General features: G+C 34.0%; 1 protein-coding gene across 2 annotated transcripts; it reads left to right on the top strand.

Moving 5' to 3' along the window:
- The first annotated feature begins 4,539 nt into the window (after positions 1–4,539).
- LOC139894337 (uncharacterized) lies at positions 4,540–21,221 on the top strand. 2 transcript variants are annotated; one of them, XM_071877571.1, is made up of 17 exons: positions 4,540–4,838; positions 5,812–10,570; positions 10,645–10,833; positions 11,242–11,356; positions 11,917–12,952; positions 13,610–14,057; positions 14,522–14,575; positions 14,661–17,373; positions 17,470–17,583; positions 17,957–18,087; positions 18,244–18,336; positions 18,421–18,690; positions 19,400–19,925; positions 20,013–20,088; positions 20,175–20,403; positions 20,499–20,537; positions 20,710–21,221. In XM_071877571.1, the coding sequence occupies exons 1-15, from the start codon at positions 4,573–4,575 to the stop codon at positions 20,272–20,274; spliced, it is 10,890 nt and encodes a 3,629-aa protein (XP_071733672.1). In that variant the 5' UTR covers positions 4,540–4,572; the 3' UTR covers positions 20,275–20,403; positions 20,499–20,537; positions 20,710–21,221. The 2 variants fall into 2 exon arrangements, with proteins under 2 accessions (XP_071733672.1, XP_071733671.1); XM_071877570.1 differs by having other exon boundaries at positions 20,175–20,537.
- The last annotated feature ends 50,868 nt before the right edge of the window (positions 21,222–72,089 follow it).

Below are 72,089 nucleotides of genomic sequence, written 5' to 3' on the forward strand. Positions count from 1 at the left end.
CTCAAGTTAGAAGGATTAACTTTTGTTTGCGAACAAGTTTAGAATTAACTAAACTATGTTCTAGTGATTTCAAGTTTAAACCTTCGAATAAGGTAGTTTTATATATATGAATCAAATGATGTTATGAACATCATTACTACCTCAGGTTTTGTCCTACTGAAAATGAAAAAAATAGATCTAGCTTCAAAGGATCCTTGGATGGCTTGAAAGTTCTTGAAGCAGAATCATGACACGAAAACAAGTTCAAGTAAGATTTCCACTCGAAATAAGATTGTTATAGTTATAGAAATTGAATCAAAGTTTGAATATGAGTATTACCTTGTATTAGAAAGATATCTTACTGTAAATAAGAAAGATTTCTTGAGGTTGGATGATCACTTTACAAGATTGGAAGTAAGCTAGCAAACTTGGAAGTATTCTTGATTTTATGAAACTAGAACTTATAGAATTTATGAAGAACACTTAGAACTTGAAGATAGAACTTGAGAGAAATCAATTAGATGAAGAAAATTGAAGAATGAAAGTGTTTGTAGGTGTTTTTGGTCGTTGGTATATGGATTAGATATAAAGGATGTGTAATTTTGTTTACATGTAAATAAGTCATGAATGATTACTAATATTTTTGTAATTTTATGAGATATTTCATGCTAGTTGCCAAATAATGGTTCCCACATGTGTTAGGTGACTCATATAGGCTGCTAAGAGCTGATCATTGGAGTGTATATACCAATAGTACATACATCTAAAAGCTGTGTATTGTACGAGTACGAATACGGGTGCATACGAGTAGAATTGTTGATGAAACTGAACGAGGATGTAATTGTAAGCATTTTTGTTAAGTAGAAGTATTTTGATAAGTGTCTTGAAATCTTTCAAAAGTGTATGAATACATATTAAAACACTACATGTATATACATTTTAACTGAGTCGTTAAGTCATCGTTAGTCGTTAAATGTAAATGTTGTTTTGAAACCTTTAGGTTAACGATCTTGTTAAATGTTGTTAACCCATTGTTTATTATATCTAAAGAGATGTTAAATTATTACATTATCATGATATTATGATATATTAATATATCTTAGTATGATATATATACAGGTAAATGTTGTTACAACGATAATCGTTACATATATGTCTCGTTTAGAAATCATTAAGTTAGTAGTCTTGTTTTTACATATGTAGTGCATTGTTAATACACTTAATGACATGTTTACTTATCATTTATCATGATTAAACATAGTGTATCAATATCTTAATATGATTCATATGTATTTAGTAAGACGTTGTTATAACGATAATCGTTATATATATCGTTTCGAGTTTCTTAATTCAATAAACTCAATTTTATGTATATAACTCATTGTTAAAATACCTAATGAGATACTTACTTATCATAATATCATGTTAACTATATATATAATCATATATATGTAATCATATAGTTTTTACAAGTTTTAACGTTCGTGAATCACCTGTCAACTTGGGTGGTCAATTGTCTATATGAAACCTATTTCAATTAATCAAGTCTTAACAAGTTTGATTGCTTAACATGCTGGAAACACTTAATCATGTAAATAACAATTTCATTTAATATATATATAAACATGAACAAGTTCGGGTCATTACATATATTGCCTTTGATGTTTTTACATCTTGAATTCTCGAGAGGAATAAGTTGTTTGTAGACGTTCGATGGGTTAAGGTTTCTTATGAGTATTAGATAGTCTTCGTATGCATCATATTGTCACAAGTTCACGTCATGAAGCTAGTCGGTGAGTTACTTTATAATAAATTTCTCGGTTTGTGCTACATGAAGATGAGAGTTTTGTTTGTGTAAATAAAAGTTACTTAAGTGTTTATTATTAATGATAACTAGAAAAAATCCGACCGCGCGTTGCTGCGGTTGTATTCGACGCGCGGTCCAATTTGGATATACGATGTCCGTTTCGCGTATAGTTAGTCGTGTTGTATATGTATATATATGTATGTAATATAGCCCGAAATATTTATTTTTTTTAACGATGTCCGTTTCGCGTATAGTTAGTCGCGTTGTGTTCGTAAAATTATTTCGAGTTGAACGGTGGTCTCGGAAAAATTTAACTCGCACCGAGCGTGAATATAGGGCCCGTTATTTAGTGTTTTTTTAACGATGTCTGTTTTGCATATAGTTAGTCCCGTTGGGTTCGTGAGATTTTTTCGAGTTGAACGGTGGCCTCGGAAAAATTTAACTCGCACCGAGCGAGAAGATAGGGCCCGTTATAAATTCGGGTGGAGTAAGGTTTTTTTATTTTAATTAAATTATAAATTTACGTTTTTTACCTCTGAAAAAGTGTAAAGTTGAGGGGTTGTTGTGTAATTTGTGCGAAAGTTGAAGGACCATTTGTAGTGTGAACGCAAACTCAAAACGACAACTTGTTAAAACTGAAACGACCAAAAATGGGAGGAGGTTTAGTATATAAGTATAAAAATGGGAGGAGGTTTAGTATATAAGTATAATATAATGAAAGTTTAGAGTTACTTCTTAAAAATTAAAAAGTTTGTGATCTTTTTAGAAAACATAAGAAGTTAACTATTTATAATCCATTTCTCTTTTAGAGGAAGGGTTAATTGTCCACCATGTTTGTAGGTGTTTGGTTGAAAATATGTTCAATTTATTCATGACTTAGTTAAACTCATAGTTTTAAAATAGATAGTTTCGAATAACATTAATTAGACGTGATGAATCGGTGTGTATATATATATATGTTATTATGGTTGAATCTATTTTAATTTAATTCAGTTTTCTTGAAAATTTTATTAAAAACTTTAGGAAATTAGTGAAATTGTGGAAAATGTAGTTTAGTTGGATGTCACATAAGCCAGTATGTACAACTAAACAATTTTTTACCGGTAACTGGTGTACAATTTAACAACGATCATATTTGTGTCACGTATCGAGAGAAAACTATGGAACCAGTACTCAAAAAGTAACGTAACCAATTGAAACAACCCCTCGTGAGGTTTGAATGCAAGAATTTACACAACCTCAATATACCAGTACAAGTAGCATATGAGAGTTCGAGTCTGGTCATGGTTACGAGTTAGAGGGCCGTAGCGTTAATTGGTGTATTATGTTAAGTAAAAGACTTAATTACATAAATGGTCACTGTGGTTTGTCAAATCTTGCAATTTTAGTCACTATGGTTATTTTTTTGCAAGTTTAGTCACCGGGGTTTCAAAATCTTGCAAAATTGGTCACTCCGTGTAACAGACGTAAATTTCATCAGTTGAACGTCAGTCATGTGCAAAGCATGTGAGGGTAATTTAGGTATTTTACCACTTCCTTTGTCACTTTCCGTTTCCATTTTATCAAACACAATCAAACAAAGAACTGCACATAGGAACTTGTATTTCTCTTGGATTTTTTCTTCCACTATTTCAGTTTATGCAACAAAACTATCCTGACAAAATGGGTCCACTCTATAATGATAATACCAACAAATCCATTTTATCACCAAGATAAATCAAATGCACCATATAAATAGTTATCTGTAAAAAAGAATTCAGAACCAAAAAAGAAATCAACAATCAACGTAGCAAAAATCAATTTTAGAACCAAATAAACAAACACACAAATCGGGCAAACCAACCCACTTTGATAGTTTCTTCTGTAACACTACTGGATGAAGAAACACACAAAACCTTGAATAAAAAATCACATGTTCATCTTTTGAACCCAAGATTAATTATTTTCTTTCTTTCTTTCTTCTTTATTAGTTTGTACTAAATTAAATCGAAGACGGTTTGATCGATGTGTTTCCGGTGGTAGATTATATTTCTGTCGAAGATGACGGAGAGGACGACGGAGACGGTGGTGCTGGTGGTGGTGACTGGTCAACGACTGGTGCATCTAATTTTGTTGTGTTGCTATTCTTCTATTCAGTGTCGATCGAGGTTCTTAGGTCAACTCCAAACCTTACCCATCTTGTTCTTGGTTGGATATATAAAGACTTGTATAATGATGTGTAATGAAATTGGCTTTGGGTATATAAAGATTTGTGATGAAGTTGTCTAATAATACTTAGATTTGTGATTCTAATTTAGTTTTAGTTTTAGGGTTTGTAGTGGGTATTGATTTGAGCAGAAGGTAGAAGGTAGCAAGATAAGAAGATAAAAAAGAGAGAAAAGTAGAAGGACTAAAGTACCCTCACATGCATGTCACGTGACTAACAACTAACGGAGAAAATTAACGTTTGTCAAACGGAGTGACTAAACTTGTAATATTTTGAAACCACAGTGACTAAAATTGTAAAAAAAAACTATAGTGACTAAAGTTGCAATATTTAACAAACCACAGTGACTATCCGTGTAATTAAGTCTAAGTAAAAAGGTAACATTCGCCCATGATTAAAAGTAGGTAACTTTTATTTACTCCGTATAAAGCTATTCACCCTACTCTCTTTTATTTACTCCGTATAAAACTTATTCACCATACTCTTCATCTTCTTCTTCAGCTACGAGTTCATAGTTCTCATAAGCCATCATATTCAACATAAAAAAGTTCAATAGTGGAGATGCAAATTGGATGCAAACATGAATATGCAAGGTCTTCATCATCAACAACAACAATTAGCTGCCCTAATTTCCGTCGCTCTTCCCAAAGACAAGGATTCTTCTTCTTCATCATCATCATCATCAAAACCTAACAACACTTCGTATCAAAATGGCGAAGAAGATGCTTCTCGATTAGCAGCTATTAATTCACTTCATCGCGCCATTGTTTATCCTCATAACTCGCTTCTCGTTACTCATTCCGCCTCTTTTATCGCCCAAGGGTTTTCACAACTCATTGCAGACAAGTAATTATTCATCTACTATCTTTACTGTTTCTCTATTGTGTGATTTACTATTAAACATGTTCATTATTGCTACTGGAGTTAGGTTTTTTAGTTTATTAATATGTGGATAATATTAGTTTATTACTGGAGCTTATATGCTAAACCTAACTGCTTTTGTTGCACTTTTGTAGGAGTGTAGAGAATGTATGTGTATGGATATTTATATGTATGATTTTTGATAAACTCAGTATGATGCATGTGAACACTAGGTAATTAGGTATGTAGTGTATTAGGAAGTTGGTGCATTTAGAGATCACTTGAGCTAATGCGCAGCATGAAACTGCTTATATGTGGAGTGATTTTACTTCTCTGTGCGGAGTTCATGCTATCAAACTCCAAAATATTTAATACATAGGGTTCATAGGTTGAATAGCAGGCTGGCATAGTAGTTTTCACTTATCCCTTTACTGGAGCTTATATGCTAAACCTAACTGCTTGTGTTAGAGTGGAAAGTAAGAGCTAGAAGTGTGTCACTGCACTTTTGTAAGAGTGTTGAGAATGTATGTGTTTGTATATGTATATGTACATGTATATGTATGATATTTGATAAACACAATATGATGCATGCGAACACTAGGTATGTAGTGTATTAGAACGTTGGTGCATTTTAAAGATCACTTGAGCTAAGGTGCAGCATGAAGCTGCATATATGCGGATGATTTTACTTTTCTATGCAGAGTTCATAAATTCGAACTACAGAATACTTAAATCACAGGGTTCATAGCTTGATAGAAGGCTGGCATAGTAGATTTCACTTATCCCTTTAATGTCTCCAAAATTGTGGGGATCCTTGATTTTTAGACCAATAATGCATACTGATTAGTTGTTCAAGTTAAAACTATTAACTTTCTTTCTGTGTGGGAACTTTATGTACAAGATTCACAAATTTGTTTTCTTATTATGCTGATTATTTTTAATGTGTACACTTTATTAGATCATATTCAGTACGTCACGCTGCAGCCGCAGCTTATGGTGCCTTATGTGCCGTCTTATGTTCACTCCCTAATGGAAGGCAGAACCAAGTTATTCTTGGAAATTTGGTTGATAGATTTATTGGGTGGGCATTACCACTATTTAGTAGCGTCAATGCTGGTGATGGGTCAGTTGAAATTGCAGCAGAAGCTCTTCATGAGTTCCTCAGTGTTGGCGATATTGGAGCTACTGAGAGATATGCACTGCCTATTCTTAAAGCTTCTCAAGAGCTTCTCGAGGATGAAAGAACCTCTTTAAGCTTACTGCACAGGCTTTTGACTATTTTGACTTTAATTTCTTTGAAGTTTTTCGTCTGCTTCCAGGCCCATTTTGTTGACATAGTTGACTTGCTTCTTGGGTGGGCGATGATACCCGATCTTGCTGAAGCGGATAGGAGTGTCATTATGAATAGCTTTTTGCAATTTCAGAAACACTGGGTTAATAATTTGCAGTTCTCATTGGGATTGCTTTCAAAGTTTTTGGGTGATATGGATGTACTGCTTCAAGATGGAAGCCCGGGGACCCCACAACAACGTCAAAGATTGCTTGTGTTATTGGCTTGCTTTTCTACAGTTTTGCAGTCTACAGCTTCTGGTTTACTAGAGTTATCATTACTTGAAGAAATCAAAGACCCACTCAGCAATATGCTTCCTCGATTGTTGGGATGTTTGTCAATGGTTGGAAAGAAATATGGCTGGTCAAAATGGATTGTTGACTCCTGGAAGTGTTTGACTCTTTTAGCTGAAATTTTGAGTGAGAGGTTTTCATCTTTCTACAGTATTGCAGTGGATATCCTCTTTCAAAGTTTGAACATAAAGAAAGATGCTAGAAACTTGAATGCTGAAAAGCTTACTTCTTTTCAGGTTCATGGGGTACTCAAGACGAATCTACAGTTATTATCACTACAAATGCTTGGTCTTTTATCTTCATCGGTACATAAAATATTACAATTCGATTCACCTGTATCTCAGCTTCGCCTTCACCCAAATCATCTTGTGACCTCGAGTTCTGCTGCTACATATGTCTTCTTACTTCAGCATGGAAACAATGAAGTTGTTGAATGTGCAATTTCTTCATTACTCGAAGAGCTAAACATGTTAAAGAGCATGCTTGTGGACTCTAAAGTATACTCTAAAACTGAGGTGTTTGCCCTTTTTAAGTTTGATATGAAAGTTCTCCTCAGCTGTATTTCTTTAGGAGGTGGTAGTTCTTTGATAGGAAAAGCCGAGATTGATACCTTATATGTTAATAGATCAAAGAAAATGATAAATCATATCATTGCAAATTTGAATCCTTTTGAAGCACCTCTTCAGGGATATGTAGAGTTGCAAGTATGTATTTTTAAGATGTTAAATAGGTTAAGTACAGTCAAATTTCTTAGCAGTTTTTCATTAAGGAAAAACAACACTGGTAACACCCTTGACAAACAGAATGAAAAAGTTTCGGTTGAAGATCTCAGGAAGTACAGTATGCTCCTCACGAAAGCTCTTCATTTTTCATCTCCTTTGGCTGTTAAGTTAGAAGCGTTACATTGGATTCATACATACTGTGAGACTGTTAAGCAAATGTATGACTGTTCAGAGTATACAGGTTGTGGCCATCTTGAATTTTTTAGTGAGATAGTCTTCTCGGTTCTTGATGCTGCATCAGATAGGGAACCAAAGGTGAGGTTTCAGGCTGCATCTGTATTAGAAATGTTTCTGTACTCAAAAGTTATACCCCGGTCACAAATGCATACTTTAACTGAAGTTATTCTTGAGAGGCTTGGTGACCCAGATGATGATATCAAAGAATTATATTTAAAGTTGCTTTCTCATGCATTACCTGTCACGTTACTTATGTGTGGCATGCATAATAAAGGAGCAGTTACAAAATACAGGCCAAATATGCAGTGGAAGCAAATATTTGCCCTTAAGCAACTGCCACAACAGCTTCATTCAAAACAGCTTGTCTCTGTTTTAAGTTACATTTCACAAAGATGGAAGGTGCCACTTTCTTCTTGGATTCAACGGCTTGTTCTTACCTGTCGAAATTCGAAGGATTTAGCTTCGACCCAACAAGAAGACATGGCAAACTTGAATGCAACTAACTTATGGTTGGACATCAATGTGGAGGAAGATCTTCTTGAAAGAATATGTTCAGTAAATCTTCTTTCTGGAGCATGGTGGGCCATACATGAAGCAGCGAGATACTGTATTACTACTCGCCTTCGGACTAATCTAGGTGGGCCCTCACAAACTTTTGCTGCATTGGAGAGAATGCTTTTGGATGTCGCACATTTGTTACAAGTGAATAGTGAACAAAGTGATGTAAACTTGAATATATCATGTTCTTCGTATACTCATTTGTTACCATTGCGATTATTACTTGATTTTGTTGAGTCGTTAAAGAAATATGTGTACAATGCGTATGATGGGTCAACCGTTTTACCACCTCCATCTCGTCAGAGTTTAATTTTCTTCAGAGCAAATAAAAAAGTCTGTGAGGAGTGGTTTTCTCGAATATGTGAACCAATGATGAATGCAGGTCTTGCCCTGCAATGTCATGATGCTACAATTCATTACTGTAGTTTACGTCTGCAAGAGCTTAAAAGCTTAGTGGCTGTATCTATTAAGGACAGGTCAAGGACCCAAGTCATAGAAAACCTTCATAACTTGAAGTCTAGGTTTTCTGGAGATATCTTGAGGGTCTTAAGGCACATGACCTTGTCTCTATGTAAAAATCATGAGCCAGAGGCTTTAATAGGGCTGCAAAAATGGGCATCTGCTGCGTTTTTCCCTTTGTTTATGGAAGAAAACCAGGGTATGAGTGACGATGGAGGGTTTGGACCTTTGTCATGGATCAAAGGGCTTGTCTATCAAGCGCATGGTCAATACGAAAAGGCTGCTGCTCACTTTACACATTTATTACAAATGGAAGAGTCACTTGGTTCTATGGGCTCTGAAGGTGTACAATTTGCTATAGCTCGTATTATTGAAAGTTATAGCGCAGTTTCTGATTGGAAATCCCTTGAATCTTGGCTATCTGAGTTGCAACTGCTTCGAGCTAAACATGCTGGTAAAAGTTACTCTGGTGCGTTAACAATGGCTGGAAATGAATTAAATGTGATTCATGCTTTAGCTCATTTTGATGACGGTGATTACAACTCAGCATGGGCCTGCCTTGACTTGACTCCTAAAAGTAGCAATGAACTTGCCTTAGATCCAAAAATAGCTTTGCAAAGGAGTGAGCAAATGCTTTTACAGGCGATGCTTTTTAATGTCGAGGGGAAAATGGAAAAGGTGCACCATGAACTGCAAATGTCAAAGTTAATGCTGAATGAAACATTCTCTATTTTGCCTCTTGATGGGTTGACAGAAGCAGCAGAACATGTTAACCAGCTGCATTGTATATCTGCGTTTGGTGAGAGTTGCAGTATTTCAGGCACACAAGACACTCAACAACTTCCATTGTTACTAAGCTCGTATTGTAGGGAAATGCAGTTTTCAAGTAATCATATCCATCAAGATTGTAAACCATGGATGAAAGTACTTCGCACTTATCGAACCATTCATTCTACCTCTCCATTGACTCTAAATCTTAGCTTGAATTTACTGACTTCAGCTCGAAAACAAAAAAACCTAATGTTGGCAAATCGTCTCAATGGCTATTTGAGCAAGTCTGATTTAGGTTCTTCTGAAGAAAGTTTGCATAAATACATCTCATCAAGTGTGAAATATGAAAGCATTCTCTTGATGCGCGCTGAAAAAAGGATTGAAGAGGCTTATGCAGGTCTATGGTCGTTTATTAGTCCTTCAATCGTTCCATCCTCAACTTTAGTTTCTGCTGCTGATGATGATGCTTTAAAGGCAAAGGCCTGCTTAAAACTTTCAAGTTGGTTAAGAAAAGACAATTTTAATGTCAGTTTGGAGAACATTATTCTAAGCATACGATCAGAACTCGGTGTAGAACAACTCATGTCCAGTGAAGATGATACAAACTCTCGATTGAAGATGGATCTCCTTGTTGAAGAACTTGTAGGTACAGTAACTAAACTCTCTACACGCCTTTGCCCTACTATGGGGAAATCATGGATCTCTTATGCAACATGGTGCTATGCTCAAGCTATGGCAAGTTTTGGGAGCCGAAGTGATACTGTTCTCCAATCATGCTCCTTTTCCCCGATTCTTGATTCAGAGATTATAACACACAGATACCAATTAACTGAAGAAGAGCTTTCAACAGTCAAATCTATTGTTGCAGAGCTTTATCAGAAAGCAAGAGATGCTAAAGATGGAAACTTTATGAATGAATCTTCTGAAGATGGGGTGGTGCAGCAAGTAGTGAAAATAATAGAATCTGAAGATGAAAACTTCAGTTGTGAATGCCTTTCTTCTGTTGTTACAGCTCAGTTGCAAAAGCTATTCCTTTTTGTGAATATTGGTGAAGGAACCACACAATTATTGATTAACAAACTGGTTGATGTTTGGTGGTCTTTAAGAAAGAGAAGGGTGTCCCTATTTGGGCATGCAGCTCAAGGTTTTATAAACTATCTGTCACATTCATCTTCCAAATGCTGGGGTGGTCAGTTAACTGTTGCTGCTAGTGAAGATGGTCAAAAAAATGCTAGTTATACCTTAAAAGCTACACTCTATGTCTTGCATATTCTTCTTAACTATGGGGTGGAGCTAAAAGCTATATTAGAACCTGCACTTTCAGTAGTTCCTTTGTTGCCGTGGCAGGTGAGAACCCTTGATTTTTGGTATTTAATATTGCAAGTTACTATTTCTGTTCTGACTTTTATATCTGTTTGAAGGAAGTGACACCACAACTATTTGCTCGGTTAAGTTCTCATCCTGAAGACGATGTTCGGAAACAACTTGAGAGTATTCTGGTAATGCTGGCAAAGCAATCCCCATGGTCGATTATATATCCAACCCTTGTTGATATCAACACAAGTGAAGAGGATCCTTCTGATGAACTTCAACGTATATTGGCTTGTTTGGTAAGTGATGGAGCTATTTTTGTGGAAACCCTAATTGACTTGTGCATGCCAATATGGCTTCATCATTGTGGGACTCCACAAATGCTACTTTTTTCGTATGTGTGTATTTGAGGTGTCAAAAGGAGGGGGGTTGGGTTATGCGTAAAGTAATTATTTATTTTTAGGGGATATAATATTTACCACACGAGATGCGTATTGTTACTCACTAAACCACACACTGTTTTTGATCCTATGTTTATAGTTCTAAAACCACACACAATCTAATGTATGACAGAACGTGAACATCTTGCGCACAACTAGCAGCACAAATCATTTTCCTTCATGTCATCAGTTTTAGTATTAGCGTGTTATGGAATCACTGTTCATGTAGAGGATTACTGAGACTAGGTATTTATACTGTATATGCAGAACAAGCAGTATCCAAGATTGGTTCAGGACGTCCAGCTCATGATCAAGGAGCTAGAAAATGTAACCATTCTTTGGGAAGAATTGTGGCTCAGCACATTGCAAGATCTTCACTCAGGTAGGTTGTCTTAACTAAACTGATTAAAAATAATAGGTTCTGAGGTAGCAATTGAATTTGCAATGAATTTGAAACCAGAAAGCACATGGTGTAGTGTTTTGATGTCACGTAAAGTGACACATGCTTGCAACATGTCACCGTTCTTCCAAATTCTTTATTTTACAACGTGTGATGTTTATTATTTCTAACAATTAGTTTGTAGTGACATTTGACATTTTTGATTTGGATGTGACATCTCAGTAGGTCACATTTTTTATTACTACACATAATTGCATTTGCTGTGTGTTAGCTTACGACCTTACATATTTTGATTATATTATCCTTTTTAAGTTATCTTGATTGGAGACATCTCGCAACCCTTGCTTTTAGTTCTGTACTATTTTGGCACTTATTATGCTAAACTGCAGGCCACAAGTTCAGTCATAAGTGCTAATCGTACCATATCTCTCTACTTCTTGTATAATTACTCAGCAATTTGAACCTTTTGTTACTTACTGTACCAATACTCTCACATTATGATGTGTCTACTCGTACCTAATATCTTTTGTATATCTTGTTAGATGTAAATGGACGGATAAATCTTTTAAAGGAGGAGGCGTCACGAATTGCAGAGAACGCAACTCTTAGTCACACTGAGAAGAACAAGATAAACGCAGCAAAATACTCTGCTATGATGGCGCCCATTGTGGTAACTCTGGAGCGTCGTTTAGCTTCCACCTCTCGTAAACCTGAAACACCTCATGAGATATGGTTCCACAATGAGTATATGGGACCCATCAAATCAGCCATTTCAAACTTTAAAACTCCACCATCCGCTTCCGCACTATCGGACATCTGGCGACCATTTGATAGCATTGTTGCATCTTTATCATCTTATCAAAGAAAATCATCAATTTCTTTATCAGAAGTCGCACCTCAACTGGCTTTACTATCATCATCTGATGTTCCAATGCCTGGTCTCGAGAAGCAAATTGCTGTTTCTGAATCTGAACGTGATATGAAAAGTGCTCTTCAGGGTATTGTCACAATTGCATCTTTCTGTGAACAAATAGTTATCTTGCCAACAAAAACAAAGCCTAAAAAGCTTGTTATAGTCGGGTCAGATGGTCAAACATACCCGTATCTCTTAAAAGGCCGTGAAGACCTACGTCTTGATGCTAGAATCATGCAACTGTTGCAAGCTATAAATTGTTTTCTACACTCCTCTTCTATTCGTATCCGACATTATTCAGTGACACCTATTAGTGGTAGAGCCGGTTTAATTCAGTGGGTAGAAAATGTTACAAGTATTTATAGTGTTTACAAGTCTTGGCAGAATCGGGTCCAGGCTGCACAACTTTCAGGGGCTGCTTCTGGCAATACAAAGAATTCGATGCCGTCGCATGTACCTCGGCCTACTGACATGTTTTATGGTAAAATTATACCAGCACTTAAGGAAAAAGGCATACGGAGAGTGATCTCTAGAAAAGACTGGCCTCATGAAGTCAAGCGTAAAGTTCTTTTGGACCTTATGCAGGAGACTCCTAAACAGCTTCTTCACCAAGAAATGTGGTGTGCAAGTGAAGGATTCAAAGGCTTCCGCATGAAATTAAACAGGTTCTGTTCATAACTAAAATTACCCTTTTTTTTTTTTTTTTTTTTTTTTTTTTTTTTTTTTTTTTTTTTTTTTTTCTGTTGAGGTTTGCAAAAGATCACTCTGGATCAGTGGAAGTCAAGAACTGAAAGCTGGACTGGTTCCCCTAGTATTCATTCAGCTTCTCAGTTCTTGGTTTATTAAAAACCAGTAGCTATTGAAATTACCGGGTTTTGGTTCAATTTGGGGATTGGCTTGATTCTATAAGTTAGTATTTTTAGTGTTTTTATTTACTTTAGAACAACTCTTATATATTTATATTTCTCAAAAAAAATAAAGCTATACAGCTCAAAGTACTCCATCCCATTTCTTATATGATTTTCTCTACTTGAATTGCTTATAACTAAGTGCGGAGAACGGAGTACACCTATTCTAAACTGAAACCATACATGTTTGATTGATCCTGTTTTCAGTTGCCTTATTCTTACTTTTGTCGTTCGGTTCACTTTGAGCCTGATGAGTACCCACTATTTCTCTGCTACTACCAGCATTCTTCCGTTGTGTTAATTCATATTTTCATGTTACATCTATATGCATAGCAATCAACTGGCATAAATGCATAATAAGTACCTAGATTTGGATTATTATGCTGTTTATCATCTGATTTTATTTGTTTTCAGGTATTCTGGAAGCTTAGCAACCATGAGTATGGTAGGCCACATATTAGGTCTTGGGGATAGGCATTTGGATAATATTCTTTTGGACTTCCATAGTGGAGATATTGTCCACATTGATTATAATGTGTGTTTTGACAAAGGACAAAGGTTAAAGGTCCCAGAAATTGTGCCCTTTCGTCTGACACAAACACTCGAGGCTGCATTAGGTTTAATGGGCACAGAAGGCTCCTTTAGAAAACACTCTGAATCAGTTCTTGGTACCTTGAAGAAGAACAAAGATGTACTGTTAATGCTATTAGAGGTCTTTGTCTGGGATCCTCTTGTGGAATGGACACGTGGAGATTTTCATGATGACGCTGCAATTGTTGGTGAAGAAAGAAAAGGCATGGAGCTTGCTGTTAGTTTAAGTCTATTTGCATCTCGCGTGCAAGAAATTCGTGTGCCCTTGCAGGTATTATCACATTTTTATTGCTTATTAATTGATCAAGCCAGTGCCATGCTCGTCTTTAAGTTAGAGATGTTAACTGAGATTAAGATGTAGTCTTCTTAATCGTTTGTGGAAGCTGAGATAGAAAAGTCATATTTGAGTTATTTGTGAGTACTAAAACCTTTTTATTACTTAGTAATCTAATTTGTATCAAACGATTTAGGATGTCATATTTGCCCCATATGAGAGAAAACACTAACCATATAGACCCATTTGTTATTAATGTAAAATGGGCCGAAGTTGCCACCTTTATGCAGAAGTAATCAGATCTTCTTGTTTCCTAAGAGTGATTACGGGGAGTATAATAAATAATAGATGTACTGTATAGATAAAGAGTAACCTTCCCAATATTCACAAAATTGGTGAGCGTTTGCTCACCATAGCCACCCATCTGGATTATTCTTACTTATTGTTTCATAATTGTCCAGGAACATCATGATCTGTTACTGACTACCTTACCAGCTGTTGAATCTGCTCTTCAGGTAGGTTTCGATTAGTACAACCTGTTTTGTATTTTATGATTATTCCTGTCCAGAATCTTGACTGATTAAAGGAATGTTACAACAGAGGTTTGCAGATATTCTAAGTCAATACGAGATTGTATACGCTGTCTATAATCGTACAAATCAGGAGATATCCAACCTCATTCTTCACGAGACATCAGCTAAAGTGATTGTTACCGAAGCAACTAACGACTCAGAGAAATTCCGTACTTCATTCGAGTTACAAGCTCGGGAATTTGCTCAAACAAAAGCTTCTGTAGCCGAGAAAGCCTTAGAAGCAACAACATGGATTGAACAACACGGAATTATTATCGATGCGTTAAGAAGCAATTCAGTCCCTGAGATAATGTCCCACATACAGTTAGCTGATAAAGAAAAAGCTCTGTCTCTTATATCTGCTGTTCTGGTTGCAGGGGTTCCATTTACTGTTGTACCCGAACCTACACAAGTTCAATGTCACGATATAGATCGAGAAGTTTCAAATTTAATTACTGACCTGGATCATGGGCTCAATGCTGCTGTTACGGGTCTCCAAACGTATTCATTGGCTTTACAAAGGATCTTGCCGCTCAATTACCTAACAACCAGCCCAGTGCATAGATGGGCTCAAATTCTGAAATTATCAGTTACAACGGTCTCCTCTGATATTCTGTCACTTACAAGAAGAGAAGGTGCTGAACTTGTTTCAAACATGCGCGAAGATGGTTTTGAAACGGTGAAGAACATTCATAATGATCTGTGTCTACAAGTAGAGAAGTATGCAGATGAGATTGAAAGAGTTGAAAAAGAGTACCAAGAATTGGTGACATCGGTTGGTGCACAGACCGAGTCCCGAGCCAAGGATCGTCTCATATCTGCTTTCACAAAGTTCTTGCAGTCAACTGGTCAACAAGACAGGTCCAGAGATAGTAAATTACAGAGTGTAGTTGGCTTAGCGGTAAGTTCTATTTATAGTGAGGTTAAACATAGACTGGTTGAGGTACTGAATCATTCAGGTGGGTCAAGAACTATGAACATCACTCTTATGTCTGAGTTTGAAGAGAAAATAGAGAAATGTGTTCTTGTAGCTGATTGGGTAAATGAGGTTAATCGATATCTAATGTCTCATGCTGAAGGTATAATAGATAAACCAGATGGTTATTCTGAGACAAACTGGGCTTCCATCTTTAAAACAAGTTTACTCTCATGTAAGAGCTTGGTTACACAAGTGGTTGAAAGTGTTCTTCCAAAAGTAGTAAGATCAGTAATTTCATATGATTCAGAAATCATGGATGCATTTGGATCTATTTCTGAAATTAGAGGTTCAATCGATACACAACTGGAACAGCTGGTTGAGGTTCAGATAGAGAGGGCGTCTCTTGCTGAGCTGGAACAGAGCTATTTTGTGAAAGTAGGGGTTATTACTGAGCAACAGTTGGCTCTTGAAGAGGCTGCTGTTAAGGGCCGGGATCATCTCTCATGGGAGGAAGCTGATGAGCTGGCATCTCAAGAAGAAGCTTGTAGAGCCCAACTGGATGAGCTTCATCAAACATGGAATCAGAAGGACATTCGAATTTCAAATTTAGTAAAAAGGGAATCAAGCATAAAAAATGCTTTAATCGCTGCTGAAAATCATTTTCAGTCTTTGATTGGTCAGGAACAAGATAATGAATCACAATATCCAAGAAGCAAAGCGATACTCTTGGCATTAGTTGAACCCTTCTTTGAATTGGAATCGGTTGATAAGATATTGTCATCATCAGATTCTTCAACCGGAGTTTCTCAAGTTACTGATATGATTAATTATGGTGATTCAGTACCAACAAATATTTGGAAATTTTCTGGTATATTGGAAACCCATTTATTTTTTATGTGGAAGGTGGCTGTTATGGACTCTTTTCTTGATTCTTGTATACGTGTAGCAGCTTCATCACGAGATCAAAACTTGGGATTTGAGCAGGTTGTTAATGCTGTCCAGAAAAATTTAAGTATCCAACTCCATGAACACATCGGTCAATATCTAAGGGACAAAGTTGCGCCATTATTGCTGACTAATTTGGATACAAAAATCGAACTGTTGAAACAAAATAACCAGGATTTTGAACATATGACTAGAGATTTAGGGGCTGTTGAACGAATTAAGCTAATGCTTGAAGAATACTGTAATGCACACGAAACAGTAAGAGCTGGGATGTCGGCTGCATCGCTCATGAACCGACAAGTGAAAGAACTTAAAGAGGGTCTGCATAAAACCTGCCTGGACATTTTACAGTTGGAGTGGATGCATGGTGTCACATTAAGCCCGTTACACAATTGCAGGCTGATATGTCACAAGTTTCTTTCAAGTGATGACAACACATTTTCAGTCATTCTAAACCTTAACAGACCTAGATTATTAGAAGCTATACAGTCTTCCGTAGCAAAAATAGTTCGGTCGTTAGAGGGTTTGCAAGCTTGTGAACAAACTTCTATTACAGCTGAAGGGCAACTTGAGAGAGCCATGGGGTGGGCATGTGCTGGTCCAAATTCGGGTTTGACCGGGTCAAACTCAGGAATTCCGCCTGAATTTCACGATCATTTAACAGAACGTCGCAAACTGTTATGGGGTGCTCGAGAAAAGGCAACTGATATTCTTAAAGTATGTATGTCAATATTGGATTTTGAAACATCGAGAGATGGTGTACTTGGGATTTCGGGTGAACTTCATTCTACTAGAACAGGAGCAGATGGTAGGGCGTGGCAGCAGGCTTACTTCAATGCATTAACAAATTTGGATGCCACTTATCATTCTTTTACACGTGAGCATATTAACTTCTTGTGTAAATCAATTTGCTGTAGTCTTATGCTAATAGTTCTTATGTTTGACAAAGTTTAGTTTTTTATGGGTTGATTAGGCACTGAGCATGAGTGGGAGTTAGCACAGAGTAACATGGAAGCTGCTTCAAATGGTTTACTTGCAGCAAGCAATGAACTGCGTGTTGCTTCTGCTAAATCAAAGTCCGCATCTGGTATGTACTTCCCTTGAAACGATCTCATTTGTAGAGGTAGCTAGATGAACGTGCGGCCTGGTAATGATGGGTCATAACATATTAGACTAGATAACAGGTGTGTGTCACTTGTAATATACGGTACTACACATAAAGCACAGTATACGACACTTGTAATATCTATACATATCCATGTAATCTTCACAATGTCATACAGAACAAACAGTCAATACAACTACTCACACAATTACAACACAATGTGATCCTTTAAGTTTTATATAACAGGTGTGGGTTGAGACATTAGGGTCAATACTGTCACATTTGAAAGACCAGTAGTACTCAGATTTCTTTTATACCCCAATATGACATAATGTAACAAGTATTGTTTCTTCAGATGATTTACAGGACACTTTCGTTGCTATGAGAGACTGTGCTTATGAAGCCAGCATGGCATTGTCTGCATTTGGATCCATTACAAGGGGTCACACTGCTCTGACATCCGAGTGTGGTTCCATGCTTGAAGAGGTATAAATATATGATACTTAAAAAAGACGACAAATATATTTTCTTATTTTGGAGCTTTATGAGTTTCTGATATGAAAACCTTTATCATTTCACGTAGTATATTAGAACATATCATCTTCCATATACGATCATAATAATGGGCGATTTACTTGGCAGGTTTTGGCAATAACAAAAGGTCTACATGATGTTTACACTCTGGGAAAAGAGGCTTCTGCATTACACTCTTCTCTAATGGGAGATCTCTCAAAGGTTTTAACTTCTCTCTGAACATATGTAAACAAAAATCACCTTTGCTTTTATATTAGATTTGTGAGTATACTGTGTTTGTAACAGGCAAACAGCGTTGTACTTCCACTTGAATCGGTGTTGTCTATGGACGTTGAGGCAATGACCGAGGCCATGACTAAAGAAAGAGAGACAAAAATGGAAATTTCTCCTGTTCATGGGCAAGCTATATACCATTCTTATCATGCGAAAATTAAGGAGGCTTGTAATGTGATCAAATCGTTGGTTCCGTCACTTACATTTTCTGTGAAAGGACTCCATTCCATCCTTACACGGTTGGCACGAACCGCAAATATCCATGCAGGAAATCTTCACAAGGTATATTTGGATTTGGATTTTGATATCTTACTGCACTTCTGGTGCTTTTGCATTATATTCTATATAATCTTATTATGAGAGGTGGCAATTTTGACCCATCTATCTGCAAATGGATCAATATGAGCTATAGTTTTATCTGTAAGCGGTAAAATAGGTTGAACTAAAGTTGTAAACTATAAAAGCAGCTCAAATGGGTTTGAGCAGTCAAACGAGTTTAAGTCATTATAGTAAATCTATTTTGCTTTATTTAATGCACTGATTATATCATTCTCGTAATCGTGTATCATTTTGAAAATTGGCAAAGAAATACATAACATAATATGTATTATGTATTAATGATCGGAATTTGTAATTATATAGACATAGAAAGTAATTTTGAGAAAATATTCATGAAACTACAGTTTTTGTACACAGATGATGATTATAAGAAACTGTCTGATATTTAATCTGTCATTTAGAATAATAGTTTAATCACTACTGCTTAACTGCACCTAACTACAAAAGAAATACCTGACCAGTAATTATCTAGAATTTGGAATTAATTATGAAACTTTTAATATATGGAAGTTTAGCTCCCAACAGTTTAACCAGATTTAGCACTGTACTTTTTTTAGATATAAAAAGGTGTCTTGGTCTGTCCAACCCTACTCAATCCACATCAAAATTTGCCCATTTAGACCCACTACTAAACCTGACAATTTTCTCTTAGGCTCTTGAAGGATTGGGAGAAAGCCAAGAAATAAGGTCTCAGGAAGATCTTGCTGTAGACGATACTCGATACGATAACAAAGATAACGAAATTTTCTTGAAATCTGACGGCGAATGTGATGAAGAGTTGCCTCAGATGACAGGATTCAGTATGCAAGATAAAGGATGGATATCGCCTCCAGATAGTATTTATGATGCCAGCTCAGACTCTGGCCCCACATCAAGCGAATCAAGTGCTGTCGATAGCGTCACCGGAAATGAAACACTCGAACCACATCCAGATGGGCTCGATAGCAAAGAGAACACTGATGTATCTAGTTCTTCTCAATGTGAGTTGGAGCCTGGAGATAATTATGCTACCCGATTGGATGGTGATGTCAAAGATGATCATCTGACATCACGTTCAACTTCCTCTGAAATAAATGTAGAAGTCTTGAATATGAAAATTGGTACGCGACGTCAAGAGGAAACCCACAAGTCTCTTACACAACATACAGATACTCCAGGCCAAGTGAGCAGAGTAAAGAGTAAGTGTTAATTTTAATCGATTTCTTTAGTTCGTCGTTTGCAGTAATGTGTTCAAACTCATCTCGTTTTCGCCTTTTAATCACTAGGTAAAAATGCTTATGCTGTGTCAGTTCTAAGGCGGGTTGAAATGAAAATAGAAGGTCGACATATTGCTGATAAGAGGTATGTCATATGTGCTCTTCTAGAAACTTCACCTTTTCACTTGTCACTGTAAAAAGAATTGAAGATCTTTTTTCTTGTTTCCACAGAGATATAAATATTGCAGAGCAGGTTGATTATCTGCTTAGGCAAGCAACTAGTGTGGATAATCTCTGCAATATGTATGAAGGTTGGACACCATGGATTTGAGCCTTCAAAGTTGTCTTCTGTTATTACAACAAACTACAAACGACCCGGACCCACTTACGTATTTGCAAGATCAAAGAGTCTAGGGTATGTGTTAGCATGTCCTTTACATGCAGCCTACTCTGGGACCAGGTATGCTCCAAAACATCGGTAACAGGGCCAAGTTTTTCCAAACATCCCATGGGATTTTTGAGAAGATACGTTAAGAGTCGATCTTTTGCATCCAGGTTCCAAGCCGTTGATAAAAATTCAAAATATGTTGCCAGGTATCCTTCCCCGGATTCTTCTATTACTTTTTTTAACTCAAGTTCTAAAGATAACAAACTTTTTGAACCGAGAATAGATTTTTAAAACTAATAATCGACAGATGGTATGGCCCTTTTGCCATTCATTTTTCGATATATCCTAATTCTAATCTGATGTCTTGTGGTTTTGCAGGTTTGGAGGGTCAAGACTACGATCTTCTGCTAGAAATTGCAGACATGTCAAGTGTTTGCAAAAAAAAGATTGCTCTGTCATGAGGGTATCAGTGACAATGTGGCCCACAATATCACTGATATTATCTGTATTTGTTGTCATCTGCTTTATTATGTATATAGATAGATAGATATAGAAAATAACTTTCACACATACCGGCTTTGATGAGGTTCAAACCATAGCTGGTGGATACTGTCTGTTCATAAGTTTTCTGCTATTATTGTGATTCACAGAAAGCCGAGTCAATGTTCTTTTTTGTTGGTCGACTAGACAGGTACTTCCTAAAGAAACTTTCTTTGCATTAGGATCTAGTCACAATATGATTATTACTCTCGATTTTGTTAATGCCTTTTCTGTTTTATTTAGTGGATACCTGTTAAATATAGGCTGAGTACCAGATATTTTATTTCCTAAAGAATATTACTTATACACGGAGTCAGTGGTTACTTGGTCCGTTGGTCGGCTGGACGGATACTTCCTATAAAATACTACTTATGTTAGATCGTTTTATTTACTATGTTGTTTTGCTTAGGTTTTAACGTACGTACTTTATGCTTTAGGTAAAAGGTCAATTATAGCTTTTGTGGTGTCTGGAAGTGTGGATTTGGAAAATTCTAATTGTGATTACGAATGTTGAGCAATCAAATTCTAGTAATTAGTTTGTAGGGTTTTGGAATCCGATTTATTTATTACCGAGTATATATAATTAAAATTCCATACAATTTCTATGAAAATGAAAGTGATGTTTTTAAGGAATACTTCCTATAAATAAAGAAAAAAATGGAAGGTTCTATGTAAATTGTTGCATGTGAGAAAATAAAAAATCACTTTGCTTTTTATATAACAATCTCAATCTAGTGGCATCATATAATCTCAAGAGGTGTTACAAAACTCCTATTGCTAGTAGAGGTGTTATGATACGAGGTCTCTGATATAACTTTAGCAGTAGCAAGAGTCTATTTACGAAAAAGATCGAAAATGATCGCAAGATAACATAGTTTTGTCAATGGTCTGATTACCGGGTATAGATTTACTATATCCTAATATCCTTGTAAGAAATTTGAGAATCAACTGTACCAGTAGCAAGGGTCAATTTATGAAAAAGATCGAAAAGATCACACGATAACATAGGTCTGAATACGAATTTAGATTTCGCTCTACACAATATGCTAAATAGACAAATTTTATTTACTTGGCTTTCTAGGGAACCCCATATGAAATTTCTCATGGGCAGAAGACGATAAACTGACAGACGAGTCGACAAGCAAATGTGGCCGTGAAAATTGAATACCTTTAACACCGACTTTGTTTTTTTCCTTAATTTTAAATATAAGTAGAAAATATAATACATATGTATGGCTTCTTGTGCATACTTGGTTTTCATTGAGTGTAAAGAATCCAAAAAATTTAATAAAATTGGAAGCTCTTTCAAGATACTTATTCCTCTAAAAAATATCTTATTCCTTTGTTTTGTTAAAATTAATATCAACCTGTTATCACTTTTATATTTCTTTGCACCTACATCAATTAATATCAAGCACATACTATCATTTACACCTACATCTACGCGTTTCGTACCATATGAAAAAACCTTAATTAGTATGATCTTGGACAAAGAACTAAAAAGTAATGGCCATTTGTATGATTATAATTCAATATTTCAACCATATTTAATAATTAACTTACTTTCATTTAGATTAAAAAAGTACTCGTAGTAATTCACAAGATTCAATATGTGACTGGTAATAGAGCAGTTCAATAATATCTTTTGGCAATAAGTTGTTTTTTATGTGAAGGAAAAGTAACGTCTATGATACACAAGTGGTACACAACAATAATGTCGAGGGTCGGATTCATGGTTCGAGCCCATGTGGACCAGACTCTAACTTCGTCTAATCAAAGAAAGCTAAAGGTAACAACCCTTTTTCGGTTGGGATTATAGCCAAAATGCCCATTCCCATGTAGTTTCTTGCGCTGGAGCTCCAAAAAAAAAAAAATTGCCAGATTGACCTCGCAAGACGCAAGGAGGCTTGCGAGTTGCCCTCGCAAGGCGCAAGTTTGCGTTCTTGCGTCTTGCGAGCTTGCGACCTTATCTGATCAGATGTTGGATTTTCAGATAAGATTTATTAAGATTTCTTAGATTTTTGTCGGATAAGATTTTACCCTATTTATAGTATGACCCTGGAACTTGTCTTTCACAGTCTCATAAAAATTCTATCCTTGTGCAATTCATTGATTAAAGGTACTTTAAGGTACTAATTTAAACATTTTTCTTCACCAATTATTGTATTTATTATTTGTTTGTTTGATGATTATTTTTAATTAGTTTGTTATTTACAGTTAATCTCAGTTAATATCCATGGACAGAAGAGCTAGAGCTTCACACCGACCATCACAAGGAGAGTCATCACAACAAGTTGCTGAAAGACGACGACTATTAGCCGACCGTCCCATTCTTCCTGGGGTTAGGGTTGTTGCTCTAGGCGGTTTTTCAGCGTACTGGCGGGGAATAGATGCTGGAGCTTTTCTATATCGTCAAGCTAATGAGTACTATCCCAGACATGTTAGGGAATTCTATGCTAACTATGTCTTTGATCCACGTAAACTGAAATGTGTTCACGTGAACATGTTTGGTTATTCCTACGATTGGACGTTGGAGGAGTTTGGTGAGATGCTGGATATTCCAGATGGAGATTTCAAGTTTTTCAGTCTTAGCAAGGATGTGAAAAAGGCCCCGAGGAGGTCAGCTACAGGAAATTCATTCTCAGCTTCTGGGTTTGTTTCGGGACTATGTAAACCTGGTTTTTACATGCCAAAGAGTGGTCCTGTCATTATCAGGGAGGAAGATATTCAGGACCAGTATCAACAGATGATGAATGTCATCAAGAAGAATGTCATGTTTCGAGATGATGCTGATGTGGAGCTATCTGTAACTGAAGTTTTGATTTTGATGTGTTTGCTCGAACAAATCCCAATTAATCTGGCATATGTGGTTGCTAATCGGATGGCAGGATTGGCTGCAGCTGGTGGGAGTGGATTGCCGTATGGCATGTTGTTGAACAACTTCTTTGCTGATGAAGACGAGTTGGTGCATCCTTCTGATCGAGAAGTGTTGAATGCTCAGATTATGTATGCTGCTGCATTTTAATTAATCTTGATTGATCATGTAATAAAGTAGGTCGTAGGGCCTTTTGTACTACTGGTTAATGAAATGGTATTTTAATTTTAGCCTATCTGTTTTATTGGTCATTTTAATTTTCAGTACAAGTTCAAGGACGACTGGAGTAATTTGGTCAATAACAACTTACACTTATGCACTAGATAAATATTTGTAAACATAGATGGACATATACATTAACAGTAGTTAAATAAATAAAAAAAAAACTCAAATAGCAGCAACATAAAATAGTAATCATAAAACACGCAAAGACGCAAAACATGCCTTGCGAGACGCAAGACGCAAATTTTGTATATCTTGCGTGCTTGCGTGTTTGAGTCTTGTGGTTTTTATTATTAGGTTATAAACCTAATAATACGCACAGACGCAGAGAAGCAAATTACGAAAAACCTAGCCAAACGCAAATAAGCAAAGATCCATCATCTTCTCTCTCGTTCAAACAGTAGATCGAACCCACCATCACCACCTGCACGACCACCAGTTCATCCATCGTATTCACCACCACCACCACGTACCAGCGTCTACGTCACCAACTACGTCACCATCGTCTTCGTCTGCTCCATTTTAACTACGAAATAAATCAAGATATCAACCTAATAACAATGGCAAATCCGCAGGTTAGTTATTCCTTCACTATATATGTTAGTTATTTGGGAGGTGTATATCAATTTCATATGTTCATATATAAATCTGAAAATGTGCACACCAACTGTTTGATGAAATGTCTCTGTGATAATCATCATTATTAAACCGTATTCTTGCTTCTTTTTTTTTAATAATGGGGTATATTATGTCTTGTTTTGTATAGTGTTTTGGTGAAACAACAATTTGTTGCTGGTCAAATTAATTTGACTGTCCAGGCATAATGGTCGTTTTGTGTCCTTGCGTTCCGGACACAATCAATTCGCAAGACCATACTTGCGACCTTGCGTACCGGTAGTAAAGGACGCAAGACCAATTTTGCGTATTTGCGTATCATATGCTGATGTTCTTATTGCTAATTTTACAGGGATGGGTTGAAGGTAAACTGACGATGAAGAATAAAATAAGTATTATAGGTGATGTGAAGAAAGTAATGACCGAAAATCAAATAAAAATATTTAAACAAACGTGTTTTGGTGTATGGTTAGATCTTGAATACATGGGAAACGATCCCGGACTTGTACATGCAATGCTCCAACGTAAAACTGAACGGCCGGAAGGTATTGATGATGATAAGTACCCCGAGGAGCAAGATGACATATGGTTTAGATTTAAGCGTAATTTTTCTATTAGATTTGGTCGCCGTGAATTTTGTCTAGTAACGGGGTTTTTGTTTGGTACCCGTACGGATATGGCACATTACATCCCTAAAAATTATGAAAAAGAGACGGCTCCAATTAGACAACATTTATTTCCGTCCATTAAAGAGAGCACAAACATTTTGATTGGTGATATTGAAAAGAAGCTTCTAAAAAGTAGTCGAGTTGGTGTTTCGGACGATGATGTGGTTCGACTAGCAATCATATTAGTTGTAGAGAGAGCTTTTATGCGTAAACAATCTGCCCATGTGGTGAACAAGAAGTTCTTATATTTAGTTGAAGATTTTTCAAGTGTTAATAAGTACCCATGGGGGTCTCGTATGTAGTGACCCGAACTTTTCCATGTTTATATATATATTAAATGAAATTGTTATTTACATGATTAAGTGTTTTCAACATGTTAAGCAATCAAACTTGTTAAGACTTGATTAATTGAAATAGGTTTCATATAGACAATTGACCACCCAAGTTGACCGGTGATTCACGAACGTTAAAACTTGTAAAAACTATACGATGACATATATATGGTTATATATATAGTTAACATGATTTTATTATAAGTATGTATCTCATTAGGTATTTTAACAATGAGTTATATACATAAAAATGAGACTATTAATTTAAGAAACTCGAAAACGATATATATAACGATTATCGTTATAACAACGTCTTACTAGGTACATATGAATAATATTAAGATATTGATACACTTGGTTAATTATGTTAAATGATAAGTAAATATATTATTAAGTGTATTAACAATGAAATACATATGTAAAAATAAGACTACTAACTTAATGATTTCGAAACGAGACATATATGTAACGATTATCGTTGTAACGACATTTAACTGTATATATATCATACTAAGATATATTATATATCATAATATCATGATAATATAACAATTTAACATCTCATTTGTTATAATAAACAATGGGTTAACAACATTCAACAAGATCGTTAACCTAAAGGTTTCAAAACAACATTTACATGTAACGACTAACGATGACTTAACGACTCAGTTAAAATGTATATACATGTAGTGTTTTAATATGTATTCATACACTTTTTAAAGACTTCAAGACACTTATCAAAATACTTCTACTTAACAAAAATGCTTACAATTACATCCTCGTTCAGTTTCATCAACAATTCTACTCGTATGCACTCGTATTCGTACTCGTACAATACACAGCTTTTAGATGTATGTACTATTGGTATATACACTCTAATTATTAGCTCTTAGCAGCCCATGTGAGTCACCTAACACATGTAGGAACCATCATTTGGCAACTAGCATGAAATATCTCATAAAATTACAAAAATATGAGTAATCATTCATGACTTATTTACATGAAAACAAAATTACATATCCTTTATATCTAATCCATACACCAACGACCAAAAACACCTACAAACACTTTCATTCTTCAATTTTCTTCATCTAATTGATCTCTCTCAAGTTCTATCTTCAAGTTCTAAGTATTCTTCATATATTATACAAGTTCTAGTTACATAAAATCAAGAATACTTTCAAGTTTGCTAGCTCACTTCCAATCTTGTAAGGTGATCATCCAATCTCAAGAAATCTTTGTTTCTTACAGTAGGTTATCATTCTAATACAAGGTAATAATAATATTCAAACTTTGGTTCAATTTCTATAACTATAACAATCTTATTTCAAGTGATGATCTTACTTGAACTTGTTTTCGTGTCATGATTCTGCTTCAAGAACTTCGAGCCATCCAAGGATCCGTTGAAGCTAGATCCATTTTTCTCTTTTCCAGTAGGTTTATCCAAGGAACTTAAGGTAGTAATGATGTTCATAACATCATTCGATTCATACATATAAAGCTATCTTATTCGAAGGTTTAAACTTGTAATCACTAGAACATAGTTTAGTTAATTCTAAACTTGTTCGCAAACAAAAGTTAATCCTTCTAACTTGACTTTTAAAATCAACTAAACACATGTTCTATATCTATATGATATGCTAACTTAATGATTTAAAACCTGGAAACACGAAAAACACCGTAAAACCGGATTTACGCCGTCGTAGTAACACCGCGGGCTGTTTTGGGTTAGTTAATTAAAAACTATGATAAACTTTGATTTAAAAGTTGTTATTCTGAGAAAATGATTTTTATTATGAACATGAAACTATATCCAAAAATTATGGTTAAACTCAAAGTGGAAGTATGTTTTCTAAAATGGTCATCTAGACGTCGTTCTTTCGACTGAAATGACTACCTTTACAAAAATGACTTGTAACTTATTTTTCCGACTGTAAACCTATACTTTTTATGTTTAGATTCATAAAATAAAGTTCAATATGAAACCATAGCAATTTGATTCACTCAAAACGGATTTAAAATGAAGAAGTTATGGGTAAAACAAGATTGGATAATTTTTCTCATTTTAGCTACGTGAAAATTGGTAACAAATCTATTCCAACCATAACTTAATCAACTTGTATTGTATATTATGTAATCTTGAGATACCATAGACACGTATACAATGTTTCGACCTATCATGTCGACACATCTATATATATTTTGGAACAACCATAGACACTCTATATGTGAATGTTGGAGTTAGCTATACAGGGTTGAGGTTGATTCCAAAATAGATATAGTTTGAGTTGTGATCAATACTGAGATACGTATACACTGGGTCGTGGATTGATTCAAGATAATATTTATCAATTTATTTCTGTACATCTAACTGTGGACAACTAGTTGTAGGTTACTAACGAGGACAGCTGACTTAATAAACTTAAAACATCAAAATATATTAAAAGTGTTGTAAATATATTTTGAACATACTTTGATATATATGTATATATTGTTATAGGTTCGTGAATCAACCAGTGGCCAAGTCTTACTTCCCGACGAAGTAAAAATCTGTGAAAGTGAGTTATAGTACCACTTTTAAAATCTAATATTTTTGGGATGAGAATACATACAGGTTTTATAAAAGATTTACAAAATAGACACAAGTACGTGAAACTACATTCTATGGTTGAATTATCGAAATTGAATATGCCCCTTTTTATTAAGTCTGGTAATCTAATAATTAGGGAACAGACACCCTAATTGACGCGAATCCTAAAGATAGATCTATTGGGCCTAACAAACCCCATCCAAAGTACCGGATGCTTTAGTACTTCGAAATTTATATCATATCCGAAGGGTGTCCCGGAATGATGGGGATATTCTTATATATGCATCTTGTTAATGTCGGTTACCAGGTGTTCACCATATGAATGATTTTTATCTCTATGTATGGGATGTGTATTGAAATATGAAATCTTGTGGTCTATTATTATGATTTGATATATATAGGTTAAACCTATAACTCACCAACATTTTTGTTGACGTTTTAAGCATGTTTATTCTCAGGTGATTATTAAGAGCTTCCACTGTCGCATACTTAAATAAGGACGAGATTTGGAGTCCATGCTTGTATGATATTGTGTAAAAACTGCATTCAAGAAACTTATTTTGTTGTAACATATTTGTATTGTAAACCATTATGTAATGGTCGTGTGTAAACAGGATATTTTAGATTATCATTATTTGATAATCTACGTAAAGCTTTTTAAACCTTTATTGATGAAATAATGGTTATGGTTTGTTTTAAAATGAATGCAGTCTTTGAAAAACGTCTCATATAGAGGTCAAAACCTCGCAACGAAATCAATTAATATGGAACGTTTTTAATCAATAAGAACGGGACATTTCAGTTGGTATCCGAGCGTTGGTCTTAGAGAACCAGAATTTTGCATTAGTGTGTCTTATCGAGTTTGTTAGGATGCATTAGTGAGTCTGGACTTCGACCGTGTTTACTTGAAAAATGATTGCTTAACAAATTTTGTTGGAAACTATATATTTTTAACATGTGAATATTATGTGATATATTAATCTCTTAACGCGTTTGATATTATGTGATAGATGTCTACCTCTAGAACAAGTCCCATTGACTCACCTAATAATAATGAAGAGTCAAATGTAAATTGGAATGATTCGTGGACTGATTCACAAGTTCCCGAAGAGGAACCGGAAGAAGAGTCGGAACCGGAAGAATAATCGGAACCGGAAGAAGAATCGAAACCGGATGAAGAAATAGAACCGGTGGGGGAAATAATAAAACGGTTAAGTAAAAGAAAATCCTCAACCAACCGACCAAGGTTAATTATGGTCAATGGTGTTTCCACCAAGGAAGCAAAATATTGGGAGGATTACCAATTCTCCGATGAATCGGATTCCGACGAGAATTCCGATGATGTTATAGAAATTACCCCAACTGAATTTAAAAAGGCAAAAGAAAATAATAAGGGAAAGGGCATAAAAATAGAGAAATCTAATTCCAACCCCGATGAACTTTATATGTATCGTCAACCCCCGAAGTCCTTAAGTTGTAACAATGACCCGGGAACCTCTAAACCACCAGGTTTTTCTAAACCAATGTGGAAAACGACGGCTCGTATTAGGGGAACATCATATATCCCTAGAAACTTGACAAAACGAACCAAAACCGAAGAAGAAGAAACAAGCGAGTCGGAATAAGATAGTTGTATTCGTGTGGTGTAATATATGTAATATAGTGTGCTTATGCTTTATGATATATGTAAAAATTGCTTGTATTAATAAGTATTTTTTTTTATGAATCTAACTCTTGTCTATTTTACAGTATAAAAACACAAAATGGATAGACAACCCAATATTTTAAGAGACCTACCCGGAGACATGATTGATGAAATCTTGTCTAGAGTCGGTCAGAATTCTTCGGCACAACTATTTAAGGCGAGATCGGTTTGTAAGACATTCGAAGAACGTTCCAAGAATGCCTTGGTTTATAAAAGGCTTTCGTTCGAAAGATAGGGGATATCACATTGGGAAATCCATAAGTTACGATGTGTTTACTTTGACGCATATATTACGGGGAACCCAAATGCTATTTTACGCAATGGGTTAAGAAATTATTTTTACTCAATATATCCGAATATTGGACTTCGTGATTTAGAAAAAGCGGCTAACATGCAACATAAAGAAGCATGTTATGCTTACGGATTAGTAATGTTCGCTTCTCACCAAAGTGAGAACAAGAACATCGGGCTACAACTATTAAACAAAACGTTTCCACAAGTGACGGAGTCGGTAATTGGGGTAAGAAATGAGGTTTTTAGATTATTACGGGACTGTTGGACATTACGTAACCCTCGTCCCTTTGACGACGTTACAACACGCTGTCTTATCAACGGCCATAACGGTTATGTTCCACAAGACCAAGGATGGGAAGTAATCCTAGTAAAACCAGAATGCATGACTTGTTTCTGGACGTATGAATTACGTGTCTTTATTGCCTTTGCTGAACGACTTGTGTACTAGCTAGAATTATCTTCACAACCATCTTGTATCAAAGTTATTGTGTGCTATATTTCATGCTTTATGTAAAATAAGCGGTATTGTAAGTTTGTAAAATATTGTATAAAAGTTTGAACGCGAAATATTATTATAATCAGTTTTTCATATAGAATTGTAGTAGTTGAATTGTATATTAGCTACTAAGTATGAACTTAACGGGTAGGTACTACCCGAATTTAAACTTATAAAACGCTAATATGAAGAAAAAGCTTTTATAAATGAGTTCATATTATGCTACGAAATACTATTAACTACTCTTAATATTCTGTATGATTAACTTGTTCCATTTGACTATTTTGAAGGAAATGGCACTGACTACTCGACACACCGTGAATATGAATGAAGAGGAATTCCGTACTTTTCTAGCTTCAAACATAGCCGCAGTACAGGCTGCGCTACATACCAACAATAACCTTGGATCTAGCAGTACAGGAAATCGTGTAGGATGCACCTACAAAGAATTCACTGCCTGCAAACCTTTGGAATTTGATGGAACCGAAGGACCGATCGGATTGAAACGGTGGACCGAGAAGGTCGAATCGGTGTTTGCCATAAGTAAGTGTACTGAAGAGGACAAAGTGAAGTACGCTACGCATACCTTCACAGGTTCTGCGTTAACATGGTGGAATACCTATCTAGAGCAAGTGGGACAAGACGATGCGTACGCACTACCATGGTCAGCATTCAAGCACTTGATGAACGAGAAGTATCGTCCCAGAACCGAGGTCAATAAGCTCAAGACAGAACTTAGAGGGTTACGAACCCAAGGATTTGATATTACCATGTATGAAAGACGATTCACAGAATTGTGCCTATTGTGTCCGGGAGCATTCGAAGATGAGGAAGAGAAGATCGACGCGTTTGTGAAAGGATTACCAGAAAGAATCCAAGAAGATATAAGTTCACATGAGCCCGCCTCCATACAACAGGCATGTAGAATGGCTCACAAACTAGTGAACTAGATTGAGGAACGAATTAAAGAACAGACGGCTGAAGAGGCCAATGTGAAGCAAGTCAAAAGAAAGTGGGAGGAAAACGGTGATAAGAATCACCAATACAACAACAACAGCAATTACAATAATAATCGCAACAATTATCCCAACAATCGCAACATCAATCGCAACTGCAACAAACGGCCCAACAACAACAACAACAACAACAACAACAACAACAACAACAGCAACTACAACAATCATCCCAACAACAATAACAACTGCAACAACAACAACAATCAGAAGCAGCTATGCCAAAGGTGTGAAAAGTATCACTCGGGAGTCTGCACCAAATTTTGCAACAAGTGTAAAAGAAATGGTCATAGCGCGGTGAAGTGTGAGGTCTACGGACCAGGGGTTAATAGAACGAAAGGAACAAATGGTGTCGGAACTAGTAATGGCGGAGCAAGTAGTGTCGGAGCAAGTTATGCCAATGTAGTTTGTTATAAATGTGGAAAACCGGGCCACATTATTAGAAATTGCCCGAACCAGGAGAACACGAATGGACAAGGCCGCGAAAGAGTTTTCAATATTAATGCGGCAGAGGCACAGGAAGACCCGGAGCTTGTTACGGGTACGTTTCTTATTGACAATAAATCTGCTTACGTTTTATTTGATTCGGGTGCGGATAGAAGCTATATGAGTAGAGATTTTTGTGCTAAATTAAGTTGTCCATTGACGCCTTTGGATAGTAAATTTTTACTCGAATTAGCAAATGGTAAATTAATTTCAGCAGATAATATATGTCGGAATCGAGAAATTAAACTGGTTAGCGAAACATTTAAGATTGATTTGATACCAGTAGAGTTAGGGAGTTTTGATGTGATAATCGGTATGGACTGGTTGAAAGAAGTGAAAGCAGAGATCGTTTGTTACAAAAATGTAATTCGCATTATACGAGAAAAAGGAAAACCCTTAATGGTGTACGGAGAAAAGGGCAACACGAAGCTATATCTTATTAGTAATTTGAAGCTACATCCAAATTTCGGGACGAAATTTATTTAACGGGTAGGTACTGTCACGACCCAGAAATTTTTGACTAATTTTAAAACAAAACTTTTGATACCATTTAATATTCTGGACACGGTGAGAGAAATCTGTTAGGTTGAGTCTCAAAAATTTTGAAGTGTTTCCTATATTCATTTGACCTTTGACCATTTCCGATAATTCACGAACATGTGCGTGCAAATAAATACGTAAATATATATATATATTAAAAAGTATAAATACCGATTATTCAATATAAACTATTATATAATATATTAGATAGTACATGATTAATAATACATAAGATTAATATAGTAAATTTAATTACAAGTTAAGATAAATGGTAAATAAATATTATCGTTAATATTACATTCATTAATACTAATATATGTATTATCAATATAGTTAGTTGTAATAATAGAGATTTGAAACTTGATACATATAACTTGCTCTATCTTAATTATTAATGACATAACTATTAGATATTATTATCTTTACCATTAAAAATTGTTAGTATTAATAATATAAGAAAATAATACAATTTATTATGATTAGCATGAATAATATCATTATTATCATCTTTACAATTAATTGTTATTCTTATTATTATTCATATAAAAAAAATAACTAATATTAATAATATTATTATTATCTATATTATTTTATGATTATTATTATTAAGTGTTCCTATTAAAAATTAATAATATTAATAGGTTCTATTAGTAAATTTATAATATTACAGAATCTAATATCTAGTATAACAATTATATATAATTCAAATTTATATAAATATACATATACAGATACAGATATGCGAATAGATATATATGTGGATACATATACAGATATATAAACACGTATGAATCTATCAACATCCATTTACATTTTTATAAATTTATCATTTCTGTTTCTTTCTTCTTGTTCTGTTTACTCGTGATTCTGTGTCTAAATCCAACCACGACAATACAAAATAATCTCCTATTAATACTGCTAAATTATTCAATCAAAGGATTACACACAACCTGCCTTTTGTGAAAGAAAAATCAGAGAAACAGAAACATTTTTTTTTTTTTTCGGTACCTGCGGCATACAAATTTTGGCCAGAAATTTACTTCGAACAAATTCTCAATTCCTTTAAAACAAAGTTGTTAGGAATCATTCATATATACTATCTGCAAAATAGCAAATCTCAATTCATCAAATTGATTATTGATTTTCGAAGTCAAAGTTATTATCTAAAAAGTCAAACATTTGTTCTTGCTAAAATTCGTGTTCACTGTTATGATTTCAGTAAAATTGATGATTTGTAATGCTTCCATGAATATTTTCTAACTTATTTTGTGTTATACACTTTATCTAAATTGTAACCGTTTGAGAAACCAATTTTTTTTTTATCATAACAGCGACGAGTGCTCTTCAGTTTTTTTTTTATTTTTATTTCTGATTAGTTAACATCGCGGTTGTATATATATATATATATATATATATATATATATATATATATATATATATATATATATATATATATATATATATATATATTTTTCTTTCTTCTGTGTTGCATCAAATAAGCAACGATATTAGGAATTTGGAGAATTAATCGAATGAAATTGAATTGGTGAAGAAGAAGTTATAAGAACACTGAATATTCGGTTAAATAAATACTGTATGGGGTTTTAAACAGAAAGAAACAATTGCTAGAATGGTTTGTGTTTGTGATGGTTGAAGGAGGGGTTGTGGGTTCGAAACCTCCCCCTGCCATTTTCCTTTTTGAAGGATTCTAGAGAGGTAACTGTTATTTATTATTATTATTATTATTAATTAATTATGTTATAATTATTACGATAATTAGTGCTACCCTTAATATTAATATAATAAATGTTAAAGTAATAATATTGTTAATCCCATCATTTTTATCAAAATTACTTATTAGTATTATGTATTATTAATTATTATCAATATTATTATTGATAACATGATTACTAAAATTATATTCAAAAATATAATTTATATTATTATAATTACTAGTATCATAATTATTATTATTACAACTATATTATTATTTATATTATCATTTTTACTAATAGTACCCTTATTATTATAACAACTATAGTATTAATAAAAGAGTCATTTTTTTAGTAAGAATATCATAATTATTTTATTATTATAAGTAGTAGTATTATTATCATTATAATCAAATACCACTTTTATTACTATTATTGATATTATGTTACCAAATAGATATTTTGTGTATGAAAATGTATTTTTATTTATTGTTCATATTAACATTTTTATAATCATATATAATAAATTAGATATTTTTGATATAATACTAATCGTATATAGATATTAATATAACTATATATAAAAATATTAATCATTTCAAATATATACACAAATTAAATATATAAAAATATATAAATTAAGATAGAATATATCAATTTGTTCGATTAAGATTATACGTGTTAATAAATATATAAATGATATAGGTTCGTGAATCCGAGGCCAACCCTACACTTGTTCAATGTCGTCATATGTATTTTTACTACAAAATACATTAGGTGAGTTTCATTTGCTCCCTTTTTAATTGCTTTTGCAATATATATTTTTGGGCTGAGAATACATGCACTACTTTTATAAATGTTTACGAAATAGACACAAGTACTTAAAAATATATTCTACGTTGAGTTGTACCACTGGCATATTTCTCTGTAGCTTGGTAACTACTATTTACATGGGTATTGTAAACGCGAATCCTGTTGATAGATCTATCGGGCCTGACAACCCCAACCGGACTGGACGACCAGTATTCAACGGTTGCACAGTACTTCGTTTTGGTGACTACACTTGGTACGGTGTAGTGAGATTTCATAATAAAGGGAATATGCGACGTTGATTAAATGTTAAGTATGGTTACCAAGTGCTCAACCACTTAGAATGCTTTACATACACTTGCGAGTGTATTATGTTTATTATTATGAAATATTGTGGTCTATTAAAATATTGAAATGTTTGTTATAATAAACCTATGAACTCACCAACCTTTTGGTTGACACTTTAAAGCATGTTTATTCTCAGGTATGAATTAAGTCTTCCGCTGTGCATCTGCTCAATTTAAGGACATTACTTGGAGTCAATCATCGCAATGGGACCAAATGTTGATGACTTCGTCCAGGTGGATAAGGACGGGTCGTTACACATACCTTGACAAGTTTGTCATTGTTTTCATTGATGACATACTTATTTACTCAAAGAATGACCAAGAACACGGTGAACATTTGAGAAAGGTGTTAGAAGTATTGAGGAAGGAAGAATTGTACGCTAAGTTTTCAAAGTGTGCATTTTGGTTGGAAGAAGTTCAATTCCTCGGTCACATAGTGAACAAAGAAGGTATTAAGGTGGATCCGGCAAAGATAGAAACTGTTGAAAAGTGAGAAACCCCGAAAACTCCGAAACACATACGCCAGTTTTTAGGACTAGCTGGTTACTACAGAAGGTTCATCCAAGAGTTTTCCAGAATAGCAAAACCCTTGACTACATTAACGCATAAAGGGAAGAAATTTGAATGGAATGATGAACAAGAGAAAGCGTTTCAGTTATTGAAGAAAAAGCTAACTACGACACCTATATTGTCATTGCCTGAAGGGAATGATGATTTTGTGATTTATTGTGACTCATCAAAGCAAGGTCTCGGTTGTGTATTAATGCAACGAACGAAGGTGATTGCTTATGCGTCTAGACAATTGAAGATTCACGAACAAAATTATACGACGCATGATTTGGAATTAGGCGCGGTTGTTTTTGCATTAAAGACTTGGAGGCACTACTTATATGGGGTCAAAAGTATTATATATACCGACCACAAAAGTCTTCAACACATATTTAATCAGAAACAACTAAATATGAGGCAGCGTAGGTGGATTGAATTATTGAATGATTACGACTTTGAGATTCGTTACCACCCGGGGAAGGCAAATGTGGTAGCCGATGCCTTGAGCAGGAAGGACAGAGAACCCATTCGAGTAAAATCTATGAATATAATGATTCATAATAACCTTACTACTCAAATAAAGGAGGTGCAACAAGGAGTTTTAAAAGAGGGAAATTTAAAGGATGAAATACCCAAAGGATCAGAGAAGCATCTTAATATTCGGGAAGACGGAACCCGGTATAGGGCTGAAAGGATTTGGGTACCAAAATTTGGAGATATGAGAGAAATGGTACTTAGAGAAACTCATAAAACCAGATACTCAATACATCCTGGAACGGGAAAGATGTACAAGGATCTCAAGAAACATTTTTGGTGGCCGGGTATGAAAGCCGATGTTGCTAAATACGTAGGAGAATGTTTGACGTGTTCTAAGGTCAAAGCTGAGCATCAGAAACCATCAGGTCTACTTCAACAACCCGAAATCCCGGAATGGAAATGGGAAAACATTACCATGGATTTCATCATGATAAGGCTAAAAAGGAACATATATTTCATAGCAATATCCCTTCTAAATAATAGGTTTTCATATGTAATTGTATTATATTTTCATTGTAATTGTTTATATTAAATAAGTGCGAAGACAAAAGGCGAAAACGACGAATTGAAGACACAAAGGTCCAAAAAGCTCAAAAGTACAAGATACAATCAAAAAGGTTCAAATTATTGATGAAGAATGTCTAAAAATGACAAGAGTACAAGTTACAAAACGCAAAGTACAAGATATTAAATTATACGAAAGGACGTTCGAAAATCCGGAACCGGTACCCGAGCCAACTATCAACGCTCGACGCAACGAAGCTGAAAGTACAAGTCAACTATGCACAAGAATATAATATAATATTTAAATAATTCATAATAAGAATAATAATAAATAATAAAAAGTTGTTAATTGAGCATAGTTAAGGGGTCATAAGTGAAAGTTTGAATTCAAAATTCGTCTATAAAAGAACGAATTCTGATCGATTATAGATCTATCCCAATTCTCTCTTTCTATCTTTCTGTAAACATATTTATATATATTATAATTTTAATTTTAATTTTAATTTTAGATAATAATAATAATGGTATGTTAGCGAATATTGTAAGGATTTATGTGATGACCCAGAAATTTCGACTAAATTTAAACTTAATCTTTGTATGATTAACATTTCCGACACGATAAGCAAAGTCTGTAAAACTGAATCTCAAAATTTTTGAATTACTTTTATATATTTAAATACCCTTCGGTTGTTTTCGACGATTCGCGAACAATTATATGTAAATAGATACATATATACTATAACATGAAAAGGTAACAATGTATTAATTGTTTGATACCGTACATTAAACTTATTGGTTTAAATATCTATTCGAATGTATATGATAAGTTGAAATATTTATTATTAAAATTTATTTATAAATAACTTCCAATGTGTATTTAAAAACTGATTTATGTATATTAAAAAGATATATACATATATATAATAAACGATAGTAACATTCGTTTATTGATTCAATTGATATTTAGTTAAGTTAACTAAGGCGTTTAAGATGAACCAGTTAAACACTAATTTGTTACAGTGTTTTCAAATTGCCACATTACTCAAAATGCTACAGTGTTTTCGAAAATCACTATTTGCTACAGTGAAATTGACTTTGCTACAGTGAATTGCTACAGTAAAATTTGACTTTGCTACAGTAAAACACTATTTTAAAATGTATTTTTAGCAAATAACGAGATGATGATTTATAGAAGTAAATGACCAAAATACTCGAAAGTTTAAGATATACTATGAGTGGTATAGTTTATGGATAACTTAAGGCTATATTTTGACAAAGGTACGTGTCACGAAACGTAAAATGCAAGTTTTCTCAGCGTACGAAAGGACATTCGAAAAACCAGAACCGGGACATAAGTCGAGTGATGACGTACGACTTATCGGAACAAAAATTACAAGTCAACTATGCACGTGAATTTAATATAATATATAATTAATTATTTAAATTATATATATTATATTAATAATTAATTATGTCGACGAGCTAAATTACAAAACGATGTGAGCTGTCCCTGGTCCTCATGCGAGTCGCATGGCCAGAAGGCCATTTCCATGCGAGTCGCATGACTCCAGATTCCAGGCCAGGTACTATAAATTCAGGTGTTTTGCTCGAATGAAAAATCAAATATATATTACTCCGTATAATATTTATTATTATTATTATTATTATTATTACTATTATTATTATTATTATTATTATTAAGATTATTATTAATCTTATTAATCTTATTATTAGTATTATTATTTTTGCGATACAAAAATAATAATGTACATCAAATATTACGACGGAGTGCTGTCCAAGTAATTTTCAAAATGAGTTTTCGAGCAAGCTAGAGCTAAGGAAATTATGGGTTATTGCCAAGGAGGTTATGGGTAATGTTCGGGGGTATTTTTTTTGTGAATCAAACCTCGTGTTTATCATCTCCGATGCGTCTACGTGCTTTCCTACAATATTGTATATCAATATTTAACTGTGAGTTTCATTGATCCCTTTTTATACATATTTTTGGGCTGAGAATACATGCGTTGTTTTATAAAATGAATACAAAAACTAAAACTGATATGCGTGAGTTTCATTGATCCCTTTTTATACATATTTTTGGGCTGAGAATACATGCGTTGTTTTATAAAATGAATACAAAAACTAAAACTGATATGCGTGAGTTTCATAAGATCCCTTTTACTCTCTACATTTTTGGGCTGAGAATACATGCACTTTATTTTAAACACAATGGATACAAGTACATACTAAATTCTACACTGAGTTTGAACCGAAAATCCCTTAGCTTTGGTAACTAGTAACTGCCAGTTATAAGAACTGGTGGGCGCGAGTAGTAGTATATGGATCCATAGGGCTTGATATCCCCGTCCGAGCTAGAGCACTAGCCTTTTAACGGACGTATGCTATTTGAGAAGCGTACACGTTGGTTTGCGTGTATTATTAAGATGATTATACAAAGGGTACAAATTATATATACGTTAAAGTTTAGTTACCAGGGTGCTCAATTTTGTAGAACCGATTGATAAACGTTTCGGATGAAACAACTGAAATCTTGTGATCCACCTTTAATGTAAAACCTATTGATAAACGTTTTGAATAAAACAACTGAACTTTTGTAAATCCACATTGATATACGGATTATGTGTAATATTAAAACTATGAACTCACCAACCTTTGTGTTGACACTTGAAGCATGTTTATTCTCAGGTTTCTAGAAGTCTTCCGCTGTTTGCTTATATGTTAGACAAGCTATGTGCATGGAGTCATACATGGCATATTTTTCAAGGAAACGTTGCATTCACCAAATCATCACCATGTATCTTATTTTGACTGTACTGTCAACGGAAGTACTATTGTAAACTATTATTTACAGTGATTGTCTATATGTAGAAATCATCAGATGTTAAAAACCTTTGATTTAAATATTCATTTATGGTGTGCCTTTTCAAAAGAATGCAATGTTTACAAAACGTATCATATAGAGGTCAAATACCTCGCAATGAAATCAATGAATGACGTATTGTCCATATGGATTTGGAGCGATCGTCACGTATTGTCCAGATAGGTATCAAATAAACCAGGACAAAGGACAATTAACCCGAGTAACAATTAATTAAAATCAAAGCGTCAAACATCATGATTACGAAAGTTTAAATAAGCATAATCCTTTTATTTCATATTCTATCGCAATTTTATTTATTGTTATTTTATTTATCGTCATTTATTTATTTTACGCACTTTAATTATTGTCATTTATCTTTACGCTTAAAAATATAAAATCGACAAACCGGTCATTAAACGGTAAAAACCCCCCTTTTATAATAATATTACTACTTATATATATATATTTATATAAATATAGTTTTATAAAAATATAGTACGTAATCACTAGCTCCCTGTGGAACGAACCGGACTTACTAAAAACTATACTACTCTACGATTAGGTACACTGCCTATAGTGTTGTAGCAAGGTTTAGGTATATTCCATTCGTAAATTAATAAAACTTGTGTCATATTTTGTAGTATTTCCTAGTAAAAATAATACTATTTCGTACCCTCACGCTACATCATCAAGTTTTTGGCGCCGCTGCCGGGGAGCGCTAAAACGCTATATTTTTAATTTATATCTGTAAAAATATAGTTATAAAAAAGTAATTTCGAGGACACTTTTTGTGTTTTCACGGGGTACTTAAGTTTTTTTTTTTAGTTTTTGATTGATTAAAGATATATTAATTTAAATATAATAATTTAATAAATATAATAATATAATAATATTGAAATAAAATATAATAATATTTTAGAATCAAATTTGATACGTAAAAGTTTTAAAAAGTCGTATTTATTAAATATTTCAAGGGTATATTATGTAACTTATAATTAATAATTTCTACAATATCGCTTTCATGTAAATAGTAAATTAATTAATTTCTTTCCTTTACTATTTTGAATCGTAAAAGTTTTAAAAAGTCGTATTTATTAAATATTTCAGGGGTATATTATGTAACTTGCAATTAATAATTTCTATCATGTCACTTTCATGTGAATAGTAAATTAATTAATTTCTTTTCATTTACTATTCATGAATAGTAAATGAGTTAAAAAAAAAAATTTGAAAAAAAAATAATAATAATAAAAAATTATTAATTCCTTTAAAAAAAATTGGGTAAAAAAAAATCGTTTTTTTTTAAGAAAAAAAAATTTCGTTTTAAAAAAAAAAAAATTGTGTAAAAAAAATCGTTTTTTTTAAAGAAAAAAAATCGTTTTTTTTTTTAAAAAAAATTCGTTTTAAAAAAAAATTGTAAAAAAATCGTTTTTTTTAAAGAAAAAGTTTTTAAAAAAAAAGTTTTAAAAAAAAAATATATAAAAAAAATTTTAAATTTTTTTTTTAAAATCCTTAAAAAACGAAATATAAAAAAAAAATTAAAAAAAAGTTTTTTTTTTATTACCTTTATATTTTTAGACTCTAGTTACAATTTTTAGTATTAAGTTTAGTTTTGCCATAGTTATTTTTATTTCTAGAACTAGAATTTTTAGGTTTGCCGTAAAATCCCTTAAGTGCTTATTCCTTAGACTAAGATTTATGTGCTTTAGAATTTTGCGACGCCGTTTTTCGCGCTACTTTCTTATTTTTATTTTTCGACGCCTATTTTTCGACCTTTTATTTTTCGACCTTTTTCGACGCGCAATCTTTTTCTTTCTTATTTCTCGCTATTCTAGTTTTAGGACATAGATTTTTATTCTACTTCTTATCTAAATTTCTTAAAATTACGAAAATTTATTTTAAGTGGTTAAATTGGTAGACATCAAAATTTTCTGGTTCGTAGTAATAGTTGGATTTGTACGTGGACCGGGTTATTGGAGCCAAACAGTCCTCAATTATATTGAGACCAAACGAATCCTGCCCCTCTGCTGCATCTTTTGGCTATTCGAAACGTGGGCAAAATCAGAAAAGTCTATTAATTGGACAACTTATATAAGTTTTTCTATTTTTATAACTAATAGGATATTCTGTGAATGCACCGAGCAAAACGTTCACCACCTTTCATACATTCACTACCTGTAACTCGATCAAGACATCTAGCCAATATTGTCGCCGTTGATTTTTCTTTAGAATCATCATCTAGTCGACCAAGAACTCCAACTCAAATTTCCGATAATCCATCTTTTGAACCCGACCTCACAATTGAGAATCCGGAGAATATTCAGGGACAATTCCAAGATCCAGAACCACTAATCATTCCTCCTGAACCACAAACCATTAAATCAGAATCTTCTAGTGATTCGTATTCAACAAATTCAATTATGAAAAATCTGGAACCTCTAAGTATGGAAGACCGAATGAGAGCCACACGCACGGGCCAAGGTCACGCCATTATTAAGCCAGACATTAATGCGCCAGATTATGAAATCAAAGGACAAATCCTACACATGGTAACTAATCAGTGCCAATATAGTGGTGCGCCGAAGGAAGATCCAAACGAACATCTTCGTACGTTTAATAGGATCTGTATACTATTCAAAATCCGAGAAGTTGAGGATGAACAGATCTATCTCATGTTATTTCCCTGGACTTTAAAGGGAGAAGCCAAAGATTGGTTAGAATCGTTACCTGAAGGGGCGATTGACACATGGGATGTTTTAGTTGAAAAATTTCTTAAACAATTCTTTCCGGCATCCAAAGCCGTGAGACTTCAAGGAGAAATTGTTACGTTCGCGCAAAAGCCAAATGAAACTCTATATGAGGCGTGGACAAGATTTGGAAAGTTGTTGAGAGGATGTCCTCAACACGGTTTAGACACTTATCAAATGGTACAAATATTCTACCAAGGTGTCAACGTTGCTACACGAAAAGACATCGACATAACTGCTGGTGGTTCCATTATGAAGAAAACCGCAACTGAAGCTTACAAAATTATTGATAACACAGCCTCCCACTCTCATGAGTGGCACCAAGAGAAAGATATATATCGTTCATCTAAAGCGGCTATAGCCGATTCTAGCCATAACTTTGATTCCGTTTCCGCAGAAATAGATGCTTTCGAGAGACGAATGGAAAAGATGAATAAAGATATTCACGCAATACGAATCAGTTGTGAGCAATGCGGTGGACCACACTTAATGAAAGACTGTCACATTGAACAAACGATGGAACAACGTGAGAATGTTGTCTACATGAACCAAAGGCTGGAAAATAGTTATCAGAATAATTATCAACCGCCAAGGCCAAACTTCAATCAAAATCAAAACATTTTTTACAATCCAAAAGGACCCGACAATAACTCGTATAACCAACAAGGTCCGAATAACCAACCAACTCAAAACAACACTTTCAATCAACAAAAACCTAGCTTGTATAAACCACCACAACAAACCGAAGAGAAAAAGCCAAATCTAGAAGAAATGATGGCAAAGCTAGTTGAATCTCAAGCACAATTTATTACATCTCAAACCCAAATGAATGAGAGGTTTGATCAGTCATTAAGAACTCAACAAGCTTCCATTTTGAATCTAGAAAAACACGTAGGTACTCTTGCTAGCATGATGAGTGAGAGGGAACAAGGAAAGCTACCGAGTAATACTGAAGCAAATCCTCGGAATGAGAATGTTAATATGGTTTCAACGAATTCTGAAAAACCAGCACCAGAAGATGGGAAGGTTTTAGATGAGAGTAACAATGAAGAAGTTACACCACCACCACCCGAGTATGTAAAGCCAGTGGTGGCACCATACAGACCACCCATCTCGTTTCCAAGAAAAGGAGTTGAGTATGAGCAAGTAATAGGTAATAAAGTTTGTGATACCTCTGGAAAGAAGAAGAAGAAGAATAAAAAAGTGCAAGAAACAAAAACAGTAGAAGTAAACCCGGTGAAGACAGTTCCACCAAAACCTCCACCTAGGGTAGGTGATCCGGGTGAATTTATTGTTCCTTGTCTACTTAGTAACTGTGTCATGTATGATGCACTAGCAGATTTAGGTTCAAGTGTGAGTGTTATGCCTCTTTCATTATATAAGAGATTAGGTGTAGGTGAGTTAACTCCAACGGATATGAGTGTTCGACTCCTTGATCAAACCATTAAGCACCCAGTTGGAATTGCTGACAACCTACCCGTTCAAGTAGGTAATTTAACCTTTCTAGTCGAATTCATTGTCATTGACATAGAAGAGGACTCAAACGTTCCTCTAATTTTAGGTCGACCATTCTTAGCGTCCACCGGGGCGTTATTTGATGTAAGAAAGGGTAGAATGACACTTAGTAATGATGAGAAATCGATCACCTTTATGATTCGAAAGTCTAAATATCCACAAACCAAAACCGTTGAACCGACAAAAACGATTGGTAAGAACCATGTTGTTTTACCAACTCCAACGGTAATGCTTAACAATAATAGAACGCCTAAGTGTGGGGAAAATGAAGTAACACCTAATGATGACTTGATAATAAAGAACCCCATAGTTGATACGAAATTAAATGACCCCGTTATTAACTGTTCAATGAAGAAACTTTTTAAACGGGTTATTGATGCTAAAAGTAAGGGGAACTTTAAGTTATATAACCGGTTAGTATCCAATCTGTCGCCTAAAGAAAAGGCGAAGCTAGTTGAATTTGTGGATATTACGGAAAACGCTGGTCACTGGCTTAAAGCAAAATTCACAGATATGCAAGTTGATTATGGTCCAAGAGAAATTGACGATGAAGTTAATCACAATTTCGACACCACATCTACCTAAGTGTGAGGAGATTCAAATATTCTAAAAAGAAAATGCTGTTTGGAGTTAGTTGTTCTGTTCTCGTGTAGTTTCGAGAATGGAATCCGATTGGTCTTTTCCACTAGCAGACACTAAACAACTAGTTTTCTCCCCCCATTCTGAATTTTTTTTCTTTTTAGGTTTTATATGAAATTAATATGTTTTCTTTTTAAGTTTTGTGTGAATTTAAAAACAAAAATATACTTTATTTCATTAAGTTGAAAAAAAATGATTTCTAAAATTCGTCGTGAGTTGAAGACTAGGTCGTTGAGCCGAAATTACTTTACCAGAGGGCGGGGCGAAAAATTTTGTCATCATTATTTTTAATTTTATTGATTTAAAGTATGCAAAAAAAAAATATATTTGATTTTATAAATTTTTGAACGTGGGGTAATATACCCAACTTTAAAAATATGTATATATGTTTGTATTTTATCATGTAAACAACAGGGTAAAACAACGCACTTTCAAAGACTAACATTAAGTTCAGCAAAAGCTACTGATTTTGACGACAAGATGCAAAACAACAAATGTGATATAATAAATGAAGGAATGAACGATGAGGCGCGCCATCTATCATTCGACGAGCTTTGTAATTACAAACTGGGTATTTTTAATCACTTTCCTACACTAATCACCCTCATGAATTTATAATTATAGTCTGATTTCATGCAAATGAGGTGTGACGATCGCTCCAAATCCATATGGACGAACACGTCATTCATTGATTTCATTGCGAGGTATTTGACCTCTATATGATACGTTTTGTAAACATTGCATTCTTTTGAAAAGGCATACCATAAATGAATATTTAATTCCAAGGTTTTCGACATCTGATGATTTCTACATATAGACAATCACCGTAAATAATAGTTTACAATAATAATACTTCCGTTGACAATGCAGTCAAAATAGATACATGATGATGGTTTTGTGAATGCAACGTTTTCTTGAATAAAGCATGCAAGACTCCATGCACATAGCTTGTATATCATGTAAGCAAACAGCGGAAGACTTCTAGGGAACCTGAGAATACACATGCTAACAAGTGTCAACACAAAGGTTGGTGAGTTCATAGTTTTAATGTTTCGTATAATCTGTATATAAAGGTGGATCACAAGATTTCAGTTGTTTCATCCAGAAACGTTTATCAATAGATTATATAAAAGTGGATCACAAGATTTCAGTTGTTTCATCCAGAAACGTTTATCAAAATATTCTACGAAATTGAGCACCCTGGTAACTAAACTTTAACGTATATATAATTTGTACCCTTTGTATAATCATCTTAATAATACACGCAAACCAACGTGTACGCTTCTCAAATAGCATACGTCCGTTAAAAGGCTAGCGCTCTAGCTCGGACGGGGATATCAAGCCCTATGGATCCATATACTACTACTCGCGCCCACCAGTTCTTATAACTGGCAGTTACTAGTTACCAAAGCTAAGGGATTTTCGGTTCAAACTCAGTGTAGAATTTAGTATGTACTTGTATCCATTGTGTTTAAAATAAAGTGCATGTATTCTCAGCCCAAAAATATAGATTGCAAAAGCAATTAAAAAGGGAGCAAATGAAACTCACGCATATAAATATTGTATATCGGTTAATAAAGCATTTGCATGTATTCTCAGCCCAAAAATGTAGAGAGTAAAAGGGATCTTATGAAACTCACACATATAAATATTGTATATCGGTTAATAAAGCATTTGCATGTATTCTCAGCCCAAAAATGTAGAGAGTAAAAGGGATCTTATGAAACTCACACATATAAATATTGTATATCGGTTAATAAAGCATTTGCATGTATTCTCAGCCCAAAAATGTAGAGAGTAAAAGGGATCTTATGAAACTCACTGTTTTATATTGATATACAATATTGCAGGAAAGCACGTAGACGCATTGGATATAATAAGCACGAGGTTTGATTCACAAAAATACCCCCGAATATTACCCATAACCTCCTTGGCAATAACCCATATTTTCCTTAGCTCTAGCTTTCTCGGAAACTCGTTTTGAAAAATTACTTGGACAGCACTCCGTCGTAATATTTTATGTACATTATTATTTTTGTATCTCAAAAATAATAACACTAATAATAAAAATAATAAGATTAATAATAATCTTATTATTAATAATAATAATAATAATAATAATAATAATAATAATAATAATAATAATAATAATAATAATAATAATAATAATAATAAAATAAATAAATACGGAGTAAAAATAATATATGTGTGTGTGTGATTTATCTGGCCAAAACTCGAGAATTTATAGCACTTGGCCTGAAATCTGGAGTCATGCGACTCGCATGGAAATGGCCTTCTGGCCATGCGACTCGCATGAGGACCAGGGACAGCTCACATTGTTTTTGTCCTAACATTTGTCGACATAATAAAATATAAATATAATATATATAATTTAAATTAATTAATTATATATTATATTAAATTCACGTGCATAGTTGACTTGTAATTTTTGTTCCGATAAGTCGTACGTTGTCACTCGACTTATGTCCCGGTTCCGGTTTTTCGAACGCCCTTTCGTACGCTGAGAAAACTTGTACTTTACGTTTCGTGAATCGTACCTTTGTCAAAATATAGTCTTAAATCATCCATAAAATATACCACTGTAGCAAAGTTACTGTAGCAAAGTCAATTTTTACTGTAGCAATTCACTGTAGCAAGTCAATTTCACTGTAGCAAATAGTGATTTTTGAAAACACTGTAGCATTTTGAGTAATGTGGCAATTTGAAAACACTGTAACAAATTAGTGTTTAACTGGTTCATCTTAAACGCTTTAGTTAACTTATCTAAATATCAATTGAATCAATAAACGAATGTTACTATCGTTTATTATATATATGTATATATCTTTTTAATATACATAAATCAGTTTTTAAATACACATTGGAAGTTATTTATAAATAAATTTTAATAATAAATATTTCAACTTATCATATACATTCAAATAGATATTTAAACCAATAAGTTTAATGTACGGTATCAAACAATTAATACATTGTTACCTTTTCATGTTATAGTATATATGTATCTATTTACATATAATTGTTCGCGAATTGTCGAAAACAACCGAAGGGTATTTAAATATATAAAAGTAATTCAAAAATTTTGAGATTCAGTTTTACAGACTTTGCTTATCGTGTCGGAAATGTTAATCATACAAAGATTAAGTTTAAATTTAGTCGAAATTTTCGGGTCATCACAGTACCTACCCGTTAAAGAAATTTCGTCCCGAAATTTGAGTGAGGTCGTCATGGCTAACAATAAAAATGTTTTAATGACGAATATGGGTTGATAATAGAGTTTTATCTATGTTTGAATAATATAGATAAAATAATCCAATTACTCGAAGCGTATGAGAGAAGTTATCGTAATAAAGTGAAATGGAGAATAAAGATGCGTCTTATCTCTTAATGTAGTAACGATTGATTTCCGGATTTTAAGGAATAGAAAATTTTCATAATTTAAATAAGATTTGATTTTTCAGAATTTGCGGAAATTAAGATTTTCTTTGATTAAATGCGTAATCTGCCTCTATTGCTGCGTCCGATATTTTGCTATAAATTGACCTCTTTCGTTTCATTTATTTTCAACACTCCTATAATCTTCTTTCTTATTTCATACATCCCAATAGATTGTGAAAATGCTTAATCCAGTTCTGATTCTTGATATTTTCCTGGCTATCGTATCCTTCATTCTTCTTTTTCATCTGCCACCAGAGGAAGTTATTTTCTTCTACTATTACCTTGGGGTTATAGTGTTTTTCATTCTCCCGTGTCTTTATATTGCTATACGCATTGATATACACGGTTTGTAATTTCGGGGTTGTTATCGGGCTTTATGTTCTCCATTATATTTCGGAGCTTCATGCTTTCGTTTTCTCTTCCCGGCCTTAAGTCAAGCGAATAATGGTCCAGAATTCGTAGGTATGAATTTCAGAATAAACATAATTAATGTTCTAAGAAAGAAACGGTAATGGCACAATCTGACTTGTCAAATTACCAGAATATCCGGAAAAGACCAAATCATCAAGAAAATATTTTCTTGATATGTTTAGAGGTTAAATAGAATAAAAGAGTTATGTAACATGGTTTATGATGAGGGTGTGATCTGTGAACCTTTGTCACGTTCCATTAGAAACTCAACATGACTTACTGTAATATAATCACGTTGATCAAGTGTCATTACATTATACTAACTCATGCTTCAGTTCCCAACATTACTTCAAAACATCCATTTTTTCGAATTTTTTTTTTTATTTTAGAAATTAAAATAGTTTCTTTTATGATGTAACACAGATAGCGCGAAGAGGTAATGATTTCAGATAAGAATGGTTTAAAAAAATATCTTCAGAAATATGGAGGATATTTATAATGGGAGATACGATGATATCTTTAGAATATTTAAGATAAGATGATGATGAAGAATATTGTCCGCAAAGGTTTTAGTGTAAGGAGCAAGGTATTCTTTAATGATTTCAGCAGACTCTGAATCATTTGGATTCTTTGAAGGTAGATTTAGTCTTTGTGATTTGTCCACAGCCTCCTTCATGGTCTGCTCAATCCGTTTTTCAATTCCAAACCTTCTCTTTTTCTCTGCTTTACCACCATACTATTCTTTATCATCAAACTTTTGACTGTTAAGGTCGTTTACAGTTTTTGCTGCTTTATCAACATTTTTCCAAAATTCGGAGAACTAGTTTCGTAGTTTGGGGTGTTTTTCAGAAACTTCACATTCGAAGTATGTAAGTCCAGGAGGTAGACGTTATATGTACATATAACTGTTGGCGTAGACGTGCTACAAGATTTCAAGATACTGATTGCTAATTCCCGATAGTTGGTATGGCAATTGCCGTTACAAGATGTGGATGAGTACATGATACGGTTTCAATGAGTATAAAGATTTTTCGGAAGGTCAAAGATCAATGAAGTTGTTGGTAAATTTACTGCTAATGTGGTGAAACATGAAAGGTTCCCTGATAACAAAAACGTATATGCCAAAGTTACAAGTCTGAAAGGTCGTCGTTGACTGATTGAACGATTGATAATACTGGATACTTTGAAAAGGAATTGCAAGGTTATTTTCGGTAAAAACAATGCTAAAGGATTTATCACAGATACGTGTTAAAGTTTTACTTAGGTTTCGAGAGCTTTCCAGATGTATGATTATAAGTACAAATCTTTCTTCTCGTAGATATCGTGTAGTTGGTTTGTCTTCTCGTTTGTTCATTAGTTGAAGTGTTTCCAAGAATTTCGATGGGTTTGAACGCAAAATGTAATCATATGATGTTCTAGTACTGTTCTGAATTCAAAGCATGGTTTTCGAAGCATGGTTTTGAAAGATGTAGGAATCTAAGAGTGATGTTTTTCATTTAATCTTGACTTGGATTCTGATCTATCGAAATCAGAATATGAAATTGAATGAAAATGGTTATTCTGCGATGAACAGATACGTATATCTATAGGTTTGAGCAGTATAGTTAATGATTGCTGAATCAGAATTGAAGAATGTATAGTGTAACATATTAATGTGGAATTTATATATTTCTAGGGTATTACCTACCCATTAAAATATTCTCATCATTAACAGTTTGTACAAAAGGATTTTCATTTATAATCTTTATGAAAATATATGTATGTATATTTCCTTCAGATGTAATATAGATTTAATGAGTTATTAAACTCATTTGATTTTCGGTTGGAACTAGAAATGAATAATCTCTTCTATATTAAAGATTACATAATCGTCGCAGGATATTTCTCCAATGAAGTTATGAATTAATACTTCATCGTTTATAGTTATTAGTATTCTTCGGTGTCTACGGTGCGTATGAGGTTGATACTCGTGGGACAGATTGTGAAGTTGAGGTTTGCGATGAAGATGTTGTTGGTGATGGTAATGGTACTGTTGGTGTTGTTGTCGGTGGTACTGTTGATGCCGGTGATGCTGCTGGTGTTTGTAACCTTTGCACCATATTCTCCAAAGCCACTACCCGAGCACGAAGCTCGTTGACTTCTTCTACTACACCAGGATGATTGGCGGTTCGGACGAGCGGATGAATAAGATCCAGAATTTGAGAGAGTATATGATCATGACGAGATATTCTGGAGATGAGAGAGAAAATGGTATCACGAACAGGTTCGCCGGTAAGTGCTTCAGGTTCTTCGCCAAGAGGGCAATGTGGTGGATGGAAGGGATCGCCTTCTTCTTGTCTCCAATAATTAAGTAGGCTACGAACCCATCCCCAATTCATCCAGAATAGATGATGGCTAATTGGTTGATCCATTCCGGTTACACTGTCTTCGGAATTCAGGTGAATATCCATATCGGAATAGCTGTCAGTGTTTGAACTAGATATGGGATCCATCTTGTATAAATAGGGAGATGATTTTTTTTTATATGAATTAGATTATAGAATTTAGTTTGGTATTCTTCAATACATAATTTACATATGTATATATAATACCAAATTTCATAAATCACGGAGAAATTTTCGGAAGATATCAGGAAAAGTTTACAGTAATAGATACGCTAAGATATGAATTTTTGTCTATACACTATTTATGCAATAAATGCAGGAAAACGTGTCTAGACTTAAGAATGATAAGCATGTAATTTTCGATAAGAAATGATAAGCAAAACTTTTAACTTGCAGACACGGTCGAAGTCCAGACTTACTAATGCATCTTAACAACTATCAGTTAGACACATTCATGCAAGACCTGATTCGCTAGGACCAACGCTCTGATACCAACTGTGACGATCGCTCCAAATCCATATGGACGAACACGTCATTCATTGATTTCATTGCGAGGTATTTGACCTCTATATGATACGTTTTGTAAACATTGCATTCTTTTGAAAAGGCATACCATAAATGAATATTTAATTCCAAGGTTTTCGACATCTGATGATTTCTACATATAGACAATCACCGTAAATAATAGTTTACAATAATAATACTTCCGTTGACAATGCAGTCAAAATAGATACATGATGATGGTTTTGTGAATGCAACGTTTTCTTGAATAAAGCATGCAAGACTCCATGCACATAGCTTGTATATCATGTAAGCAAACAGCGGAAGACTTCTAGGGAACCTGAGAATAAACATGCTAACAAGTGTCAACACAAAGGTTGGTGAGTTCATAGTTTTAATGTTTCGTATAATCTGTATATAAAGGTGGATCACAAGATTTCAGTTGTTTCATCCAGAAACGTTTATCAATAGATTATATAAAAGTGGATCACAAGATTTCAGTTGTTTCATCCAGAAACGTTTATCAAAATATTCTACGAAATTGAGCACCCTGGTAACTAAACTTTAACGTATATATAATTTGTACCCTTTGTATAATCATCTTAATAATACACGCAAACCAACGTGTACGCTTCTCAAATAGCATACGTCCGTTAAAAGGCTAGCGCTCTAGCTCGGACGGGGATATCAAGCCCTATGGATCCATATACTACTACTCGCGCCCACCAGTTCTTATAACTGGCAGTTACTAGTTACCAAAGCTAAGGGATTTTCGGTTCAAACTCAGTGTAGAATTTAGTATGTACTTGTATCCATTGTGTTTAAAATAAAGTGCATGTATTCTCAGCCCAAAAATATAGATTGCAAAAGCAATTAAAAAGGGAGCAAATGAAACTCACGCATATAAATATTGTATATCGGTTAATAAAGCATTTGCATGTATTCTCAGCCCAAAAATGTAGAGAGTAAAAGGGATCTTATGAAACTCACACATATAAATATTGTATATCGGTTAATAAAGCATTTACATGTATTCTCAGCCCAAAAATGTAGAGAGTAAAAGGGATCTTATGAAACTCACACATATAAATATTGTATATCGGTTAATAAAGCATTTGCATGTATTCTCAGCCCAAAAATGTAGAGAGTAAAAGGGATCTTATGAAACTCACTGTTTTATATTGATATACAATATTGCAGGAAAGCACGTAGACGCATTGGATATAATAAGCACGAGGTTTGATTCACAAAAATACCCCCGAATATTACCCATAACCTCCTTGGCAATAACCCATATTTTCCTTAGCTCTAGCTTTCTCGGAAACTCGTTTTGAAAAATTACTTGGACAGCACTCCGTCGTAATATTTTATGTACATTATTATTTTTGTATCTCAAAAATAATAACACTAATAATAAAAATAATAAGATTAATAATAATCTTATTAATAATAATAATAATAATAATAATAATAATAATAATAATAATAATAATAATAATAATAATAATAATAATAAAATAAATAAATACGGAGTAAAAATAATATATGTGTGTGTGTGATTTATCTGGCCAAAACTCGAGAATTTATAGCACTTGGCCTGAAATCTGGAGTCATGCGACTCGCATGGAAATGGCCTTCTGGCCATTCGACTCGCATGAGGACCAGGGACAGCTCACATTGTTTTTGTCCTAACATTTGTCGACATAATAAAATATAAATATAATATATATAATTTAAATTAATTAATTATATATTATATTAAATTCACGTGCATAGTTGACTTGTAATTTTTGTTCCGATAAGTCGTACGTTGTCACTCGACTTATGTCCCGGTTCCGGTTTTTCGAACGCCCTTTCGTACGCTGAGAAAACTTGTACTTTACGTTTCGTGAATCGTACCTTTGTCAAAATATAGTCTTAAATCATCCATAAAATATACCACTGTAGCAAAGTTACTGTAGCAAAGTCAATTTTTACTGTAGCAATTCACTGTAGCAAGTCAATTTCACTGTAGCAAATAGTGATTTTTGAAAACACTGTAGCATTTTGAGTAATGTGGCAATTTGAAAACACTGTAACAAATTAGTGTTTAACTGGTTCATCTTAAACGCTTTAGTTAACTTATCTAAATATCAATTGAATCAATAAACGAATGTTACTATCGTTTATTATATATATGTATATATCTTTTTAATATACATAAATCAGTTTTTAAATACACATTGGAAGTTATTTATAAATAAATTTTAATAATAAATATTTCAACTTATCATATACATTCAAATAGATATTTAAACCAATAAGTTTAATGTACGGTATCAAACAATTAATACATTGTTACCTTTTCATGTTATAGTATATATGTATCTATTTACATATAATTGTTCGCGAATTGTCGAAAACAACCGAAGGGTATTTAAATATATAAAAGTAATTCAAAAATTTTGAGATTCAGTTTTACAGACTTTGCTTATCGTGTCGGAAATGTTAATCATACAAAGATTAAGTTTAAATTTAGTCGAAATTTTCGGGTCATCACATGAGGGCATTGCATGATCTCAAGTGTGGGGAAGGGTTATAAATTCTCTCGGGTTTATACTTGGCTTATTTTCTAAATATTATGAAAATTTTAAAATTTTTTAACTAAATGAATTCAAAATCATGTTTATACATATTTATGAACGATAAAACTAGGTGTTAATGCCGAAATTATTGTTACCTCGGAAAGGACATAAATTGAGAAACAACTAAAACGCTTGAATTTATTTATTAAGATATAAAAAGACGCATGAAAAAAGCCAAGTGTGGGGAGAATGTACCAAGTTATTTAATTAAAAACTATCTATCACATGTTTTTGTAAAGTTATTGCAGGTGCTTTTACTTTGGACTAAATTAACTGGTTTACCCGATTTACTGTAAGAAAGATGGATCTACACGATGAATCAATTCCATCATTAAAAGGAAGTAAAGTCTTCCGAAAAAGAAACGCGCTTCTTGATTTAGGTCATGAAGTTGTCGTCCAGACCAGCTGTAGGTTGACGAAAAATCTAGAAAAGTCATCTCTAAAATCAGCAGGAAATCCTCGGACCTCAGCATCTAACAGGGTCGCCATGTGGTCAGATTTATCCTAACCATGAGAAGGATTTATCTCGCACAATGGGGGAGCACCGTGAAAATTAGCTTGATAAGACTAATGAATCAAATCCCCAGAAAGGATAATCTCCTTAAAGATCAAAAATCAGCTTTTAAGACTGATATTACTCAATCCTTGAGATTGACCTTAAAGATTGAGAATTCAAACTCATGGAATTCAATGATATCTAAACTCGAGCTTGAACGAGAAAATATTTTGATCAAAAATACAAACCGATTTGTTTTCTGAAAATCCATTTTCAATGCGTTCATTACCATTGAACGTAAAATCCTGAGAATTCATCAGAATTCATTAGGTCACCTGAACCAAATCGGGTGTCAACCGTAAGAAACGGTGGTTGCATAGCATGGTCGGAGACAGGACCTTGTGCCAGACCGAAAAATCATAGGATGATCTTTACTATTACTCCTACAAAGGATAGTACTAGCATCCGACACGTTTTAAGACCATAATCATATGCATGTCATTAGACATTGCCTTAAGAGTTTCTTGTTCATCGCTTTCCTTTACAACCAGACGGTAGTTTACCGAAAGGTAATATACGGAACAAGTAAACTGGACGTGTTGCTTTCCCAATACAAGGTTAGCAAGTGGGTAACACAAAACCACAAGTGTTGAGCTAAAATTTTCAAATCTGAAACCCACACAACCCACAAAAATATTTTACAAACACCGGTGAAGGGTTATTCCGGAAAACTTATGTAGGGTAAAAGCTAGATTAAATTTTCAAAAAGATCAAATATTTTCATAAAGATCCAATTTCCTTAAGGATCTACATTTTCATAGTCATGTGGGACTGTAAACCACCTTTCAAATGTGCACTTTGCTTTGGAAACCAAAAGTAAATCGGCTATTTGATTGCAAGTGTCGTTGACCTAAACCCGAGGCAACTGTGGATGACACACCCACCTTTAACCATGGTTCTATCGTTACTATCATTGTTTATACCACCATATCAAAATCACTAATGTACAAAGTGTGATGAATAAAAAAGTGATTCATGTATGTTTTTATTTCAAGTTCTGTATTGCTTGAGGACAAGCAACGCTTAAGTGTGGGAATATTGATAAGGCTAAAAAGGAACATATATTTCATAGCAATATCCCTTCTAAATAATAGGTTTTCATATGTAATTGTATTATATTTTCATTGTAATTGTTTATATTAAATAAGTGCGAAGACAAAAGGCGAAAACGACGAATTGAAGACACAAAGGTCCAAAAAGCTCAAAAGTACAAGATACAATCAAAAAGGTTCAAATTATTGATGAAAAACGTCTAAAAATGACAAGAGTACAAGTTACAAAACGCAAAGTACAAGATATTAAATTATACGAAAGGACGTTCGAAAATCCGGAACCGGTACCCGAGCCAACTATCAACGCTCGACGCAACGAAGCTGAAAGTACAAGTCAACTATGCACAAGAATATAATATAATATTTAAATAATTCATAATAAGAATAATAATAAATAATAAAAAGTTGTTAATTGATCATAGTTAAGGGGTCATAAGTGAAAGTTTGAATTCAAAATTCGTCTATAAAAGAACGAATTCTGATCGATTATAGATCTATCCCAATTCTCTCTTTCTATCTTTCTGTAAACATATTTATATATATTATAATTTTAATTTTAGATAATAATAATAATAATGGTATGTTAGCGAATATTGTAAGGATTTAAGTCAGAACTCTGTCCGTGTAACGCTACGCGATTAATCATCACTGTAAGCTATGTTCTTCCTTTTTAATTTAATGTCTCGTAACTAAGTTATTATTATGCTTATTTGAGCCGAAGTAATCGTGATGTTGGGCTAAAATATTAAGACGGGGTTATTGAACTTTGTACCATAATTAAGGTTTGGGCAAAAGACCGACACTTGTGGAAATTGGACTATTGACTATTAATAGATGGGGGGTATTGTCTAATTGAGTGACAACTCATTGGAGTCTGTCGAACCTATCTATAAATTAATTAACCTAATAATTAATAATGATTATGGTTCTCCTATTTAGTGACGTTGTCCTATTATAATCATTTAATTAATTATTCGGGTTGGGTAATTGATTATTCAAACTGATCAAGTGGGTAAATTAATATTCATATCTAATCAAAACAGGGGTGGATTACATACAGTGATAACTGGTGTAATTGTTGACAGAAGTGATAACTGCGTCACAGTTTAAATCCTTAATTAGTTGGAATATTTAACTTCGGGTATAAGGGTAATTTGACGAGGACACTCGCACTTTATATTTATGACCGATGGACTATTATGGACAAAAACCAGATAGGTATCAAATAAACCAGGACAAAGGATGTCACACCCCCAGTTAGGGCCTGGGTGAAATGTGACTTAATATCAAATCAACCAACATATTATAATATACGAGAACAATACTAAATGATAAAACAAACTTTATTGAGCACGCAGCGGAAAATGAAACGTAGTTACAATGATAGGAATAACAATAATGGAAATGTTCACATGCAGAAGTAATAAATGCGATATCTCTTGATCCTATGTCCAAGTAGCATCACATAAGCAGTAAGTATAAGAGCTTGAATCAAACAGCACCTGAGACAAAACATGCTAAAGTGTCAACCAAAAGGTTGAGTGAAGTTCATAGGTTTAACAAATAAGTTTGACCGTTTGTTTTAGACCACAAGATTTAATTTGTAAGGTTGATCTCCCGCAGGATCAAAAAGTTATGCCAGTGCGTGATATTTAGACTAAACGTTCAAGTTTACCCCATGACAAGTTGTGTCTGTCCTTGTCGGTTTAATTTCATTATCAAGTAATACAAAGACTTAGTCAAATGTATCGGGGACGTTACTCCCGATAGGCCTACCCCCAATAAATAAGCATGCCGCAGCACTTAAAAATATCACTGTAGGGACTTAGTCGGACATAGCCGGGTATAGCATAGTTTTAGCAGTTGGTACTTGTGTCTAAATTGTAAATAGTAAAAGCAGCATGTGTCTCACCCCAAATAAGTTAAATAAGTTTGCTAGCAATAAAGAGTGGGGCTATGAATTCACCTTAGTAAGTAGAGAGAGAGTTATTCCTCGGAATAAAGAGTTGAACGAGTGAGCAGGAAAGTCAACCTATTGACATTTAAGAGTAGTTAAGTGTTTTGCCCATGTTTAAGTTTAAGTATGTGTTTAAGTATAGTTTGTTTTACTAAGTTTCTATTCCTAGTAAGTTACTATTTTTATAATGTTTCCATTTTTAGAAAGTTTCTTATTTTACTAAGTTTCTATGACTATAGAGTTTCTACTTTTATGAGTGTTTTTCATTTTAGGATACTTGCCGTATTAGATAAGCTTCCAATCACCCCTTTCCCTTCGAATGGCTAATTTAGATCTAGGGGCTTGAGCCATAGGACCCTTTAAATCGGAAGTCCAAACCCTCTGCCTAGAATCTCGTAGAAACCATTCGTCAAGAAAGTTCGAAGATCTATACATCTCTAATACATATCCCAAAATATTTTTGTGCTACAATATAAGTAGTAGGTTATAGGTGCTAGTAATAGTAATAGTGTATACATGTTAAGTACTAGTATAAGTAGTATTAGGGTTTAAGGTTTTAATATGTATATGTATATATAATTCGTATATATACATAAAAATATTTTTTTTTTTTTACATGTATATATGTATATATAAATCTAGGAGTGTTTATGTATATACTTATGAATAACAAGTTTATAATATGAATATGAATTAACAAAGATTAAAGTTTATGTAAATAGTTTAGGGTTTATGTTATACCTTTGAAGATTCAAGATAATTAACAAAGAAAAGATGAACACGATGAAGATGGAAGATCAAAGCCTTAAAAATCTTGAAGAACTCCTTGAAGATTCTTGAAGAACACGAAGAACAAGCTTGAAGATCCGAATACCACAAGAGAGGGAGAGGGAGAGATTGTTTTTGAGAGAGGATTTTGGTGTGATTTGTGAATGAGAAACTAGGAGTTTATATAGTGCAAGTATTAGAGTGTTAGTCAACATAAGGATGTTCTAATTAATGATTTTATTTTATTTTATAATTTTTAGTCAACAATAGGTGGTACTAGTTTATATATATATTATTTTAATTTTTAGTCAACATAAGGATGTAATTGTTTAAGATTCTTTAGTCTCATTATTATTACTATTATTACTATTATTATTTTTTACATTTACTACATGATAAGTATTATTTTCTTTTTACTAATTCATGACTTGTATATATTTAGTTCTCAATTGTTTTATTATTTATATAAATGTCAATTTTTATTTATTACTTATAGGTTATCAGTTATAATATTACATAAATGCATAAATTTTAATTAGCAGTGAGTGTCGACTAACAGTTTATTATTTTCATCTTTTATTAACTTGTCAATTATTGCACAAAGTTAATTAATATGTTTTCTAACTCTTAATACTTAACAATTGTTGATTAAAGTTTAATCATTAAGTTTTGATTATATTGTTTGGGCATTTAATATTGGAAAAATATATAATGGAAAAATGAGGGTCGTTATAGTACCTCCCCGTTATTGAAAACTTCGTCCCGAAGTTTTTAGGTAGTTTTCTCGTTTGCATCAGCAGTTGAGAAGAGATGGGGATATTTCCGTTTCATATGGTCTTTGCGTTCCCAGGTATATTCGGGGCCTCTACGCGAATTCCACCAGACTTTAACGATAGGTATATTGCTTTTACGCGTTTGTTTGACCTCTCCTTCCATGATTTCTATAGGTTCTTCAACGAAGTGCATTTGCTCATCAATGCGGACATCATCCAGAGGAATAACGAGTGTGTCATCGGCAAGACACCGTTTAAGATTTGAGACATGAAACACATCATGTACTTGACTAAGTTCGGTTGGCAGTTCTAATCGGTATGCCACGGGACCGACTCTTTTAGTGATTGTGAATGGTCCAACATATCGTGGACTGAGTTTACTTCGCTTACCGAAGTGGACAACACCTTTCCAAGGGGATACTTTCAACATGACTTTATCTCCAACTTGGTATTCGATGTCTTTTCGTTTCTTATTGGCATAGCTTTTCTGTCGGCTACGGGCAGTTTCTAAACGTTGCTTGATTTGAACGATCTTTTCGGTAGTTTCGTGAATAATTTCAGGACCAGTTAAATGTCTGTCCTCAAGTTCATCCCAACACAAAGGGGATCTACACTTCCGTCCATATAAAGCTTCAAAAGGTGCAGCCTTAATGCTGGAGTGATAACTGTTATTATAAGAAAATTCAACCAAAGGTAGATGTCTATCCCATCCTTTGCCGAAATCGATTGCACAAGCACGTAGCATATCCTCCATAGTTTGAATGGTTCGTTCACTTTGACCATCGGTTTGCGGATGATAAGCTGTACTCATGTCGAGTTGAGTTCCAAGAGCAGATTGTAAAGTTTTCCAAAATCTAGAAACAAATCGACTATCGCGATCAGAAATGATCGAGATAGGAACACCATGACGTGAGACGATTTCTTTAATATAAAGCTGTGCTAATCTCTCCATCTTGTCGGTTTCCTTGATTGGTATGAAATGTGCAGATTTAGTAAGACGATCAACTACGACCCAAATAGTATCGTTACCGTTCGAAGTCTTAGGTAACTTAGTAACGAAGTCCATAGTGATACCTTCCCACTTCCACTGCGGAATGTCGGGTTGTGTCAATAGACCAGAAGGCTTTTGATGTTCGGCCTTGACTTTCAAACAAGTGAGACACTTACTAACATAAGTAGCAATATCGGCTTTCATGTTAGGCCACCAGTAGAATTCCTTCACATCGTGATACATCTTACTGGAACCGGGATGGATAGAATATCTAGTCTTATGTGCTTCATCCAAGACTAGTTCGCGAAGATTACCAAAACGAGGAACCCAGATTCTATTGCCAAAGTACCGTGTACCATTAGCTTTCACTTGAAGTTGGTTCTCAAAACCAATAGGTCCTTCACCTTCGATAAGTGTCGGTCTAATAGCTTCCAATTGAGCTTCACAGATTCGTGAAATAAGATTCGATTTGATTTTTAGGTTTAAAGCACGAACACGTTTAATATCGTCTTTTCGACTAAGGGCATCGGCAACTACATTCGCCTTGCCAGGATGATATTTCAGCTCACAATAATAATCGTTCAATGTCTCGAGCCATCGACTTTGCCTCATATTCAGCTGTTTTTGATCAAAGATGTGTCGAAGACTTTTATGGTCAGTGTACACCGTAAAGTGATTACCATAGAGATAATGTCTCCATATCTTTAATGCAAATACCACGGCACCTAACTCTAGGTCATGTGTGGTATAGTTTACTTCATGTTTCTTCAACTGTCTAGATGCATAGGCGATAACCTTCTCTCGTTGCATTAAAACACAACCAAAGCCATGCTTTGAGGCATCGCAGTAAACAACAAAGTCGTCGGTACCTTCAGGTAAAGAAAGAATCGGGGCTGTGGTCAACTTCTCCTTCAGAATCTTGAAAGCAGATTCCTGTTCTTCGGACCACTCAAATTTCTTCCCTTTTTGAGTCAGCTTTGTAAGAGGTTTGGCAATGAGAGAAAAATCTTTTATAAACCTTCGATAGTAACCGGCAAGTCCCAAAAATTGACGAATATGCTTTGCAGTCTTTGGTATCTCCCAGTTCTGAATAGCAGTAATCTTAGCTGGATCGACATGTATTCCGTTTCTATCAACAACATGTCCGAGAAATTGTACGGTTTTGAGCCAAAACTCGCACTTAGAAAATTTAGCATAAAGTTGTTCCTTTCGTAAGAGTTCAAGAATCATGCGCAAATGTTGCTCATGCTCTTTCTCATTCTTCGAATAGATCAAGATGTCGTCAATGAATACGATGACAAATTTGTCAAGATACGGTTTACAAACACGATTCATGAGGTCCATGAACACGGCAGGAGCATTAGTTAAACCAAAAGGCATGACACAGAATTCATAGTGCCCATAACGAGTGCGAAAAGCAGTCTTAGGAATATCGGATTCCTTGACCTTGAGTTGGTGATAACCGGATCTTAAATCAATCTTTGAATAAACACTTGACCCTTGAAGTTGGTCAAATAGATCATCAATACGTGGCAACGGATAACGGTTCTTGATAGTAAGCTTGTTAAGTTCGCGGTAATCAATGCACATCCTTAATGTACCATCCTTCTTTTTAACAAACAGAATAGGAGCTCCCCAAGGGGACGAGCTTGGACGAATGAAACCTTTATCCAATAGTTCTTGGAGTTGGTTGGATAATTCCTTCATTTCGGAAGGTGCTAAACGGTATGGTGCTTTAGCAACAGGAGCAGCACCAGGAGTTAAATCAATTTGGAATTCAACTTGTCGAGGAGGTGGAATACCCGGAAGATCTTCGGGAAACACATCGGGAAAGTCTTTAACTACTGGTACATCTTCAATTCGCTTCTCTTTCGATTCAATCAGATTAACGTGGGCTAGAATAGCTGGATAACCTTTCATAAGGTATTTGCGGGTTTTAATACAGGAGATAATATTGAGATTGGAACCACTCTTTTCACCTTGGATAATAAGAGTCTCTCCATTTCCTAATGGAACATGAACGGTTTTATCGTAACACATGATCGCAGCTCTTAATGGACGTAACCAATCCATTCCAACTACGACATCGAAACTTCCTAGCTCGACCGGCAAAAGGTCTATCTTAAATTCTTTGCTGGCTAAGATTAGGTTGCAGTTTTTATAAATTTTATCAACTTTCATGATCTTTCCATTGGCTACTTCTACTAATCGTTTAGTTTCTAAGGGTTGAGGCTTTTCAGTAAATAGGGTACAAAATTCATTAGATACGTAACTTCGGTCGGCACCAGTATCGAATAAAATAGTTGCGTAGCAATTATTGACGAGATACGTACCCGTGATGACCTCATCTTCATCTCGGGCTTCAGCAGCAGTAATAACAAATGCACGACCCTTTGCAGCAGTAGTATTGGCTCCAGTAGCAGGATTATCTCTCTTCTTAGGGCAATTTGGACTAATGTGTCCCTTTTCCCCACAAGTATAACAAGTAGGAGGAGCTTTGGCAGGAACAATAGATTTATTCTTTGGAGGAGTCCTACACGTCTTAGCTACGTGTCCCACTTTCTTACACAACGAACAAGTGGCAGTGCACTGCCCCGGGTGATGCCTTTCACAACGAACACAAAAAGGATAAGTGCCCTTATAATTCGTCCTTGTACTATCCATAAGCTTTTTACTAACATTCTGAGTTGAACCTTGAGACGGCTCAAACTTCCTCTTACCATCATTACCCTTGGTTTCAACTTGCTTATTGGCCGACGCCCTTCTTCTCTTGGCCAACATGAGATTTTGTGCCATGAGAATCACAGCATCCAAAGTAACCTTCTCAGCAGCAATAACATTCCCTTGAACATCCTCGGGAAGACCTTCAATATACCGCTCAATTCTTCTAGCTTCAGTAGGAAACATTTCAGGACATAGAGTAGAAAGCTCCAGATAACGATTGGTATAATTCTCAATGTCAGTACCCTTGACCCTGAGTTCCCAGAACTCAGCTTCAAGCTTCTGAACTTGACTCCTTGGGCAGAATTTGTTGACCATCATACTTTTGAGTTCGTCCCATGGAATTGCATTAGCATTATCAATTCCTACGGACTTGGCATAAGCAGTCCACCAAGTTAAAGCATTACCACCCAACGAGCTAGTGGCATACTTTACTCGATCATCATCACCACAGTTGCAAATACGGAAAATAGATTCCATCTTTTCGAACCAACGAACTAGTTCGACAGCTTCTTCGTTTCCCTTAAAAGCGGGAGGGTGACAGTTTGTAAAGTCCTTGTAGGAACAAGGTTTTGGTTGAGTATTAGCATGATTAGCTTGGGCGTTGCCTTGGGCAGCAGCGAGTAACTGTTGGAATTGCTCAGTAGTTAACACAACGTTGTTAACGGTAGGTGCAGCTGGACGAACCATGATGTCACTACATAAAAGTGAACATATATTTGATAAGTTTAACAAGTTATAAGTTTGAGTAATCACAAGTATGAATAAACTAAAGTATTGATATCGCATGATATTAATAAAACACTTTATATTATTAGAACGAGGCATTAAATAAGCCTTTATTACACGATTCGGAAATAGAAATTGTTTAAGGCACAGCCTTTACATAGATGGAAAATAGGAAAAATAACTAGGAAATATTAAGATTGAAGTAGTCTTCATATTTCGTCTCCAACCTTCTTCATAAACTCCTCAACTTTCTCATTTTTCGACTTTTGTTTCTCATAGAGATACTCGAAGTTGTCATAAAGGTTGGTAACACGACTGTTTACGGCATTAGTGTTGTACTCTCTTATGGCAAGTTGTTCGTCGACTCGACCTTTCTCCATTTTCATTCGGACATCAACATCCTCCTTGAGGTAAGCAAGTGATTGCTTTCCCCAGCGAGTGTTGCGTTCTTCCTCGCACTTTAGCATCAGCAACTCCTTTCTTAGCTCGACGTTTTCTTTCATAAGTTTCTTCATTCGACGATCCGCTCTTTCCATGTGGCGAAGTAGACCTCCAATGTTTCTCTCGGTATCGTTTCGTAATCTCATGATTTCATACTTAGGACCATCATAAAAAGGAGATCGGGCTCTCTTCCTTGATGGACCAACTTCTTCATGCCGTTTTCCCTTATCTTGGGTTCTCGGAGTTGGGTAGTATTGAGGAGACCCATGTGAATCTAAAATAGTATTCGGGCTATAATTCAGCGGTGGTGAAGCAGGATTATAAAGAGGACTTCGAACTGGTCTCGAAGTTGAAGAGTGTCCAACACCTACTTCGGTGGTAGGGTTGTGAGTTGCTTTGTTGGACTTGTTAACGCTTGAGCTTGACATCCTATCATTAGGAAAGAGACCTTGATTAGAATCTTTGAGTCAAGTTTATTAAAGCATAATTGTTAAGATTATACGACAATCCTAAGTGCTTTAAGTCCAAGGCAGGAAAGGTTATAGTTTCCTAGATTGCTAAGGCACCCTAGCTAACAAGTAAGGCACACATAAAAATGCAATCCTGGTTCTCTATAACAGCCTGGCTTGCTCTGATACCAATCTGTCACACCCCCAGTTAGGGCCTGGGTGAAATGTGACTTAATATCAAATCAACCAACATATTATAATATACGAGAACAATACTAAATGATAAAACAAACTTTATTGAGCACGCAGCGGAAAATGAAACGTAGTTACAATGATAGGAATAACAATAATGGAAATGTTCACATGCAGAAGTAATAAATGCGATATCTCTTGATCCTATGTCCAAGTAGCATCACATAAGCAGTAAGTATAAGAGCTTGAATCAAACAGCACCTGAGACAAAACATGCTAAAGTGTCAACCAAAAGGTTGAGTGAAGTTCATAGGTTTAACAAATAAGTTTGACCGTTTGTTTTAGACCACAAGATTTAATTTGTAAGGTTGATCTCCCGCAGGATCAAAAAGTTATGCCAGTGCGTGATATTTAGACTAAACGTTCAAGTTTGCCCCATGACAAGTTGTGTCTGTCCTTGTCGGTTTAATTTCATTATCAAGTAATACAAAGACTTAGTCAAATGTATCGGGGACGTTACTCCCGATAGGCCTACCCCCAATAAATAAGCATGCCGCAGCACTTAAAAATATCACTGTAGGGACTTAGTCGGACATAGCCGGGTATAGCATAGTTTTAGCAGTTGGTACTTGTGTCTAAATTGTAAATAGTAAAAGCAGCATGTGTCTCACCCCAAATAAGTTAAATAAGTTTGCTAGCAATAAAGAGTGGGGCTATGAATTCACCTTAGTAAGTAGAGAGAGAGTTATTCCTCGGAATAAAGAGTTGAACGAGTGAGCAGGAAAGTCAACCTATTGACATTTAAGAGTAGTTAAGTGTTTTGCCCATGTTTAAGTTTAAGTATGTGTTTAAGTATAGTTTGTTTTACTAAGTTTCTATTCCTAGTAAGTTACTATTTTTATAATGTTTCCATTTTTAGAAAGTTTCTTATTTTACTAAGTTTCTATGACTATAGAGTTTCTACTTTTATGAGTGTTTTTCATTTTAGGATACTTGCCGTATTAGATAAGCTTCCAATCACCCCTTTCCCTTCGAATGGCTAATTTAGATCTAGGGGCTTGAGCCATAGGACCCTTTAAATCGGAAGTCCAAACCCTCTGCCTAGAATCTCGTAGAAACCATTCGTCAAGAAAGTTCGAAGATCTATACATCTCTAATACATATCCCAAAATATTTTTGTGCTACAATATAAGTAGTAGGTTATAGGTGCTAGTAATAGTAATAGTGTATACATGTTAAGTACTAGTATAAGTAGTATTAGGGTTTAAGGTTTTAATATGTATATGTATATATAATTCGTATATATACATAAAAATATTTTTTTTTTTTTACATGTATATATGTATATATAAATCTAGGAGTGTTTATGTATATACTTATGAATAACAAGTTTATAATATGAATATGAATTAACAAAGATTAAAGTTTATGTAAATAGTTTAGGGTTTATGTTATACCTTTGAAGATTCAAGATAATTAACAAAGAAAAGATGAACACGATGAAGATGGAAGATCAAAGCCTTAAAAATCTTGAAGAACTCCTTGAAGATTCTTGAAGAACACGAAGAACAAGCTTGAAGATCCGAATACCACAAGAGAGGGAGAGGGAGAGATTGTTTTTGAGAGAGGATTTTGGTGTGATTTGTGAATGAGAAACTAGGAGTTTATATAGTGCAAGTATTAGAGTGTTAGTCAACATAAGGATGTTCTAATTAATGATTTTATTTTATTTTATAATTTTTAGTCAACAATAGGTGGTACTAGTTTATATATATATTATTTTAATTTTTAGTCAACATAAGGATGTAATTGTTTAAGATTCTTTAGTCTCATTATTATTACTATTATTACTATTATTATTTTTTACATTTACTACATGATAAGTATTATTTTCTTTTTACTAATTCATGACTTGTATATATTTAGTTCTCAATTGTTTTATTATTTATATAAATGTCAATTTTTATTTATTACTTATAGGTTATCAGTTATAATATTACATAAATGCATAAATTTTAATTAGCAGTGAGTGTCGACTAACAGTTTATTATTTTCATCTTTTATTAACTTGTCAATTATTGCACAAAGTTAATTAATATGTTTTCTAACTCTTAATACTTAACAATTGTTGATTAAAGTTTAATCATTAAGTTTTGATTATATTGTTTGGGCATTTAATATTGGAAAAATATATAATGGAAAAATGAGGGTCGTTATAAAGGACAATTAACCCAAGTAACAATTAATTAAAATCAAAACGTCAAACATCATGATTACGAAAGTTTAAATAAGCATAATCCTTTTATTTCATATTCTATCGCAATTTTATTTATTGTTATTTTATTTATCGTCATTTATTTATTTTACGCACTTTAATTATTGTCATTTATCTTTACGCTTAAAAATATAAAATCGACAAACCGGTCATTAAACGGTAAAAACCCCCCTTTTATAATAATATTACTACTTATATATATATATTTATATAAATATAGTTTTATAAAAATATAGTACGTAATCACTAGCTCCCTGTGGAACGAACCGGACTTACTAAAAACTACACTACTCTACGATTAGGTACACTGCCTATAGTGTTGTAGCAAGGTTTAGGTATATCCCATTCGTAAATTAATAAAACTTGTGTCATATTTTGTAGTATTTCCTAGTAAAAATAATACTATTTCGTACCCTCACGCTACATCATCACATCACTAAATTGCCAAGGACTGCAAGTGGTTTTGATACTATTTGGGTAATAGTTGATCGTCTCACCAAGTCAGCACACTTCCTGCCAATAAGAGAAGATGACAAGATGGATAAGTTAGCATGACTGTATTTGAAGGAATTCGTCTCCAGACATGGAATACCAATCTCTATTATCTCTGATAGGGATGGCAGATTCATTTCAAGATTCTGGCAGACATTACAGCAAGCATTAGGAACTCGTCTAGACATGAGTACTGCCTATCATCCACAAACTGATGGGCAGAGCGAAAGGACGATACAAACGTTTGAAGACATGCTACGAGCATGTGTTATTGATTTCGGAAACAGTTGGGATCGACATCTACCGTTACCAGAATTTTCCTACAACAACAGCTACCATTCAAGCATTGAGATGGCGCCGTTTGAAGCACTTTATGGTAGAAAGTGCAGGTCTCCGATTTGTTGGAGTGAAGTGGGGGATAGACAGATTACGGGTCCGGAGATAATACAAGAAACTACCGAGAAAATCATCCAAATTCAACAAAGATTGAAAACCGCCTAGAGTCGACAAAAGAGCTACGCGGACAGTAAAAGAAAAGATATAGAGTTTGAAATTGGAGAAATGGTCATGCTTAAGGTTTCACCTTGGAAAGGCGTTGTTCGATTTGGTAAACGGGGGAAACTAAATCCAAGGTACATTGGACCATTCAAGATTATAGATCGTGTCGGACTAGTAGCTTACCAACTGGAGCTACCTCAACAACTCGCGACTGTACATAACACTTTCCACGTCTCAAATTTGAAGAAATGTTTTGCTAAAGAAGATCTCACTATTCCGTTGGACGAAATACAAATCAATGAAAAACTTCAATTCATTGAAGAACCCGTCGAAATAATGGATCGTGAAGTTAAGAGACTTAAACAAAACAAGACACCGATTGTTAAGGTTCGATGGAATACTCGTAGAGGACCCGAGTTCACCTGGGAGCGTGAAGATCAGATAAAGAAGAAATACCCGCATTTATTTCCAGAAGATACGTCAACACCTCCAACTGCTTAAAATTTTGGGACGAAATTTATTTAACGGGTAGGTACTGTAGTGACCCGAACTTTTCCATGTTTATATATATATTAAATGAAATTGTTATTTACATGATTAAGTGTTTCCAACATGTTAAGCAATCAAACTTGTTAAGACTTGATTAATTGAAATAGGTTTCATATAGACAATTGACCACCCAAGTTGACCGGTGATTCACGAACGTTAAAACTTGTAAAAACTATACGATGACATATATATGGTTATATATATAGTTAACATGATTTTATTATAAGTATGTATCTCATTAGGTATTTTAACAATGAGTTATATACATAAAAATGAGACTATTAATTTAAGAAACTCGAAAACGATATATATAACGATTATCGTTATAACAACGTCTTACTAGGTACATATGAATCATATTAAGATATTGATACACTTGGTTAATTATGTTAAATGATAATTAAATATATTATTAAGTGTATTAACAATGAAATACATATGTAAAAATAAGACTACTAACTTAATGATTTCGAAACGAGACATATATGTAACGATTATCGTTGTAACGACATTTAACTGTATATATATCATACTAAGATATATTATATATCATAATATCATGATAATATAACAATTTAACATCTCATTTGTTATAATAAACAATGGGTTAACAACATTCAACAAGATCGTTAACCTAAAGGTTTCAAAACAACATTTACATGTAACGACTAACGATGACTTAACGACTCAGTTAAAATGTATATACATGTAGTGTTTTAATATGTATTCATACACTTTTGAAAGACTTCAAGACACTTATCAAAATACTTCTACTTAACAAAAATGCTTACAATTACATCCTCGTTCAGTTTCATCAACAATTCTACTCGTATGCACCCGTATTCGTACTCGTACAATACATAGCTTTTAGATGTATGTACTATTGGTATATACACTCCAATTATTAGCTCTTAGCAGCCCATGTGAGTCACCTAACACATGTGGAAACCATCATTTGGCAACTAGCATGAAATATCTCATAAAATTACAAAAATATGAGTAATCATTCATGACTTATTTACATGAAAACAAAATTACATATCCTTTATATCTAATCCATACACCAACGACCAAAAATACCTACAAACACTTTCATTCTTCAATTTTCTTCATCTAATTGATCTCTCTCAAGTTCTATCTTCAAGTTCTAAGTGTTCTTCATATATTCTACAAGTTCTAGTTACATAAAATCAAGAATACTTTCAAGTTTGCTAGCTCACTTCCAATCTTGTAAGGTGATCATCCAACCTCAAGAAATCTTTGTTTCTTACAGTAGGTTATCATTCTAATATAAGGTAATAATCATATTCAAACTTTGGTTCAATTTCTATAACTATAACAATCTTATTTCAAGTGATGATCTTACTTGAACTTGTTTTCGTGTCATGATTCTGCTTCAAGAACTTCGAGCCATCCAAGGATCCGTTGAAGCTAGATCCATTTTTATCTTTTCCAGTAGGTTTATCCAAGGAACTTAAGGTAGTAATGATGTTCATAACATCATTCGATTCATACATATAAAGCTATCTTATTCGAAGGTTTAAACTTGTAATCACTAGAACATAGTTTAGTTAATTCTAAACTTGTTCGCAAACAAAAGTTAATCCTTCTAACTTGACTTTTAAAATCAACTAAACACATGTTCTATATCTATATGATATGCTAACTTAATGATTTAAAACCTGGAAACACGAAAAACACCGTAAAACCGGATTTACGCCGTCGTAGTAACACCGCGGGCTGTTTTGGGTTAGTTAATTAAAAACTATGATAAACTTTGATTTAAAAGTTGTTATTCTGAGAAAATGATTTTTATTATGAACATGAAACTATATCCAAAAATTATGGTTAAACTCAAAGTGAAAGTATGTTTTCTAAAATGGTCATCTAGACGTCGTTCTTTCGACTGAAATGACTACCTTTACAAAAACGACTTGTAACTTATTTTTCTGACTATAAACCTATACTTTTTATTTTTAGATTCATAAAATAGAGTTCAATATGAAACCATAGCAATTTGATTCACTCAAAACGGATTTAAAATGAAGAAGTTATGGGTAAAACAAGATTGGATAATTTTTCTCATTTTAGCTACGTGAAAATTGGTAACAAATCTATTCCAATCATAACTTAATCAACTTGTATTGTATATTATGTAATCTTGAGATACCATAGACACGTATACAATGTTTCGACCTATCATGTCGACACATCTATATATATTTTGGAACAACCATAGACACTCTATATGTGAATGTTGGAGTTAGCTATACAGGGTTGAGGTTGATTCCAAAATATATATAGTTTGAGTTGTGATCAATACTGAGATACGTATACACTGGGTCGTGGATTGATTCAAGATAATATTTATCGATTTATTTCTGTACATCTAACTGTGGACAACTAGTTGTAGGTTACTAACGAGGACAGCTGACTTAATAAACTTAAAACATCAAAATATATTAAAAGTGTTGTAAATATATTTTGAACATACTTTGATATATATGTATATATTGTTATAAGTTCGTGAATCAACCAGTGGCCAAGTCTTACTTCCCGACGAAGTAAAAATCTGTGAAAGTGAGTTATAGTCCCACTTTTAAAATCTAATATTTTTGGGATGAGAATACATGCAGGTTTTATAAATGATTTACAAAATAGACACAAGTACGTGAAACTACATTCTATGGTTGAATTATCGAAATCGAATATGCCCCTTTTTATTAAGTCTGGTAATCTAAGAATTAGGGAACAGACACCCTAATTGACGCGAATCCTAAAGATAGATCTATTGGGCCTAACAAACCCCATCCAAAGTACCGGATGCTTTAGTACTTCGAAATTTATATCATATCCGAAGGGTGTCCCGGAATGATGGGGATATTCTTATATATGCATCTTTTTAATGTCGGTTACCAGGTGTTCACCATATGAATGATTTTTATCTCTATGTATGGGATGTGTATTGAAATATGAAATCTTGTGGTCTATTATTATGATTTGATATATATAGGTTAAACCTATAACTCACCAACATTTTTGTTGACGTTTTAAGCATGTTTATTCTCAGGTGATTATTAAGAGCTTTCGCTGTCACATACTTAAATAAGGACGAGATTTGGAGTCCATGCTTGTATGATATTGTGTAAAAACTGCATTCAAGAAACTTATTTTGTTGTAACATATTTGTATTGTAAACCATTATGTAATGGTCGTGTGTAAACAGGATATTTTAGATTATCATTATTTGATAATCTACGTAAAGCTTTTTAAACCTTTATTGATGAAATAAAGGTTATGGTTTGTTTTAAAATGAATG

The sequence above is a fragment of the Rutidosis leptorrhynchoides genome, chromosome 2, assembly GCF_046630445.1.
Source record: "Rutidosis leptorrhynchoides isolate AG116_Rl617_1_P2 chromosome 2, CSIRO_AGI_Rlap_v1, whole genome shotgun sequence".
Taxonomy (NCBI): Eukaryota; Viridiplantae; Streptophyta; class Magnoliopsida; order Asterales; family Asteraceae; genus Rutidosis; species Rutidosis leptorrhynchoides.

Excerpts from the sequence above, each read along its gene's own strand:
- LOC139894337 (XM_071877570.1), top strand. The coding sequence starts at position 4,573 with ATGAATATGCAAGGTCTTCATCATCAACAACAACAATTAGCTGCCCTA. Across the intron at positions 11,357-11,916 it reads ATTGCAAGATCTTCACTCAG|ATGTAAATGGACGGATAAAT; the intron begins GTAGGTTGTCTT and ends ATATCTTGTTAG. Across the intron at positions 18,691-19,399 it reads ATGCAGGAAATCTTCACAAG|GCTCTTGAAGGATTGGGAGA; the intron begins GTATATTTGGAT and ends ATTTTCTCTTAG.